General features: G+C 46.1%; 1 protein-coding gene across 1 annotated transcript; it reads right to left on the reverse strand.

Moving 5' to 3' along the window:
- Positions 1 to 1,897: 1,897 nt before the first annotated feature.
- Positions 1,898 to 59,192, reverse strand: GNG10 (G protein subunit gamma 10). The gene is made up of 3 exons (XM_073663954.1): positions 59,004 to 59,192; positions 15,278 to 15,436; positions 1,898 to 3,648 (listed from the first exon to the last, which is right to left on the reverse strand). The coding sequence occupies exons 1-2, from the start codon at positions 59,082 to 59,084 to the stop codon at positions 15,311 to 15,313; spliced, it is 207 nt and encodes a 68-aa protein (XP_073520055.1). The 5' UTR covers positions 59,085 to 59,192; the 3' UTR covers positions 1,898 to 3,648; positions 15,278 to 15,310.
- Positions 59,193 to 72,089: the final 12,897 nt, after the last annotated feature.

The raw sequence follows: 72,089 nt of genomic DNA on the forward strand, positions 1-72,089 counted from the left end.
ACTAGCCTATTAGTGATGTGAGATCAATTGGACACTTGTAGCTGAACATCTGGCTCGAAACCCAGTGTCGTGCAAATGCTTCTGACGGTTCATGTAGATACTGTTTGACCCTGTAGGCTTAGTATGGGATGTCTAATTCACCTTCAGTACAGAATAGATCAACCATGGAACCAGTGATACTGCCATTTCTCCAATGTGTCCCAGGAGCCATTTTTGAACATAATGCTAGGCTGCATATTGATCATTCTAATGTTAACAGCCTGCACACACATGGACAAAATTGTTGGTTGCCTTCTATTAAATTAAGAAAAACCTACAATGGTCACTGAAATAACTTGAAGCTGATTGAAAGTTACTTCTATGTAAATTTACTGAATATTAACTAATGAAACCCAGTCATTGCTTTTCAATATTAACTTCAGTCAATATTTCCACACTGCTGTGCAGTATAATATATCTTCAGTGCTGACTTAGGCTGCACACTCCAGCTGGGAAGACTTGTGTACTCAGGTCATGTGACCCTGATTACATCACCAGAGGTCCTTCTGCACTCCTGTATTGCTGCCTGCTTATGATTGGTCAGCATCATACAGGAGGCAGAAGTATATGCTCCTAGTGAAAACTATCTCCTAATACCCAGTTGGACTGGGTTAACTCTTTACGTGCCAAACATTTGATTGCTAAAAGGAGAAAAAAAAAATGTATTCCATTCAGGAGCACCTAATCACATCATGTGTCCAGTTCAACATGAAAAATGTGTACTTCTTTTGTATTACTTGTTTTCAGACTTCCATTACAATGAAGTATGTTAGAAACTACTCTATAACTTTGTGTGCCACTGAATTTGGTGCACTTAGATTCAAACATAATCTATGTATCTAGGTAAATTACGATTGCAGTGTAAAAACATTCATTTGCACTGCAAGCTTTATGATTACACTTTACAACAAAGGTGCAAAAACAAAGAATGTTTCCCAATGGTCACCAGCATACTTTATTGAAAATAAAAGCAGGATATTTAAAGGGAATCTATTAGAATAAAATACTCTTTAAGGGTTCTCCTCTACACAAGCAGGAATGCATTGTGTCCCAACCTCCCGATTTCACAATTGCTGGGTGGGTGCCCTTTTATAAGGGACAGTTCAGGCAACATTGTCGTACTGCTGACATGAACTGAGTGCACTCCCGATTCTCCTGCTATACAAGGCTGCCTTGTCTCTGCAACATCGGGATGGATGGTGGTGGGTGAGATTAGGAGCTAAACACGCTCAGCTGTTCTGTCCTGACTCAATGAAGTGCGTACAAATTCAATGGGAAAGATCTTCTAAGCACTGCACATTATCAGCCACTGCTTCTACAACCCAGTAGTAACTGGTCTCTTTGGTTACAAGCTGTAAACAATAAATTAGAGATACAGGGAGATTGGCGGCAACTTTTAAAGGATTTGTCCACAACTGGACAACACCTTTTCAATGTTTCTAGAAAATAAAAAACATTTAACTCCTGGACCAGTTCATACGTTATATAGTAATGTCATCAGAAATAATCTGCTACCTGATTAAACGTTTCCTATGGCACCTACTATATATACTAACATGGATTTCTGACACTTAGCCAGGGTACAGTGGTAAAAATAAATAGGTCACCACGTTCATTTCTAGGAACCAAAACATTAAAATCAAAACAAAGTGTATACTGCAAGCAACATAGTTTCTCTAGCAGGTTTCTGTCAACCAGCAATAGTGGTGCCACACTCTCCAAATGGATGAGAGTTGGTCTTTCCTGGTCCATTGAATGGTCCAATTGTCAAGCCTTTTAGGATGAGAATGGAAAAAATTGCAGTATGTATCCTTCTTCAGAGAATGATGAGGATCTTTCAGTATGTTCACCACAACCATTATTTTCACAAATTATTTTATTGAAGTCATTCAATGAAAATATTACAACCAATGCTGGGGTCAAGTATAGGCACAAAGAGGCTTTGTGAGGGGGTTTTGTGAGGAACAACATGAGTGGTCATTAAAAGCTGAAGGTATATGTTTTTAGATGTCCTAAGGATGACTTTTGGTTTAGAGATAGGGAGGATAATTGGTTTATTTGTTTTGAGCGGTATATGTAGTTTTGGGCTGTTGCAAACTCAAGGGTGAGACAGCACAGATTACCCTAATATTTGTTATTAATTCTGTTTCATAAGGCAATGGTTAAACTATAAATTGATGTTGTCTGCAACTTGTCCTAAAATCTCAATGGATATTCAACTGTTACTTGTAACAGAAACATTGCAAGTGACCATGCAGCTATCATTTAATTTCCAACATGGTCGATTACAATTTTTCCTTTCTTAGGAGCAGAGATGACGTTCCATACAATTGCATTTTAATTATGAATTGCAAACATCTTCAGGTAATGTGCATGAGTAATTCAATTCACATCATCCCTGAAAGGTTAAGATGTCAGAGAGACAGGTTCTTAAAGGGGTTGCCACTACTAGGACAACCTCTTCTCATACCACACGCTTGGCCCCGATAAAATGAAAAAGCCAATACTCAACTCCTATGCCGGCGCCGTTCCTGCGGTGTCGACACTCACTCTTCCCTGGGGCTCTCAATGCCCAATCAGTGCTGGTGTCCCTGTCCCCGGAGAAAGCAAGTGCCGACACCGCTGGAACAGTGCCAGAACAGGAGGGGAGTATAAACTTTATTTTATCAGGGCCAAGTGTGGGAGATGAGAAGGGGTTGTCCTAGTAGCCTACAACCCCTTTAAGTTGCATATTGCCTGGTGTCATTTTATTCATATGGATATGAAAGATCGAGCATAGTTAGACAAGTCCAAGTCCAGTCTTTGTTGTAGTTGACATATTCTTAAAAAAATCACTGGGATCTTAAAAGGAATCAAAACAACAGTGGGGTAGGTGGCATGTGAATAAATGACAGATTAGCTAGGGAACACCAAATAGGGGCGAAACAGGTATCCTTGGAAATTTTTGACACTGCTTCATCGCGCAGCACCTCTCTTATCCTAAGGCAAATGTTACTGAAAGATCTAAATATGAAAATCACTGTGCTTTTGAGGAAAAAAGAAGACAAATATATTGTGAGTGTGATTACATTAGCAATGCGTTTTTATACAAACATTTATACATACAGGCTCTTCAAAACAAATACAGGGAAATATGTTCAATGTGAAAACTGTAAATTTTGGAGAAAATTACATTTTGAAAATAAAACTGCAATATTTATAAAAAAAAAGTATATTTCAGAGGTCAGAGTATTATGAGATTTCATGGATCAGTATCAATGTCTTATCTATAAAACAATTATATCTGCCGGAAAAAAACAATTATTTAAAAGTTAAATAAATGTTAGCAATATTTATTTTAACTTTCAATCACTGAGAATGAACTTCCCAATAAAATAGGCAAAGGTGTTTTAAAATCTGGAGATTCGGTGACATTGCTAAATTGCTGCATTTACACATCAATATTTTTATTGTTATTCAGAAGAGAAAATATCCAAAAAGCTGTAAGATAATCTTTGGAAGAGGACTAATAAATATTGGAAAGGTGAAGGTTTTGGCCGCATTTGGAATGGCACCAGAAAGGAAGGCTGTATCTATACTCCATATCTTCAAGCTTTAAGTGACACATACCTAGAATTAAAAACAGTGAAAACTATTAAAGAAAAAATGCAAACAGAAATGATTCAAGTATATACAGAAGCATTAGCTCAAATATTTCCAGCTATAGCATGGATGTCAAACTCAAACACACAGAGGGTCAAATTGAAAAACTTGGACAAAGTCGCGGGCCAACCAGTATACAATATAATGGGCCCAACATAGTGCTCCATACAGAATAATGGGCCCCACATAGGGGTGGTGGTTCTGGTGTCGCGGGCCAAATATAAGCACCCTGCGGGCCAGATTTGGCCCACGGGCCAGAGTTTGACATGTACAATCTATAGTCTTGTGGATATGCACAGTTTAAATTAATTATATGGTTTTATATTAAATGGATATTATACTTTGTACATTCAGACTGAAGGCAGTAAAACACAGAGGGAACACATATGGAAACAAGGAGTAAAGAAACATGTGAAACAACCCAGAATATGTGTTAAATATTAGATTCCCCAAAAGTATCCCTCTTTTACTTTAATGACCGTTTTATATACCCTTGTCATTCTTTCAAGCAGTTTTAATAGGTAGTCCCTTGAAATAGCTTACAATGCACAGGTATGCCTTGCCAAGAGTTCATTTGTGAAATCACTGGCCTTCAGAAAGTAAAGTTAATGTTGGTAACACAGTTCCAGAGTGCCGAACCCTATTCCACAACTTTTCTATGCCAGCATATGGCAAAAAAAAACTCAACTAACTAAAGAGAAACAACAGTCTTTCATTACTATAAGACACAAAGGTCAGTCCATAAAATTGCTATCACCTTAAAGGTATCCTGAAGTGCAGTCAATAAAACAATCAAACACTATGATAAACTGGATTTTGGGAGGACTGTCCCAAGATAGGATGACCAAGAATTACCTCAGCTGCACAGGATACGTTAATCAGTTATCAACCTCAGAAAATGCAAGCAGACTGCAAAAAAGATAGATCTAGATGGAACACAATTCTATCTTCTAGGATTTTCAGATATGGTTCTGTGATTGATAGAGCCTGTAGTTCACTAACGCTTCTTGCCGTTGTTATGGCAAGAAGGAAAGCTGCCTTCCAGGAAAGTTTATTTAAATCCACTGAGGCTATTGACTCAAAAGAAGGTAGAGCTAGGTCAATATTTAGGAGGTCCCAAGGTGGGAATATTTTGGCCCTTCTTGGGTGTACCCGGGAAGCTGCAGTCAAGAATCTTTTTATCCATCAATGATTTGCTAAATCCTGGTCGAAAAATAACAAGGCTGACACCTGGACTTTGAGGGTACTAGGTTTTTAGCCTCTTCCCAGACCATTCTGTAGGAAATCAAAGATTCGGGCTATGTCTGGATGAAACAGATCCAGAGAAACAGCCCCAGACCATGAGATAAAGGTCATCCATATTTTTCCACAGATGGTTCTAGTTATCCATTTTCTGCTCTTCTGAAGGGTGCCCAAGACCCTGACAGACCCTTTGCCCTTAAGATTTCGGCTTTAGAAACCAAAAGGCCAGACACAGATTTTGGGGGGCTGGATGGAAAAGCCTTAGTTACTTACCGGTAACGGGATTTTTCGGAGCCCATGACAGCACCACGTGAGAGAGAGAGGATCTGCCCATCAAGGACAGGAAACCTACAGGTTAAAAAGGGCGGCCCTCTCTTCCCGCCTCAGTTTAGTTAACAGAGCATGAGAGTACCGCCAAGGTTAGTTATAACAAAACATAATCACATTAAGTACATTACTTTTCATCAATTTCCTGAAAGGGTGCACAAAAAGAAATCAACTCTACGGGAGTGCACAACACCAGTGAAGGGAGGGAATATAAAGGTGCTGTCATGGGCTCCGAAAAATCCCGTTACCGGTAAGTAACTAAGGCTTTATTCGGTCTCCCATGACAGCACCACGTGAGAGAATTACAGAGACTAAGGAAATTAGGGAGGGACCACAGCTTGAAGCACCCTTCTCCCGAAAGTGAGATCTGCAGAGCCACCCAGATCCAATCTATAGTGCCTATAGAAAGTAGAGGGAGAAGACCAAGTAGCAGCCTTACAAATTTCCTCAATGGAAAGCCCTGTCTTCTCCGCCCAGGAGGTTGATACCGCTCTGGTAGAATGCGCCCTCAATCCCTCCGGTATCTCTTTATCCCCTGAGGAGTATGCGAGGGAAATGGCCTCCCTGATCCATCTAGCGATTGTAGCCTTTGAGGCCTTACAACCCTTTCTAGCCCCCTGATAGCATATAAATAGGAACTTATCCTTTCTAAAGCCACGTGATACCTCTAAGTACTTTAGTACGCATCTCCTAACGTCTAAAGTGTGAAGCCTCTCCTCCTTTTGATTTTTGGGCGAGAAGCAAAAAGTTGGGAGAACTATCTCCTGGGTTCTATGGAATCGAGTGGCCACTTTAGGAAGAAAGGATTATATTAAAACCTGATCCAGCCTATCATCCAGAATTTGCGTAAATGGAGGGCATATTGAAAGGGCCTGTAGGTCACTGACTCTCCTGGCTGAAGTTAGGGCTACTAACAGGACCGTCTTTAGGAAAATAATTTTGGGGGAGACTAAATCTAGTGGCTCAAAAGGAGGACTGGTCAAGGCATCTAAGACAAAATTCAAATCCCAGGGAGACATCTTTACTTTGGTAATGGGTCTACACATAAAGGAAGCTTTTATAAAACGGGCTATCCAATAGTTATCTGCAATATTGGAAGAAAATAAAGCTCCCAACGCCGACACCTGTACTTTCAAGGTACTGGTAGTGAGACCCAATTCTAAGCCCCGCTGCAGAAATTCCAAAATTTTCCCAATAGGGGGCCCCTCCTCCACCTTAACTTCTGCAAAGGACAGAAACTTCCTCCAGGTCCTGGCATAAATACGGGTGGTAACAGGTTTTCTGCTAGCCAGGAGAGTATTCACTACATTTGCGGGGAATCCTTTGTTGGTCAATAACACCCTCTCAAATTCCACGCCGTCAAATGTAGACTCGGGGCTGGAGGATGGGAAAGTGGCCCCTGAGTGAGGAGGTCCGGAATCTCCGGAAGAACCCAGGGATCTGATATGGACATCTTCCGGAGACAAGGGAACCACGGTCTTTTGGGCCAAAAGGGGCATATGAGTATCACTCTGGCCCGGTCTGCCCTGATCTTTCTTATCACTGCTGGGAGCAGGATTATGGGAGGGAAGGCATATGCCTGAGGAAATCTCCAGGGAACCATGAAGGCGTCCACTGCCAGGGGTTCTTCTCTGGGGTCTAAGGAACAAAAATTTTCCACTTTCCGATTGGCCCTTGTTGCGAATAAGTCCACAGTCGGAAGGCCCCACGTTTCTACGATTCTCGAGAATATTTACTTATTTAGGGACCACTCTCCCTCTTTTACAGAAGTACGGCTGAGGAAATCCGCTGTGATGTTTTCCTTCCCTTTTAGATGAGTAGCCGAAAGAGAGGGACAATGATCTTTGGCTTTCAGCAAAAGTGTGTTCGCTACCCTCATCAAGTTTCTTGAGCGGGTTCCCCCTTGGTGGTTTATGTAAGCTACCGTGACTTGATTGTCCGAGAGTATACGGACATGCTGGCCCTGTAAATATATAAGGAACTCGTTGAATGCATGCTGCACCGCCAGAAGCTCCTTAACATTTGATGACAACTGTCGCTCACTGTTTGACCAGGTTCCCTGCACTAATTTCCCTTCAAAGTGAGCTCCCCAACCTGTAGCACTTGCATCAGTGGACAAGACTGCAGTTGGACTACATTCCCAGGGAACCCCTTTAGCAAGATTGTCTTGTCGTAACCACCAACGAAGGGACCGTATGGCACGAGGACCTAGCGTAAACTCACGGTCTAGATGCCCCTCTAAAGCTGCGTTATTGTACAACACATCCCACTGAAAAGCTCTTGCGGGAAAAGTGGAGGTGAAGGTTCCCAATAGTGACATGGCCTTACGGAGTGACATAGAAGGTTTACGTATACACTGTGCTACCAACCCCCGGATTCTATCAATTTTTTCTTCTGGAAGATAACATAGCTGTTTCCTAGAATCTAATATGACCCCCAGATATTGTTGTACCTTGAGTGGAGATAGTCTAGACTTTTCTAAATTTAGAAACCACCCCAAGCTCTTTAAGACAGACATGGCCTCCCGCAGGTGGGTCTCGCACTGAACAAACGAGTTCCCCACTATCAGGAGATCATCCAGGTAAGGGATAATTAGAATGCCCCTTTCTCTTACATGGGCCATAACTTCTGCCATTACTTTAGTAAAAACTCGCGGGACTATAGCTAAACCAAAGGGGAGTGCAGTGTATTGAAAGTGTTTAACCACCCCGTCAATTTCAATGGCCAGCCTCAAGTATTTCTGATAGTCACTATGAATTGGGATATGGTAATACGCATCTTTGAGATCGAGCACTACCATATAGCAGTGGGGAAAAAGTAACTTTATTACGGATTTTAAAGACTCCATTTTAAAGGTGTGTATTTTAAGGAAATTATTCAGGGATTTCAGATTTATGATTGTCCTGAAACTTCCATCCGGTTTCGGAACCAAGAAGAGCGGGGAGTAGAAACCGAGACCCTTTTCCGCCTCCGGAACCTCAATCAGGACGTGCTTTCTTATTAGGGCTTGTATTTCCGAAACGAGGGCAGCCTGGCGTTCTGGGGAAGAACTGGAGGGAACAACCATGAATCTTTTGTGAGGCAATGCTTTAAATTGAAATTTAAGACCATACTTAAATCAGGCTTAAAATCCAATTACTATGAGAAATCTGTTCCCAAGCTGGGACAAAAAAATGACAATCTCCCTCCCATCTGGGCTGATTGTGTATCCCCTGGCTTCTGCTCAATTTTTGGAGACGGACCAAAGAGTAGACCTCTACCTTTTCGACCCCTTTCGTCAGACTTGTCTTGCTCCCTGAAATATCTTTTCCGGAAAAATTTCCTCTTCCGGAACGATCTCTTAAAGGAGGGTAGAGGTACTGATGGAAACCCCTTCTTAGGGTCCCCAGCTTTCTCCAATAAGTCATCCATGGTCTGACAAAAGAGGTATTCTCCTTCGCACGGGAGTGTGCACAGTCTGGATTTAGTCTGTAAATCCCCTGGCCAGCATTTAATCCACAAGGCTCGCATTTGACAGTGCTGCTGATTTTGCTGCCAACCTTACCGAGTCCACAGATGCATCAGCAAGAAAAGCTGCCGCCCCCTGAACCAGTGGAAGGGAAGAAATAATGTATTTTCTAGAAGTCCCATTCTTCAACTGACTGTCTAGCTGTTCAAGCCAAACCATCAGGGCTCTGGACGTACAGGTGGCTGCTACTGTTGGCCTCAGTGCGCCCGCAGCTGTCTCCCATGCCCCTTTCAAGAAAGTATCAGCCAGTCTGTCTAGGGGGTCTCTCAATGCACCCATATCTTTCACCTTTGAATTTACCGGAAAACACCTTCTTTTCTTTAGTCCCAGACCACCAAACATAACATCCTCAGCTGACTTCTCTGCCCTCGTGTCCACTATCCCCATTGTAGATCGGACAGCTTTTACTAGGGCATCGACCTCCTTCAGGGGAAAGCACTGTCTATCTGGCTCACTGTCAGAGGAAGAGAAGGCGGAGGAGGAAGCGACCGATAGTTCAGAGTCTGAACCAGGCTGGGTTTCTTGAGGAATATGCCCAGACTCTGAACCCTGCAAGGCTTTGCCTATTTCTTCCCTTATTAAAGTTCTTAGGCCTAGGGAAAAATCTGGGGTTTCCTCTGACATCATCTTGCTAATACAAAGCTGGCATAACTTCTTGGTATATGAATCAGGGAGTGGACCGCTACATAAGGCACATTCTCTGTGTTTGGATTTTGAGGAACATTTCTTGCTCTAAAAGAAAGTTATAGATAGAAAGAAGGAGGAAATATTAGTGGAACTTTCACGAAGATTCCACTCACCCCACAGAGCCTTCGGTACCGTAGAAGCAGAAGAATCCAACATGCATGGCGAGGAATCACGCCGCACCGGACCGTCCTTCCTGCTCTTAGTGGCAGCTCTTCTAGCTGAACGACCAGACCCTAGCCGGGAATGACGCTGCGCCACTAGTTGTGAGTGCTCCCCAGAGGGCTGCTCCTGCAGCAGATGTTGTTGCCTAGGTGACAGCTCTTGTGAATCTTCCATAACTTACAGTGTAAGAATGGGCTGGGAAGCACCTCTGTATGTTACCAGACCCTTTATATACTGGCCATACCGGTACCATGTGTGGGTGGGTGTCCTTTTTTTTTTTTCCAGGAGGGCGTTACCTGCTCCTTGGTCTTCCTCCCCAGGTGGCCAGGTGGGTTCATCGCTCCAGGTGGGCTCCTCGCCGCCAAGTCCTTTAATCACCCGGTGTTCAGCTGCTCGCGCGCAAAATTCAAATCCCAGGGCTCCGGCCCCTTCCGGTGACGTCACGTGGACTTCCTGCCCGGCGCACCGGAAGTCACGTCACTAGGTCGCGCCTGTCACGTGCCCCGCCGATGCGACCTGGATCTCCTGCGATTTGTAGCAGGGGGAGGAAGCCTGCTAGCGGCCCCACACCTGGCGAACATCTACCTCCCCGTGAGGCGATGTCGCGCCCGCCGCAACGCTCACGGAGGCGCCCCACTGAGCCCTACCGTGGCGTCTCCAGAGGACCGGGACGAACCGGCTCCAACCACATGCTGTGGCCCTCTCTGGGACAGGAGTCCAACTTCTGCAGGTAAACCTGCGAGGTCTCCCATCATGGACAGGAAACCTAAACTGAGGCGGGAAGAGAGGGCCGCCCTTTTTAACCTATAGGTCTCCTGTCCTTCATGGGCGGATCCTCTCTCTCTCACGTGGTGCTGTCATGGGAGACCGAATAAATTGGACCTTGTTATAGAAACTCGTGGACCGGAGGGAGGATGAGAGAGTCCTCCGACATCAGGTTGTTTAATGTCCTGAACTGGACATAAGGATTATATATAATACCTCCGTCCTGGTTTTTGGTAGTATGAGAATAGGGGGAAAGCGTAGGCCAACTTGAATTCCCAGAGATGAGCGAATGCGTCCACTGCCATTCGTGTCGTTTGGATCCAGGGAGAAGTATGGACCTACGTTTGTGTTTTGACAGTTCACAAATAAGTCCACCTCTGGATGGCCCTATTTCCTGGTTAGCATCTGAATAATCTCGGTCTTCAGACTCCACTTGCCCAGGTGTATGTCTTTCCTGCTCATGAAGTCTGCTTGTATGTTGGCGGAACCTCTTAGATAGAGTGCAGATAGGGACAGAAGATGTTGCTCTGCCCAAGAGAAGATTCTTGCTGAGATTGCCCACAGATTTCCATATTTCATACTTCCCTGATGACAAAGGTGAGCCACTGTTGTCGTGTTGTCAGAATATATCCTGACATGCATCCTCTGGAGTAATGATACTGCAGTTTTGAAATAAGCCATACGTTCCATGGTGGAACGCAACCGGAAGTGACGTCAATAGAAGAGGACCGGCATCCTGCGTCACTTTCAGCGCACACTCACTGCACACAGGCATGGAAGGGAAGGAGAGAGGCTGGGGAGCTACGAGAGGACCCCAGCCCACCTCTGATCAGCATTTTCCGGAGGCACAGGAGAACTGAGGGGTTATGATCTTCAGGGACACAAAAGTAGATGGAGAGGAGAAAAGCAGCGCAATCGACCTCACTGCTAGGCAAAATCCAGGTATTTTCTCCATCCCAGCGTCTGTTACCTGCAGATCACCAGGATGATCTCTTCAGGCCCCTAGGGACAGGAAAAACAGTGAGGATAGGGAGGCAGGGGAGGTGCTATTTAACCTCTTTGTGTTTCCTGTCACTACTAGGGTGGGGAGGCAACCTCCTGTTGTGCTGTTGTGGAGGGTGATGCAAGAAATTAAGATTTTTGTTACAAATGGAGAGGTGATGGGAATGATGGCTTAGGAGTTTGGCGATCTGGTGAAGTCTGGTGAAGCTGTGAAGTGTGTCTATGTAGTGAGTTATAAATCCAGATTTTAGATTGAGTCCTTTTGTCAATGACCCTCATCAGCTGGAATCCCAAGATTTTTCTCTCTCTGTCATTCTCAAAGGGACCTTTCAATATTAAAGGGAATGTGTCACCCCCTGGGAGATATCAGACCTCTACTATGGGCATACAGGGTATAGAAAAGTAAATCTATACATACCTGTATGGCCCATAGTAGAAGTTTGATTGCAGAGAAAAGTGTTTTTATAAACTCCGTTTTGCACATGTCTGGCGTCCCCTGGACGCCAAGAAATCCCCGCCTAACTGATTATTCCCCTAAATCCCCGCCTATATGCTTAGTTAGCATATCCCCCCCCCCCTCCCCTGCACGTCACATGGCCCTGTGACGTGCACTGTGCTCCCTGACTTCCTGGGCATGTGCAAAGAGCCGCTAACATAGAGAGCACTTTGCTTCCTCCCGGCCCGTCTCTCTGTGCACTGCGCCGCAGGAATATATTGCGCAGGCGCTGGGAAGTGACAGTGACTTTTGCCTGTGCAAAACAGAGTTTATAAAAACACTTTTCTCTGCAATCAAATCTCTACTATGGACCATACAGGTATGTATAGATTTACTTTTCTATAACCTGTATGCCCATAGTAGAGGTCTGATATCTCCCAGGGGGTGACACATTCCCTTTAAGACATTTAAATCTGTAATACGGTGTCCCAATCCAGAGAAGTGTTTTTCCACAGGCATGTCCAGCTAATTATGTAGCGCTGCGGCCGATGCCTCTGCATGGTGTCCTCGGCATGCTTCCTCCTCTCTGCTGTGCACGCCACACTGTGTGCCGGTGGCGCGCCTAGCTAGAGCTCCTCTGCTCTCAAAGGGGCAGGGCGTGCATTTGGTAAATGCCCCCAGCTAACATCTTGTATAAAACGCACCCTCCCAAATTGGGAGGTGCCTGAGCAACCCCTATAGTTCCTGTTAGTTGGTTTGGTGTGTGCAACTGTATGTTGCCAGGTCCCCCGTCCCTACTCTGTTAAAGTTATTCCCATATCCTGTGTCCCATTAGTCCAGTATAGTTTGCCCATGTTCCTGTGACCGCTTCGGCGGTGTCCTTATACTGAAACCGCATTCTGCTACCCAGGGGCTGAATACCCAGGCCTGAACCCTGACCTGTAACGGCATCCGCGGTATCTGTACCCTGTGGCCGCATTGGCAGTACAAGAACTGTTACCCGAGACCTGTGTGTACCCGTCCCAGTGGCCGTCCTGTCCGCACAGTCTCAACCCGTCCCAGTGGCCGTCCTGTCCGCACAGTCTCAACCCGTCCCAGTGGCCGTCCTGTCTCCATGTTCCTTCATGGTTTTATGTCCTTCAGACTGAATCTCCAAACTTAATAATCCTAAACTGCATACAGTAATAACAGACAAAAAAAGAGGGAAATATTGTGTAGATACCAAAAATGGATCTACATATGTCACACAAGCATATAATATAAGTGCGCTAGGAATCAATGTAAGAGGATTAGTGATGAGCGAGCACTAAAATGCTCAAGTGCTCGGCACTCGAATCGAGCTGGTCGGACGCTCTGACCCGCTTGACTCGAGTACCGAGTATAATGGAAGTCAATGGGAAACCCGAGCCTTTTACAGGCAGACCCTAGAAGGAGGACGGGTGTGGTGGTGGAGGGGGGGGGGGGGCAGAAATCAACCGCGTGGCCCAGTTGAACAGATGTAAATTGAAAATAAATATTCACTACTCCCCACGCCCACCTCTCGGCGTCTGTGAAGACTTTTACTATCATTGGCCCAGCGATGAGAGGTGGACAAGGGGAGCAGTGAATATCGATTTTCAATTTACATCTGATTAACTGGGCAGTGAGCGGCGCTCACTCCTCCGGTGCGAACAGTAAAAAAAAAAAAAAAAACACACACAACGACATGGGGCCCCCCCATTTTTAATAATCAGCTAAGGGAAAGCAGACAATTCTGGTGCTTAGCCTCGGCTCTTCCCGATTGCAATGGTGCGTTGGCAATCGAGGTAATATTTTTGGGATTGATGTCAGCAGCTGGCGCTGACATCAAGCCCAGTGGTTAGTAATGGAGAGGCGTCTGTCAGACACCCCCATTACTTTTTATTTTTAGGCTGGTAAGGGCCCAATAACCAATATTAATATCAGCTCCCAGCTGTCTGCTTTGCCTTTGCTGGTTATAAAAAATGGGGGACCCTAAAAAAAAATGACATGGAGTCCTCCCCATTTTTGATAACCAGCAAAGGCAAAGCAGACAGCTGTGAGCTGATATTAATAGGCTGGGAAGGTCCATGGATATCGGGCCCTTCTCAGCCTATTAATATCAGTCCTCAGCTGTCTGCTTTCTCTTAGCTGGTTATTAAATAAAAGGGGGGACCCCACATCGTTTTATTTATTTATTTCATCTGTCAGCACAGTAGAAGTGAGAGCCGCACGCTGCCCAATTAATCAGATGTAAATTGAAAATGAGTATTCACTGCTCCCCACGCCCACCGCTCCTTGCCGGGCCAGTGATAGTAAAAATTTTCACAGGCGCCGAGAGGCGGGAGGAAAATGTGGCGAGCATCGCACCACCGGGTCTTCTATAAGAAGAATCTATTGCAGCCGGCCAATCACAGTAATGCCAGTAGCCAACATGGCTACGGCATTACTGTGTATGGCATGCAAAATGGCATTACTGAGTATGGCATGCAAAAACTCACGTTTATTGGCTGTCTAACAGCCGCAAAACATGCAGGACGAGGACTCTAGCATGGAGCTCGAGCACCCTGATGCTCGATCGAGTATCGAGCAGTGCCGAGCACGCTCGCTCATCACTAAAGAGGATATAAAATATATCTTTATTACAAAATGTACATTACATATAAAAAGCGAGGATCGCCCAATGTGTTGGCGACACACGCAGAACATGGGGCTGACACCATGAAAAAAGCTAGTGCCAGAATATGTATTGTGGCTGGTGTATGAGATACATTGTGAATAAAGGGAATCTGTCAGCAGTTTTTTGCTATGTAATCTGGAGCGGCATGATGTAGGGGGAAGAGACATTGATTAGAGCAACATGTCACTTACTGGACTGCTTGGTGTAGTTTTGATAGAATCCCTGTTTTCTCTCTTCTAGATGTAGCAGTGCTCAGAATACTGAACTGTATAGAACCCCCGCCCACACCCCTGACTGGAAGCTTCCTGTATACACTTTGCATAGTCAGTAACCTGCCAATCAGTGGTGGGGGTGGGTTTACAAAGATTAGTTTGACTGGCCAGCATGTGAGACATAGTCCTCTAGTGATAATCTCTTGCTGCTAAAATTTATTTATATAAATATATAAAAAAGGATGGGTGGGCCTGGTCCAAATCTTGCAAAGTTTCTACAAGTTCTACTAAGTTAAAGATTTTCAGTGGCACCATAATTGTATAAATCAAGGAATCCATGTAAATCCTTTCTGCTATGACTGGGCAGGACATTTTCAGTAGTATCATGGAACAAAACAATGCATGCAGAAGCACAGCTTGAACATCCTTTACCATAATGCAAGGTATGTAATGGGACCTTGTGTCTCGCTTTGTGGCAGAGGGACAGTCTGCATGGCTTGGCTGTGACTATTACTTCGACAACCTAACAGCATTGTCCCTTATAGTGGTCACTGCCAGCAGTTTTATGTTATACTTACATCAATCAGTGATCAAGTATGTCAACTGCTGTCTTACAGGAGTGAACATGACCTAGGCTCACGGAATGGATTACTCCCGGCAGGCATCCCAACTAACAGAGCATCCTTACAGGCATTCTGCATACAATACTGTTGAAGTTCCGCTGCTGCTTGAGAAACCTGCAAGAAAAGGCAAAAAATATAATATATGGATAGGAACTTCTCCTACAGACAACCAATTCTGATGCTCACTAACACTGGAAGGACTGTAAAGGACTTGATCTACATAGCCACCGTATAAGAGAGGTTGATCAAGTATGACAAGTGAAAATGCCCATTTAGATCCAGGCCATTAAAAGACCATTGATTGGCCATAAACAAGAAGATTGATGGTCATTTACTGGCTTGTTTAGGCAGAAGGAAGAAACATTCTATGGGCACAGAATGATCACTAAAACGATCGTTCTGTATATAAAAAAAAAATGATATAATTGAAAGAATATCTACTGTTCACACCGGGCGGATTGCTAGAAATAACGAGGATTTTTAAGCCAGATTAAAAAAAAACAAAAAAACGTTGCACCTGTTTAACGATTGTTATACTTGTTCATCGGGTGCTTGCCGGTTGGGTGAGATGGTCCGCTCATTCCCTCATTATTGGCTCGTCTAAATGGGCCAATAAACATATTTTAAGAATTAAAAAAAAAATTCACTAAATATGGTAAGAACAAATTCCATTTAAACAGGATACACAACAGAAAATGGCCCTCGCGGAACTTTCATTCCATGATACCAAGTAAAGAAATTTCTGAAGTATTATTATACTTTTATACTGGTGGTGGTAGTTGTACTTTTTCAGTAAAAGACTTCAGGTTTCCCACAAGCTAATATTATACTTTCCAGGAATAAAGGCTTCATCGTGGTTAAAATAGATTATGGGAACTCACTTAGTGAAAGGCTGAGCTTCACAATTTCAAAACTAACTATTAAATTCTAATCACATGCTATTCTGCTGTTTAAAGGGAACGTGTCGCCTCATAATTAGCTAAGTGAAGTGGGGGCCGTCTAAGGCCGGTTATAATCTTTCAATAATGTCCAGGGTGTAGTTTGCAGGAAGCTTTGAGATAATAATCACATACGATTACAATATCGTAGACTCCAGCTCACCCTTGGCGTTGACCCCATCCACTCGGACCTCGGACAACGGCTCTGCCACAGCCCAGATAAACGATAAATTGAGAACCAGTTTCATAAACAGATTCTTCTTTATTTAGATGAGATCTATACACAGGACATGCGTGTATGGATTTCATCTAAATAAAGAAAACTCTGTTGGTGAAACCTATTCACCCTTTCTTTTCCAGTCATATGGGTGGGGTGCAGCACTGAGGAGTCACATTATTCCCATAATATCCACTGCCCAGGTGATTGAGGTCCTGCTTAGCCTGTGATTATGTGGAGCGGGCTATAAATTATGTTTTCCCTTCACTGCTGCCTGCAAATTACACCCTGGACATAGATGAAAAGGTAACAACAAGCCCTAGAACTGCTCCTCCATCAAAGGTCACTTTAAGAACAGGAGAGGAGTCGATGAGAAAGGCAGCAGTGAGAAGTACAGGAGGAGAACCTGTAATACTTCTATATTACTAAGTGTCACAAAATCATATTCCTACACATTTGCTAATTAAACATAAAGTAGACAACTCCTTTAAAAGGGGTATTCTCCCAGTGATTCCAAGAATAGGGCCTTGGGATCCTGAAAACAGGCCAGTCTTGAATGAGAGGCGAGCATGTTCAACCTCCACTCCAAATACAGCGCTTTGGCTATTTCTGCCAGTCCTGTAGACAATATATGGAGAGGAGGACAAGCACCTCTGCTCCATTAGAGTCGGGGCTTTGGCCTGTTCTTGGAATTCAAAGCCCCATTCTCAGGATCGCTGGGGGTCACAGCAGTAGGACCCTTAGCGATCTGTAAGTTATGCCCTATTCAAGTAGCTGATTAAAGGGGAATATGTCAGCAGGTTTTTCCTATGTAATCTGAGTACAGCATGAGGTAGGGGTTAAAACATAGAATTCACAGATATGTCACATGTCAAGCTGTGTGCTGCTTATTTACAGTGAAGGTTTTATCACCTGGCGATTATCATTGCGGAGACTAGCTGGTGAATTCTTGCAAGTCCGACTCTGTCCCCTCCTGTGATAGGCATCTCATGGTCTATGGATTATGTACATATAGAGCCTGGTGTGGGCGGGGTTAGCTTTCTCGGCTCTGCTGCATTGCTAAATCTAAAAACTCTGATTGCGTCAGAATGGCTGCACCCAGTAATCTAATTAATACATCGTTGGAATCAGGGTCTCTTTGCCTACATCATGTTGCTCTCAGATGAGGTATCAAAAATCTGCTGACAGAATATCTTTGATTGTGGTGGTGTCGGGACCACCCATCTGATATTGATGACCTATCTTAAGCATATGTCATCAGGTTAAAGTCCTGAAAAACTTCTTTAACCCCTTTATGACATTGATACATAATAGTATGCACCTGTCATCACCCCCTGTTCAGTGCAGGCTCCAGTGCTGAGCCTGCACTAAATCGGACACATGTCTGCTGATCTATACAGCTCACATGTGCCCGCAACAGCCGCAGGTGGAATCGCGATCCACCCACGGCTGTTAACTAGATAAACGGCGCTGTCAGTCTCTGACAGCAGCATTTAACATCGCTCTCGCCGGAAGAGCGTCACTTACCCTGTCCATCGGTGACCCCATCACATGATTGCGGGTCAGCGATGGGTTGGCATGACAACCTGGGGTCTGCCGGAGACCCCTGTGGTTGTCATGGCCAGATTAATATGAGTGCCGCTCAGTGGTCGGCGCTCATAGCAAGTGAGCAAATCTGGTACATACAGGCCATCTGCTCATCGCTTGTATGTAGCAGAGTCGATCAGGCAAGTGCTGCTTCTAGTCTCCTATGGAAATTATTGAAGTAAGCAAAAAGTTAAAAAAAAAAATGTTTTTAAAAATATAAAAAATATATAAAAAGTTTAAATCACCCCCCTTTTGCCCCATTCAAAATAAAACAATAAAAAAACACACACACACACACACACACACACACATATTTGGTATCGCCGCGTTCAGAATCACGCGATCTATCAATATAAAAAAAGAATTAATCAAAACAGCGTAAAGAGAAAAAAGCCTTTTTTTTTTTTAGCAAACTTTGGATTTTTTTCACCACTTAAATAAAAAAACACCTACACATGTTTGGTGTCTATGAACTCGTAATGACCTGGAGAATAATAATGGCAGGTCAGTTTCAGCAATCAGTGAATGTGGTAAAAAAAAAACACAACTGTGGAATTGCACTTTTTTTGCAATTTCACTGCACTTGGAATTTTTTTCCCGTTTTCTAGTACATGATATGGTAAAACCAGTGATGTCGTTCAAAAGTACAACTCATCCCGCAAAAAATAAGCCCTCACATGGCCATATTGACAGAAAAAAAAAAAGTTATGGCTCTGGGAACAAGGGGAGCAATAAACAAAAAAGGAAAATGCTCCGGTCACGAAGGGGCTAATATATTTCATTCCGTTTGTATCCACTTCTAGATCTGGTTCCAAAAACTGCATCAAAACCTGCAGTGGAACTTTTCTAAAAAAAATCCTGCAAGAGTTTTTCTTTAACAAAGTGAAACGTTCAGCAGTTGTCTATATATAACAATACAGCTCTACCACTCTCTTGGTCTTACACCTGCCAAGCTGAGGTTAACTCGCAGTGCCAGCAGTGGGAAAGCCAGCATGGCGCAGTGCCAACACGATTTCTGAGCTCTCCCACTCTCTGCAGTTCCAGACGGGAAGTCAGTGTTTACTTAGCAACGCTGGACGTGTGGAAGGAAATCCACGGGGCAGAAACATTCACGAGCAATGGTTGTGTATGGCGACCTGCTCGTTTCGGTTTATATATCCAATGATTCTAATTATAGTTTCACGCAGGAAACATTTTATCCAAAGGGAACAGTTGTTCATTCCTGTAATAATATCAATTTTGCAGTGTTCTCTACCTTGCTATTTAATTGATTTAAAACACCCCAAGCCAAATATATTAAAGTGAGGTATGTGGGAACGGTACAATATTGGAGAGCCAAATTCATATAAAGAAGGATAGACACATCATTAAGGTAGCCCTATTGGGTATATGAGGGTTGGCTCCATTCTATCTTCCCACAGACATTGTAAGCTGGTGCAAGACGTACCCTCTTACAGACACCACAAATGTATTAGAAGTGTTGATACAGAGGTTGTTAGAAATAAGAGAAAGACATTAAAAAAAACAGAACAACAAAAAATGGTTCTCGGATTCGTTTTTCACTGTTTAGATAAGCACCATATCCTCCACTTTGATGCTACAGCACTTTGACAACAATTCTTTTATTTTACCATAATATTTTAAAAATTTTTGTGATGAAAGAGGTTTCGTGTATCCAGCTTCTATGCACTCCTATGTGCCCCAATGTTATTCCTACTGATCCAATGAAAAGACCCGCTTAGCCTGATCCAGAAGATTGGCTTAAACTGGCCATAAATATTTTTATTCTATCAGCAGACCAATAGCAGATCCAGATAAATTTTGTAAAACCTGCGGACAATCTCGTGATCAGACACACAAGATTAGCAGCAGACACTACTGAAGTTTGGTGGATCCGCCAATGATCTGCAAATAAATGTCTCATCTCTGGCCATATTTACTGCCTCACTCATCCATCCCCTCCACATTTTACTCACCTACAGACAGTAGAAGAGTCCAGTACTTTATTGTAATAACCTAACTTTAAGATAGGACATCAATATAGGACCAGTGGTAGCAGCAGCTGGGTGTAGACAGTGTACAGACTCCATCACATTGTTAGTGGCCCCAGTTGGGTACAGCTCATATTAAAAAAAAGGGGCACTGATCTGCCGTACCCATCAGCTGACACTAAACTGAGTACGGAGCTGCAGTATTCCAATTCACAAACCATTTACACCAAGCTGCCGCCAGAGGCTTTACCAGCTCATAGGCAGGGTGCTGGGTGTTTTCCCTCAACCACTTTAATACTGATGACCCATCTTCTGGATAGGTCATCAAATAAAAGTACTGGACGACCCGTTTAAAGTGAATCTATCAACAGAAATCGCCTACCAATTAAATTAGGTTTTTGTATTAATTTTTTTTTTACAATTTTGGCAATTTTTTATTATCATATCACAATTTTTATTGACAAACTAAATCAACAGAAATCTTGCACTTTTCACACTGACCACTGGGGATTTTTTGGACTCCTAACTTCCTGTTATTTCAGGCAACAACATACTGTATGTACATAATCACAATGGTTAGACCCAGAACTTCTCTTTTGTACTTAAGTGTTTATTCAGCCTAGGCAAAGGTCATTGTAAAGGAAGGAGAAGCAGAGTCAGCTGTGACATCGCCTATTGTGAATGGTGGATCCGGTGTTATCAGCTGTGTATAAAGGTGGTACCTGTCATAGTAATCCTGCCTCTGATGATAAGAAAACTCCTGGAAACTCTTCTCGAAAGGACAGGAAGTATGAGTCTAAAAAAGCCCTAGTGGCCAGTGTGAGAATTGTAAGATTACCATTTTTTTTTATAAAGATTATAATATTGAAAAAATATATTATTTCATACCAGCAGTTTGAAATAGTAGAGTACATTTAATAATATATGGCTGTCTGTCATAGATCCCTTTGAAAAATATGACGTTTAGGCTAAACACCATATTTATAAAGCTCCTATAACTCATTTACCACCACATAAGCCAAGCAGAATTCATTTATAGAGAATTTCCATCAATTTTCTAAAAAGAAATGTGGAGAGAAATCTCCATAAATGAGTTTTGCTTTATGTTTGTGCAGGCCTGACCTGGTGGAGTCTTCCGCCTAGATCGGATTCATTCACAGGAAGCAGGGAGAGAATGGCATACCACTTTTATTAATAAACTTATCTCAAGCTTCTAGAGTGGGCATGAGAAGTCACAAAAACGTTGGTGCACATATACGCACCCTTGAAGAGGCCTTAAAGGGAATGTTGTTATTGTCAACATGTTATAGAGCAGGAAACGATGAGCAGATTAATATATAGTTTTGACGCAAAAGACTTAGTATAACTTGTAACTCTGTTTATCTTGTGTTTTTAGTCAAGTGGGTGGTCCTAGTCAGTGATTAACAGCTATCTTTGTATGCACACTAATAAAGGGAAGGCTGTAATTCAAAAATTAAGACCTCCGAAAAACCCAGAACAAACAGAAATCCTCACTGCCTCTCCGGCGTCACACTCCTGCGCAGGCATACTTCTCTGCCCTGCACTATAGATGGTACTACCTACACAACTGTCATACCGTCTGTTCAGCGTAGATGGCCTGAGGACAGGGAGGATGAGGAGGAGAGCATGGTCAGTCGTCCTCTTTGTGAGGACACGGAAGTCTTGCCTGTTAGCAGTCTGGCTAGGGACGTGTCATCCACACAAAGCAAGAAGGAGGATGGCATTACAAGAAATGCGGAGGCGCCGGACCAAGACGGGCAATACCCTTCGGACAGGACCGCCCCGCAGGTGAATATGAAAAAAGGTCTTTTTCTTGTCTTGCAAGTCGGATTGGGGGTTATATACAGCAGTATAGAATGCTGTACATGAAGACTGAAAGGTGGTGGCAATGTCTCATATCGGTCAAAGCTGGTGACAGGTTCCCTTTAAGCTAGGTTACACAGTGACATGTGTTGCACAACACCAGTTCTCAAACAAGTAACAAGACCAAAAGCATAAGTACAAATTGTATGCAACTTGCTGTCACGAGGCTGTTTTAGAGATTTGATTTTGCTGTAAAAATGATGGCCAAATGGTAGATAATTAGCACAAAAGTCTCAGTCGCATATGACTTGCATTGAAATTCATGGCAAGTGAGTGTCGTGCGACTTGCAACAGAAAATTCAGTATATTTGGAAGCATTTGCGGCCAAGTCCAAATAGTCTGCATGTTGCAGTGCGACACCATAGGAAATCAATAGATGCGATATTGCAAACACTGTGTTTTCAGTGTCATATGACACATATCACCGCAGCCGTAAATTAATAAATCACAGGTTTTTCCTAAATCTTTTCCCACAAAACAAATATCTCACTTTTTTTTCATTTTGGCCTCTTTGGATTTCAGCAGCCATAAGTTTTTATTTCTTCACTTTTATTTATTTAAACATTACAAAAAGTATCAGCTCACCATTCAGACATTGAAGACAATCTTGCAGATAATCCAGTCCTCAACAACTGTAAACGTGGCTTGCGAAAGTATTCACCCACCTTGGCATTTTTCGGGTTTTGCTACATCACAACCTGAAATTTCACTGTTTTTTTTGAGGGTTTGCATCAGTTCATGTAAATAACATACCTACAACTGTGAACAAAATAACTGAAAACTTTAGTGTGCATAACTATTCACCCCCCTAAAGTCGGTAATTTGTAGAGCCTCCTTTTGCTGCAATTACAGCTGCAAGTAGCTTTGGATAAGTCTCTATGAGCTTTCCACATATTGCCACTGGGATTTTTGCCCATTTTTCAAGGCAAAACTGACTGATCCAGCGCCTTCAAGTTAGATGGTTTCCTCTTATGAACAGCAATCTGTAACGGGTCTGGGAGGCGGAACCTCTGAGCTACTATACAAGGGGGCGGTCCTTGTAAGGGAGCGGGTGGCGACCAGGCAGGCAGTCACAGCAGGTGACCGGGACAGTCTCTAGAAGAACGGGCAGGAGGTCACGGCAAGTGACCGGGGGCAGTCTCTGGATGAACGGGCAGATGGTCACGGCAAGTGACCGGGGCAGTCTCTGGGTGAACGGGCAGATGGTCACGGCAAGTGACCGGGGCAGTCTCTGGGTGAACGGGCAGATGGTCACGGCTGATGGTAGACGTGAGCTCCCAGGTGAGAAGGCGAGAGTCTCTGGATAAACGGGTGGTCACAGCATGTGACGGCGGAGCCTCCAGGAAGACCAACAGACAGGCGGCAGATGAGCGCTCCCAGGTGAGCGGGCAGAAGTCTCTGGACAGGCGGGTGGTCACAGCACGTGACGGCAGAGCCTCCAGGTAGGCTAGCAGACAGGCAGCAGATGAGCGCTCCCAGGTGAGCGGGCAGGAGTCACTGGACAGGCAGGTGGTCACAGCACGTGACGGCAGAGCCTCCAGGTAGGCTAGCAGGCAGGTAGCAGATGTGCGCTCCCAGGTGAGCGGGCAAGCTGGTCCATAGACAGACTGACAAGAGTTGGAAGGCAGACCGTCGGACCTCAGGCAAGCAGGCAGGTAGTTGATGTGCGCTCCCAGGTGAGCGGGCAAGCTGGTCCTTAGACAGACTGACAGGAGTTGTAAGGCAGACCGTTGGACCTCAGACTAGCAGGCAGGTAGCAGAATATCAGGCAGGAATAAGACAGCAAGCTGGCAGGAATCTGGCAGGTAACTGGCAACGGGACCTGAGGGCTGAAGCAGAGTAGTGAACAGTGCAACAACATTGCTCGGGCACCTCCATTTTGGAGGAGGTGCCTTATATATGGTGAAGTCCTCCGGCCATTGGCCGGGGACTCCTTAGGACGGCGCGCGCGGCCCCTTTAACCCCTTAAGCCCCGCGGGTGGTTTGCACGTTAATGACCGGGCCAATTTTTACAATTCTGACCACTGTCACTTTATGAGGTAATTACTCTGGAACGCTTCAACGGATCCCCCTGATTCTGAGATTGTTTTTTCGTGACATATTGTACTTCATGATTGTGGAAAAATTTCTTCGATATCACTTGCGTTTATTTGTGAAAAAAACGGAAATTTGGCGAAAATTTTGAAAATTTTGCGATTTTCAAAATTTGAATTTTTAAGCCCTGAAATCAGAGCGATATGTCACACAAAAGAGTTAATAAATAACATTTCCCACATGTCTACTTTACATCAGCACAATTTTGGAACCAAAATTTTTTTTTGTTAGGGAGCTATAAGGGTTAAAAGTTGACCAGCGATTTCTCATTTTTCCAACAAAATTTATAAAACCATTTTTTTAGGGACCACATCACATTTGAAGTCACTTTGAGAGGTCTTTATGACAGAAAATACCCACAAGTGACACCATTCTAAAAACTGCACCCCTCAAGGTGCTCAAAACCACATTCAAGAACTTTATTAACCCTTCAGGTGCTTCACAGGAATTTTTTGAATGTGGAAGAAAAAAATGAACATTTAACTTTTTTCACAAAAATGTTACTTTAGACCCAATTTTTTTTTATTTTCACATGGGTAACAAGAAAAAATGGACCCCAAAATTTGTTGTGCAATTTCCCCTGGGCACGCAGATACCCAATATTTGGGGAAGAAACACTGTTTGGGCGCACGGCAGGGCTCGGAAGGGAAGGAGCGCCATTTGACTTTTTGATTGTAAAATTTGCTTGAATAATTAGCGGACACCATGTTCTGTTTGGAGAGCCCCTGTGTGCCCAAACTTTGGAGCTCCCCCACAAGTGACCCCATTTTGGAAACTAGACCCCCCAAGGCACCTTTCTAGATGCATAGTGAGCACTTGGAACCCCCAGGTGCTTCACAAATTGATTCGTAATAATGAAAAAGTGAAAAAAAAAACACTTTTTCATATTTATGAATCAATTTGTGAAGCACCTGGGGTTCCAAGTGCTCACTATGCATCTAGATAGGTGCCTTGGGGGGTCTAGTTTCCAAAATGGGGTCACTTGTGGGGGAGCTCCAATGTTTGGGCACACAGGGACTCTCCAAATGCAACATGATATCCGCTAACAATTTGAGCCGACAATTTGTTAGCGGATATCATGTTGCATTTGGAGAGTCCCTGTGTGCCCAAACATTGGAGCTCCCCCACAAGTGACCCCATTTTGGAAACTAGACCCCCCAAGGCACCTTTCTAGATGCATAGTGAGCACTTGGAACCCCAGGTGCTTCACAAATTGATTCATAAAAATGAAAAAGTGTTTTTTTTTTCACTTTTTCATTTTTACGAATCAATTTGTGAAGCACCTGGGGGTTCCAAGTGCTTACTATGCATCTAGATAGGTGCCTTGGGGGGTCTAGTTTCCAAAATGGGGTCACTTGTGGGGGAGCTCCAAAGTTTGGGCACAGAGGGGCTCTCCAAACGCAATGTGGTGTCCGCTAACAATTTGAGCCGATTTTCCATTCAATTTGTTAGCGGACACCATGTCGCGTTTGGAGAGCCCGTGATGTGCCTAAACAGTGGAGCTCCCCCACAAGTGTCCCCATTTTGGAAACTATACCCCTCAAGGATTTTATTAAGGTGTATAGTGAACATTTTGAACCCAGAGGTACGGCACAGAATTTGTTTACATTAGGTCACCATATTGAATAAGTTGTCATTATTCTTGAGCGCAAGTGCTCGCTACTTGAGTTTGCATCGGGTACTCAGGTATGCACCATGTACAGCGTGTGCTTGAGTGACATGCTCGAGTCCCTGCTCCGCATGTTTCACGGTTATTAGGCACCCAAAAAAAAACATGCGGGGATCGCTCGTGCATGGCAGGCAATCCCCGTAAAGTTTTTTGGCCGCGAAGCATATGGGGCAGAGACTCGAGCATGTCACTCAAATACCCACGATACTCAATGCATACCAGAGCACCCGATGCAAACTCAAGTAGCGAGCACTTGCTCTCAACACTAGTCACCATATCGTCATCTTTTTTTCTTACTTTTGAAAAAAATCCCAACCCCAGCCCTAGCCCTAGCACAACCCTAGCCCTAGCACAACCCTAGCCCTAGCACAATCCTAGCCCCAGCACAACCCTAGCCCCAGCACAACCCTAGCCCCAGCACAACCCTAGCCCCAGCACAACCCTAGCCCCAGCACAACCCTAGCCCCAGCACAACCCTAGCCCCAGCACAACCCTAGCCCCAGCACAACCCTAGCCCCAGCACAACCCTAGCCCCAAACCCAGCCCTAGCCCCAAACCCAGCCCTAACCCTAGCCCAATCCTAACCCAAGAGTTTATTTTTGACGCCGTTCCTTGTGCGGTATAAGTGATTAGACGACTTTATTCTTCGGGTCGGTGTGATTACAGCAATGCCAGAATCATATGGGGTTTTTATGACTGACAGCTGTCACACACTAAAAGACGCATTTTTTGTAAAATCTAGTTTTTGCATCGCCATATTTTGAGAGCTATAATTTTTCCAGATTTTGGCAGACAGTCATGTGATGGCTCGTTTTTTGCGGGATGACTTGACGTTGTTATTGGTGCCATTTTCAGGCACGTGACATTTTTTGATCGCTTTCTATTCCGATTTTTGGGAGGCAGAATAAACAAAAACCAACAATTCAGGAATTGTTTTTTTTATTTTTTTTTTTTATTCTGTTCCGCGTGTGGTAAAATTGATGAGGTAGCTTTATTCTTCGGGTCAGTACGTTTACAGCGGTACCACATTTGTATAATTTTTCTATGTTTTGGCGCTTATACACAATAAAAGCTATTTTATAGAAAAAAATATTTTTTAGCATCGCTTTATTCTGAGAGCGGAAACTTTTTTATTTTTCGGCTGATGGAGCTGTATGGCGGCTTGTTTTTTGTGGGACGAGATGACGTTTTCAGCGGTATCATTTTTATTTATATGCGTCTTTTTGATCGCGTGTTATTCCACTTTTTGTTTGGCGGTATGGTGATAAAGCATTGTTTTTTGCTGCGTTTTTTTTTTTTTTTTTTACCGTGTTCACTGAAGGGGTTAACTAGTGGGACAGTTTTATAGGTCAGGCTGTTCCGGACGCGGCGATACCAAATATGTGTACTTTTATTGTTTTTTTTTTATTTTTTTTATAATAATATTTATTGATGGGTACATTATATTTTTATTTTTGGTGTATTATTTTTTTATTTTTTTATAATATTTTTGCACTTTTTTTTTTTTTTTTTTTCCCACTTTCAGACAGTTTGTACACCTTATTACTTTGTCCCACTCTGGGACTTTCACTTTTTTTTTCTGATCGCCTGCATGGCATAGGAATGGAGCACCATCCCTATGCCATGCAGGCTGTCAGAAGTGCACAGTGTTAAGATTGCTTGGAGATGCACTGCGCATGTCCAAGCAATCTTCCTGCTCTCTGGTGACCCGGATGTTGTCATGACGACATCGGGTCGTCATGGCAACACCCGGGAAGCCGCTGCAGTCTGCGCTGGAAGCCGGAAGAGGAGGTGAGTATCGCCGGTCACCTCCCCTTGCCCCCGCAATGCCGCGATCGATTTCGATCGACTTCGATCGCAGCATAGCGGGGGTTAATGTGCTGGGAGCGGGGCAGGACCGCTCCCTGCACATAGTACCGGGTGTCAGCTGTGACAATCAGCTGACACCCGGCGGCGATCGCGCCCGCACAGCCTGTGTGCGCGCGCGATCGCCATGACGTACTAATACGGGTCTGGCTCTTAAGTCCCAGGGCACAGACGCGTATTAGTACGTCAAATGTTATTAAGGGGTTAAGAGGGAGGGAGAGCGCGCGCGCGCCCTAAGCACAGTGGCCGGGAAGGAGCGCGCGCTGCCAGCAGAGCGGGAGGAGGACGCCGGGCACGGAGCAGAGAGGTGAGGGGAACAGCGTCCCTGCCTAGCAGAGGGCAGGGACGCCGGCGCTACAGTACCCCCCCCTTTAGGCCCCCCCTTTTTTAGGCCAGACAGAAATTTAGCAAGGATAAGAGGGGCATGGATGTTCTCCCGGGGCTCCCACGTTCTCTCCTCAGGACCAAACCCCTTCCAATCTACTAGAAAAAAGGTCTTTCCTCTTACCCTTTTGGTGGCAAGAATGTTCTCTACCTCAAACTCGTCCTCAGCAGAAACCGGAGCAGGAGGCGTACCTGTAGACTTGGAAAAAGAGTTAAGTACCACAGGTTTGAGGAGAGATACATGGAAGGAGTTAGGGATCCGTAAGTTGGCCGGGAGTTTCAATTTATAGGCCACCGGGTTGATCTGACTGATGACCTCCAGAGGACCGATGAACCGAGGCCCTAACTTGTAAGAAGGTATCTTGAGTCAGACATATTTAGATGAGAGCCAGACTTTATCTCCACGACGAAATTGTGGAGGATCCAGGCGGTTTTTGTCAGAGTGTCTTTTCATCCGTTCGGACGACTGAAGGAGTGCGGATCGGGTACTCTCCCAAATGGAGGAAAATTTGCTAACGAGAGATTCCGCAGCCGGGTTGTCCACAGAGGTGGAGACAGGAAAAGGAATCCGAGGATGCTGACCGAAGACTACAAAAAACGGGGATTTGGAGGAGGATTCGCTCTCGTGATTGTTATAAGAGAACTCGGCCCATGGTAGGAGATCCACCCAGTCTGAATGATGGGCATTAACGAAGTGCCGGAGGTAACTGGTCAGGTTCTGATTGATCCGCTCCACTTGACCATTGGACTGTGGGTGGTAAGCGGAAGAGAAGTCCAGGGTGACGTCTAGCAGTTTACAAGTGGCTCTCCAGAAGCGTGAGGTGAACTGTACCCCACGATCCGACACGATGTGGAGGGGCAGGCCATGAAGACGAAAGATGTGACGAATAAAGTCTTTAGCTAGCTCGGGTGCAGACGGGAGGCCTGGCAGGGGAACGAAATGAGCCATCTTGGAGAAGCGGTCAGCGACCACCCAAATGACCGTACAACCGGCAGAGACTGGGAGGTCAGTTATAAAGTCCATTGCTATATGCTGCCAGGGGGCAGCAGGTACAGAAAGCGGAAGGAGGCGACCGGCTGGCAGATGTCTCGGAACCTTGTTGCGGGCGCCGGACACACAGGCAGAAACAAAGTCTATTACGTACTTGTGCAGGGTAGGCCACCAGTAGTGCCGGGTAATAAGCTGGAGGGTCTTTTTCTGACCGGCGTGGCCAGCCAGTTTAGACGAGTGACCCCAGTGAAGGATCTTCTCCCGATCAGGTACTGATACGAACGTCTTTCCGGGAGGGAGACGATTTAGACTCACGGGAGCCACCTGCATTACTCTGGCGGGATCGATGATGTGTTTCGGATCTTCCTCGAGATCAGACACCAGAAAGGATCGAGACAAGGCGTCCGCCTTGACGTTTTTGTCAGCCGGGCGAAAATGAAGAACAAAATCAAAGCGAGCAAAAAACAAGGACCACCGGGCTTGGCGCGGGTTAAGTCTCTGGGCATGCTGGAGGTAAGCCAAGTTCTTGTGGTCAGTGTAAATTATTACCGGGTGAAGAGCCCCCTCGAGCAGGTAACGCCACTCCTCCAATGCCAGTTTGATGGCCAATAACTCTCGGTCTCCTATGGAATAATTGCGCTCTGAGGAGGAGAAGAGTTTAGAGAAGAAGCCGCAAGTTACCATCCTCCCGGAAGATGATTTTTGAGTAAGTACCGCTCCGGCTCCAGAGGAGGAGGCGTCAACTTCCAGGAAGAACTGCTTGTTGCCGTCCGGGCGATGCAGCACCGGGGCGGAAGAGAAGGCCTGTTTTAGGGAAAGAAAGGCCTCCTCTGCTTCGGGCGGCCACTCTTTGGGATTAGTACCCTTACGGGTGAGCGCGGAAATTGGGGCAGTCCGGGAAGAGAAGTGTGGTATGAAGAGGCGGTAGTAGTTGGCGAAGCCCAGGAATCGCTGAATGGCCTTCAACCCCTCCAGTCGAGGCCATTTCTCGATGGCAGACAGTTTCTCTGGATCCATTCGTAGGCCGGTCTGAGAAATAATGTAGCCCAAAAACAGAAGCGAGGTCTGCTCAAAGAGGCACTTCTCGTATTTAGCGAAGAGGTGATTCTGCCTGAGCCTGAGCAGGACCTGACGAACGTCCCTCCGGTGAGTCTGGAGATCCGGAGAGAAGACCAAGATGTCGTCCAGGTACACCACTACGCAGGAGTAGAGAAGGTCCCGGAAGATGTCATTGACCAACTCTTGAAAGACGGCAGGAGCGTTACAGAGACCAAAGGGCATTACCAGATATTCATAGTGGCCGTCCCGGGTGTTGAATGCCGTCTTCCATTCATCCCCCTGACGGATACGAACCAGGTTGTACGCCCCACGGAGGTCCAGTTTGGTGAAGATTCTAGCCCCCCTCAGACGATCAAATAACTCCGGAATGAGCGGAAGGGGGTACTTATTCTTCACCGTGATCTGGTTAAGGCCTCTATAGTCTATACAGGGACGGAGAGAGCCGTCCTTCTTTTTGACGAAAAAAAAGCCTGCTCCCGCCGGGGAGGTAGATTTCCGGATGAATCCCCTGGCCAGATTCTCCTCAATATATTCGGACATCGACCGGGTCTCAGCAGCGGATAATGGATAAATACGCCCACGGGGAGGAGTAGTACCAGGTAACAGGTCGATAGGGCAGTCGTATGGTCTATGAGGGGGTAGTGTCTCTGCCTCCTTTTTATTAAAGACATCAGCATAAGACCAATAAGGAATCGGAAGTCCAGGTAGATTAGCTGGGGTAGGAGAAGGACGGACGGGATGGACGGGAACCAGACAGGTCTTATGGCAGTCCTGTCCCCAGCGAAGGACTTCTCCGGTCTGCCAGTCAAGCACGGGTGCATGTCTCTGGAGCCAAGGTAGACCTAGCAAGAGGGCGTGAGAGAGTCCAGGCAGAACATGAAAGGAGATACTCTCAGAATGCAGCATTCCCACCTGCAGAGTAATGGATTCGGTGATGAGTTGGATGGGGCGTGGTAAGAGACCCCCATCCACGGCAGCAACAGACAAGGGTACAGCCAGAGGTTTGGTGGGGATGCGGTATTTCTCTACCAGGGACTGTGAAATAAGATTCCCGGCTGCTCCAGAGTCAAGTTGGGCTAGTTCGAAATAACGGTTCTCCCCGCAGATGATTGAGACTGACAGCAGCAGAGATGGAGAGGATTTATTCTTGTCTAGGTCGACCTCTCTGAGCGAACCTAGACACAGGCGTTTCCCGACCTCTCCGGGCAGGCACGGATCCGGTGCTCCTTACTGCCACAGTAGAAGCAGCTCCCCTCGGCACGGCGTAAGTCCTGACGGGTTTTGACCATCTTGGTCTGGTCGACCTGCATAGGCTCAGGAGAGTGTACCTGGGGAGAGACGGATTTCTGAAAAGTAGGAGCTAGACGTGGAAACCTCCTCTCACGGGTGACCTCTTTGGCACGCTCCTGGAACCGTAGGTCAATCCGGGTGGCAAGAGTTATTAGGTCATCGAGAGTGGTAGGAATGTCCCGACCGGCAAGTTCATCTTTAATACGGCCGGACAGACCCTCCCAGAAGACGGATACCAGAGCGTCGTTATCCCAGGCCAGCTCCGAGGCAAGGGTATGGAACCGTATGGCATATTGGCCCACGGTGAGACTTCCCTGACGGAGGCGTAGCAGTGATGATGCGGATGAGGTCTTCCGTCCGAGTTCGTCGAAGACTTTCCGGAAAGCCATGAGAAAGGCAGGCAAGTCGGACACCAGGGGGTCTCCTCTCTCCCATAGAGAATTTAGCCAGGCCAGGGCCTCCCCGGTGAGATGGGACATGATTAAGGCAATTTTGGCCCGGTCGGAGTTAAACTGGTGGGACAGGAGTTCAAAGTGCAGGGTGCACTGATTTATGAAGCCCCGAGCCTGGGCGGAGTCGCCTCCGAAGCGAGGAGGTGCAGAAAGCCGGGGTCCGGGGTAGGATACCATGGTATTAGTGGACAGCGGAGCTGCCGGATTGCGAGTCATGGCACTGGCGGAGGTTGCTGGCGGAGCAGTCAGAGTGTCCAGGCGAGAATTGACATTCCGCAGGTGACCCAGGATGGACTCCTGTTGGGACCTCTGACGGGACAGTTCATGACACAGGTCCGAGAGCGAGGGAGCTTGGGTGCCACCGGGTTCCATGGCCCGAGCAAACTGTAACGGGTCTGGGAGGCGGAACCTCTGAGCTACTATACAAGGGGGCGGTCCTTGTAAGGGAGCGGGTGGCGACCAGGCAGGCAGTCACAGCAGGTGACCGGGACAGTCTCTAGAAGAACGGGCAGGAGGTCACGGCAAGTGACCGGGGCAGTCTCTGGATGAACGGGCAGATGGTCACGGCAAGTGACCGGGGCAGTCTCTGGGTGAACGGGCAGATGGTCACGGCAAGTGACCGGGGCAGTCTCTGGGTGAACGGGCAGATGGTCACGGCAAGTGACCGGGGCAGTCTCTGGGTGAACGGGCAGATGGTCACGGCAAGTGACCGGGGCAGTCTCTGGGTAAAGGGTTGGTACGACCTGTGGCGGCTGATGGTAGACGTGAGCTCCCAGGTGAGCAGGCGAGAGTCTCTGGATAAACGGGTGGTCACAGCATGTGACGGCGGAGCCTCCAGGAAGACCAACAGACAGGCGGCAGATGAGCGCTCCCAGGTGAGCGGGCAGAAGTCTCTGGACAGGCGGGTGGTCACAGCACGTGACGGCAGAGCCTCCAGGTAGGCTAGCAGACAGGCAGCAGATGAGCGCTCCCAGGTGAGCGGGCAGGAGTCACTGGACAGGCAGGTGGTCACAGCACGTGACGGCAGAGCCTCCAGGTAGGCTAGCAGGCAGGTAGTTGATGTGCGCTCCCAGGTGAGCGGGCAAGCTGGTCCTTAGACAGACTGACAGGAGTAGTAAGGCAGACCGTCGGACCTCAGGCTAGCAGGCAGGTAGCAGAATATCAGGCAGGAATAAGACAGCAAGCTGGCAGGAATCTGGCAGGTATCTGGCAGGTAACTGGCAACGGGACCTGAGGGCTGAAGCAGAGTAGTGAACAGTGCAACAACATTGCTCGGGCACCTCCATTTTGGAGGAGGTGCCTTATATATGGTGAAGTCCTCCGGCCATTGGCCGGGGACTCCTTAGGACGGCGCGCGCGGCCCCTTTAAGAGGGAGGGGGAGAGCGCGCGCGCGCCCTAAGCACAGTGGCCGGGAAGGAGCGCGTGCTGCCAGCAGAGCGGGAGGAGGACGCCGGGCACGGAGCAGAGAGGTGAGGGGAACAGCGTCCCTGCCTAGCAGAGGGCAGGGACGCCGGCGCTACACAATCTTCAAGTCTGTCCACAGATTCTCCATTGAATTAAGGTCTGGGCTTTGACTAGGCCACTCCAAAACATTTACACGTTTCCATTTAATTCACACAAGTGTTGCTTTAGCAGTATGCTTTGGGACATTATCTTGTTGGAAGGTGAACCACCTTTCCATTCAAATCACTGACAGACTGAAACAGCTTTTGCTCAAGAATGGCCATGTATTTGACTTCCCCTTGACTTGAACCATTTTCCCCTGTCCCAGCTGCTGGAAAACATCCTCAGAGCATGATGCTGCCACTACCATGTTTCACTGTGGGGATGGTGTTCTTGGGGTGATAAGCTGTGTTGGTTTGGCGCCAGACATAGCGATTACCTTGGTGGCTAAAAAGTTAAATTTTGGTCTCATCTGATCACGGCACTTTCCTCCATACAATTGGGGAGTCTCCCACGTCTTTTGGCAAACTCAAAACATGCCTTACAATTTTTGTGTGTAAGTAAAGTTTTTTTCTGCAGACTCTTCCATAAAGGCTTATTATGGTCGTATGGACAGATACTTCAGTCTCTGTTTGGGAACTCTGCAGCTCCTCCAGGGTTACCATTGGTCTCTGTGCTGCCTCTCTGATTAATGCCATCCTTATGTGGGCTGAGAGTTTTGGTGGGTGGCAGGTTTGTTCTGGTATCATGTTCTTTCCATTTGAGGATTATGGATTAGATGGTGCTCTGGGGGATAATCAAAGATTGGGATTTTTTTTTCTTTTCTTAAATAACCCAACCCTGACTTGTACTTCTCAACAACTCTGACCCTGACTTGTTTGGAGATCTCCTTGGCCTTCACGATGTTGTTGGTCAGTGGTGCCTCTTGCTTAATGGGTTTGCAGCCTCTGGCTTTTTAGAAAAGGTCTGAATATATTGACAGACCAGGTGACACTTAGATTGCACACAGGTGGACTTCCTTTCACTAAGCATGTGACTTATGAAGGTAATTGCTTGCACCAGAAATGTTTAGGGGCTTCAGAGCAAAAGGGGTGAATACATATGCACATGCCAATTTTTAGTTATTTGATCCTGTAAATTTAATTCATGTCTATATTTTTCTTACTTCACTTTACCGACTTAGACTATTTAGTGCTAATGCATCACACACAAATAGGATTACAAAAAATAAGCCTACTGGAGCCTACTGAAACAGACTAAGGGACCTTTTTAAACACTTAGGAAGCCTTTGCAGGTGTTTTTTGTTAATTATTTTAATTTACTGAGATAATGACTTTTGTGTTTTCATTGGCTGTAAGCCATAATCATCAACATTAACAGAAATAACCACATGAAATAGATCACTCTGTTTGTAATGACTCTATATAATTTATGAGTTTCACTTTTTGTATTGAAGAACTGAAATAAATTAACTTTTTGATGATATTCTAATTTATCAGATGCACTTGTATATTGTTTTGTTTTGTTTTTTTACTATGAAGGAATAAAAAGATCATTATTTTTACCTGCGGGATCGCTGGATATATTGCATTTTACAACAGTTTTTCACTTTTCTAGGGGCATCCACATGCCAACAGCAGCCTGTCATGAGTTACTGGCACATCTGATCTGGGTCTGCCAAGCTCAACAGCTCTGCTATGCAGGAAAGACACACGATTGCCACGTTTAATAGAAGCAGAGACATTGGCACTTACTCTATTCACTACATGGCACACATCGAGCGCTATGTAGGATGAAACTTCTATCTTTTCCCAACCAGCTCTTGCAAGATTGTGGGAGCTTTAAAGGGGTTTTCCATTTTCCAAAAACCTCTCTGCACCTGGCAGAGATTGTATTAAAAAAAACAAATTGTGCTTTATGCACCCCTTCCTGGGTCCGATGCCAAGTCTCCGCCACTGAAGACAGTAACAAACACCGGAAGCAGTGGTGGAAACTCAGCACTGGACCCAGGGAGGGCGAGTAGAGTACAATTTATTTATTGTTTTCCTTGAAAAAAAAATCTGCACCTGGGAACAGGGGTTTTCTGATAAAGGAAAATCCCTTTAAGGCTATGTGCCCACGATGCAGAAATGCTTCAGGATTTTTTCCTGAGCATTTCTGCATCTCCCTGGCAGAAAAACGCATGCGGATTGTACATGCGGATTGTACATGTGGATTGTACATGCGTTTTTCCTGCCAGGGACTTGCGGATGTGAAGCGTTCTTCACATGCATATCCGCATGCGGGTTGACAAGCGCTTTCCAAGCAATTTTAGCATCACTTGGAAAGTGCTTGACAACTTGGTCACACTATATAAATCCATGCAACCGGCATGGATTTATACAGTGTGACTGTACAGAATGGTAAAAAATAAAAAAATAAATCTATACTTACCTTCCGATGGCCCCCGGAGTCTTTATCCGATGCGTCTCGGCTTGCCGGCAGCTCGCGGTACACTGAAGGACCTGCCGACGTCAGCGGTCGCGTGACCCGTCACATGACTAAATGACGTTACGGCAGGTCCTTCAGTCCACCGCGATCTGCCGGCAAGCCGAGACAAGCACACCGGGGGCCATCAGAAGGTAAGTATAATTTTTATTTTATTCTTTTTTTAACAGGTACTATGGTACCCGGGTTCTCCTGTCCTCCAGACCCGGGTATCATCACATTGAAACGCTTGGATTCCGCATGTACAGATGCAGTGATGTGGATTACATGCGTTCCAATGCAAGTCAATGGTGGCGAAAACACTGCGCTTCTGCAAAATAACTGGTAGTGCTGCGTTTTTTTCCGCAATGATAATCCGCAGCGGAAATTTCCACAGCATGTACACAGCATATGCGGATTATCATTGGGGAACATGGCAGGCCTTCTACCAAGCGTTTTTAAGCGTTTCTGTAGTGGAATTGCCGCTGCAGAAATGCTTAAAAAACGCATCGTGGGCACACAGCCTAAGGGTATATACACACACATGATATGTTTTTCAGGAGTATTCCACCTGGAACTTACCGAAAAATGCACCACAAATCCGCATATAAGGCACAGCACTGTAAAAACGCCAATGCTGTGCCCATGTTCAGACTTTTATACTTCTTTTAACCACTTCAGGGTTCGGAAACCATGAACTGGTTAAAAAATATAGCATGTTCATTCTATGGGAAAGCCGTTCACTAGTTATAGTTTAACTTACGAAAAAAAAAAAAAAAAAAAAAGATGTCGGCAAAACCGCCAGCAAAGCCACTTTAGGAAAATGTCGGCTGGCTTTTGCCTGAAGTGGTTTTGACAAAGAAAACCTCGGCTGCTCCACCGTCAGAATAAAGAGGTCATGTGCACATACCCTAATGTGGTGACATCTTTTGAGACTCAGTACTTGCACTGCCCACCATCAAAATACATTAGGCAGTCACTTGGCGTGTGAGACACCTCTTCCCTAACACTATCTGCAACATTTTTCTTGTCTTGATGTTTTAATTTTTTTGCAAAGTATATTAGAAAGTTGCAGAACATCCTATTATAGAGTGATAAAACTTTTTTTTTTTAAATTAAACCACGATGTGCAAGTACGGCTGCGCTAGTGCTAGATACTAGATAGTGACATCTGTATTTATAGCCAATGATACTTTTACTTCCCCCTGCATATGACAGCATTGAAGCATGGCCACACAGACCCATTATGTTGCAGAGTATCATGTGAGCGGATATTATCTTACTGGCAGTTTCTCATAAGGATAAGCTCGCATTATCATTACCAATCATTTCATTATCTGGGTTAACAGCTGATCTAGTTGGCAGACGGTTTAGTTTCTTCTACAGGGCATGCAAAATCAATAGCTGGAAAACACAGGAGAGAAACATTCAGTAAATAGAGGCATGCATTATTCAGCACACCCACTGCCTGCAGGCTGGACACTGCACACAATTACACAATTGTCTCGCCGCAGACAGGGAGAGGACAACTCGGATGCTCGTGTCACAGCGTGATACAGTAAAGTTACCCCTTACTTTAAAAGGCAATGAAAGGAAGTGGAGATGTAAACTATACAAACACAGTACAGAGCTGTAGATGATATTTGTAACCACAATCTGTTGTCCAGTACTTTATATTACCCCCCCCAATGTATCCCCCCGGGGCCCCTAAGACTTTTTGTAAATACCTTCCGTTGCTGATAATGCCTGAGAGCGGCGCTATCGGTGGTCGCTCACAGACATCAAGTGACCCCCGCTGACATCATGTCAAGTGAGGCGTGACTCAGCACTGGGGTCCCTGCGGTGGCTGCTGGGTTGTGGGCGGGGTTACCCCCCACATCACATCCAGCATCCACCGCACGCTTTCCCAATGAATGGGGAGAGGCAGAGCGTGCGGTGGATGCCGGGTGTGACGCGGGGGGGGGGAACCCCGCCCACAACCCAACAGCCACCGTGGAACCAGGAAGATCGTGATCCCCGGCTGCTGCCAGCACTTGTCGTGAGATCAGCGGATCTCAGAGCCGGCTGCACTTTTTCTCACAGTCACTGCAAAATGTCCTGTATATTTATGGACTGTACAAAAATTTACAGACTGTCTAAAGCAGACCTGGGCAAAGTGCGGCCAGCGGATTGAATCTGCCCTCTGGCTGTGAGAGTTTGGCTTGTCAACAGACAGCTGAAGGGCTGAAAAAGTGGCCCACGAGCAGCACCATGCGGCCCTCCTCCCACAATCATTGTCCTGATGTCGCTGAATATAATGATGGAGGAGGGAGCCGCCAGTTCTCCCTTCCACCATTCAGCCCATGTGACTGAGACAACAGACAGATGTGACGATGTCCCTACATTCAGCAAAGATCAAAGGAGAGCGCCAGGGAAATGGAAGAGAGGTGAGTATGTGTTTGTTTTTTTTATGTGTGAATGTGGGTATGTATATGGGGGGGCGCTGTGGTGCCTCATACAGTATATCAGTGGCTTATGTGTAGGCTCACACTGTATATAGGGGTCAACACTGTATAAAGGGGGCTATGTGTGGCTCATTTTGTATATAGGAGCCATGTGTGGGTTCATACCGTATATAGGGGGATATGTGTGGGCTCAAATCGTATATAGGGTGGTTATGTGTGTGCTCATACTGCATATAGGTGGATATGTGGGGGCTCATACTGCATATAGGGAACTATGTATGTGCTGTCATGCTCGGGTCGGGAGAGCCACCGACCAGTTGATACACTGTGGTCAGATCTTGGTCTGATTTATACAGCTGTCAAACAGTGCCCTTAATATGACTTGCAGGACATTATAGATACATATTGTTGATGACCGTAGTGATAACACAGCGGTCTGTTAAGAAAAAGTGCGACAGATGAAAGACACAACATGCTTACTTTCCTTTGAAATCTAAAAGATGTCCAGCAGTGCCATCAGTTCAGAACTGGCATCAACGAGTGGGACCCAGCTACACCAATCTTCTGTTCAGAGAAGTCTGGCCAGAAGTGGTCTTTATGGAAAAATTGTGGCCAAAAGGCATTCCGTCAACATGAAAACAAGGCCAAGTGACTTTTAAGTATGCACACAAACTACGGAACTAAGGTGCAGAAAAATGGAAGTAGGCGGTATGGACTGATATGTATGTGCGTGTAATATTATTATATATATATATATATATATATATATATATATATATATATATATATATATATATACACACATACACAAAAGGCAATTTGTTCACCGAAGGGTGAGGAGAGCAAAGCAATAATGAGGGCCTGCAGGTAACAGTAAAGCATGGAGGAGATTCCTTGCAAGTTTGGTCAGCATTAGTGGTGTCCTCAAGGCTGAGAAACACAGGCAGATACTCATTCATCATGTAATATCATTATCATATCCTGCAGCTGGACAACAACTCCAAACACACAACCAGTTTCATTAATAACTATTAGTGATGAGCGAGCACTAAAATGCTCGGGTACTCGTTATTCGAGTCGAGCAAATTGGAATGCTCGAGTGCTCGGTCCGAGTAACGAGCCGAATGTACAGTGCCTACAAGTAGTATTCAACCCCCTGCAGATTTAGCTGGTTTGATAAGATGCAAATAAGTTAGAGCCTTCAAACTGCAAACGAGAGTAGGTTTTATGAACAGAAGCATAAATCTTACAAACCAAAAAGTTATGTTGCTCAATTGAATTTTATTACATTTTAAACATAAAAGTGTGGGTCAATTATTATACAACCCCTATGTTTAATATTTTGTGGAATAACCCTTGTTTGCAATTACAGCTAATAATCGTCTTTTATAAGACCTGATCAGGCTGGCACAGGTCTGTGGAGTTATCTTGGCCCACTCCTCCATGCAGATCTTCTCCAAGTTATCTAGGTTCTTTGGGTGTCTCATGTGGACTTTATTCTTGAGCTCCTTCCACAAGTTTTCAATTGGGTTAAGGTCAGGAGACTGACTAAGCCACTCCAACACCTTGACTTTTTCCCTCTTGAACCAGGCCTTGGTTTTCTTGGCTGTGTGCTTTGGGTCGTTGTCTTGTTGGAAGATGAAATTACGACCCATCTTAAGATCCTTGATGGAGGAGCGGAGGTTCTTGGCCAAAATCTCCAGGTAGGCCGTGCTATCCATCTTCCCATGGATGCGGACCAGATGGCCAGGCCCCTTGGCTGAGAAACAGCCCCACAGCATGATGCTGCCACCACCATGCTTGACTGTAGGGATGGTATTCTTGGGGTCGTATGCAGTGCCATCCAGTCTCCAAACGTCACATGTGTGGTTGGCACCAAAGATCTCGATCTTGGTCTCATCAGACCATAGAACCTTTAACCAGTCTGTCTCAGAGTCCTCCAAGTGATCATGAGCAAACTGTAGACGAGACTTGACATGACGCTTTGAAAGTAAAGGTACCTTACGGGCTCGTCTGGAACGGAGACCATTGCGGTGGAGTACGTTACTTATGGTATTGACTGAAACCAATGTCCCCACTGCCATGAGATCTTCCCGGAGCTCCTTCCTTGTTGTCCTTGGGTTAGCCTTGACTCTTCGGACAAGCCTGGCCTCGGCACGGGAGGACACTTTCAAAGGCTGTCCTGGCCGTGGAAGGCTAACAGTAGTTCCATAAGCCTTCCACTTACGGATGATGCTCCCAACAGTGGAGACAGGTAGGCCCAACTCCTTGGAAAGGGTTTTGTACCCCTTGCCAGCCTTGTGACCCTCCATGATCTTGTCTCTGATGGCCTTGGAATGCTCCTTTGTCTTTCCCATGTTGACCATGTCTGAGTGCTGTTCACAAGTTTGGGGAGGGTCTTAAATAGTCAGAAAAGGCTGGCAAAAGAGATCTTTAATCCACACATGTGAAGCTCATTATTCTTGGTGCCTGAACTACTTCTTAATACTTTTGGGGGACCAAACAGAATTCTTGTGGTTTGAGGGGTTGAATAATAAATGACACTCTGAATTAACTTTTAACGTTTAAAAAAAAAAAAAAAATTGCTGCAGTGCATTTCCCACTTCCAGGCTGATCTACAGTACAAATGTCACAATGCCAAGTTAATTCCGCATGTGTCAACCAGCTAAATCTGCAGGGGGTTGAATACTACTTGTAGGCACTGTAAGTCTATTGGAAACTCAAGCATTTTTCCGGCGGCCCCCCCCAGGCGGTCTGCAGAGGGCCTAAAAATTGCCCAAATCGATGGGAACAGTGCTCAAATGACATGGGAACAGCATGGGGAAGACCCCTGGAAGCATCCCTGACTCCCAGATCACTGCTGTCAACAATGTTGTCAGAGGTATTACGCCACTTTTACCGACTCACAATAAAACATACAAAAACGAAACCAAAATGGATTTTTCTGGGAAAAACGTTAGGGAACATCCTTTCCAGGGTAATGACTTGTATATAAGGCAAAATAAATATACAAAAACAAAAATGCTCCTCCACACCTTGGGCTGTGTTCACAAGTAGCGTTTTTGATGCGTTTTTGCATTGCTTTCAACGGTGAAAAATACATTCACCGGTAAATGTCATTTTAACATTTTACTACCTTATCTTGCCATGTGGTGTGTGAGACATGATCAGACGCATCCTGTTTCATTTATGAAGGAGGGACTCTGAAAGTCATAAACACTATTTTTATAGGGCCATCAGGTGACCCTTACTATTCTTAAAGGGGCAGCAGTCGGCTATGCTTTGTTGTTCCCATTATTAAAGAGTGTGTCTCCTATACTGTTATTGGACAAGAGCAAACAGACAAAATCAGGAAGCGTATACCCATGTCTGGGTGTGAAGACAGAGGTAGGTGCATGGGAATAGAGTTAGACCTCCCCCCAAAAAAAGATACTGTATTTGAGTTTATGTTACGCTGCTATCATTTGGTGGTGGTCGCCTCTTGAGAAAGCTGGTCTTCTGGCGGCGAAACGCGCATCGAGGCGCAACTCTGCACTTTAAACATTCACTTTCTCCTCCCTAAACCTGGCCGTATTTGATTCTTCAGTGGTGGTAAGGAAGCCTTACTTATACAATATATATGCATTACTGCTACGTCTTACATTGTACTAAATGACTATGTATTTAGGGCTTGCCTGCCAAACCACCTGTATTCACACATGTGTGGGTACTTTGCTATGTGCACCTTCTTAGGGAGGTCAGGAATATGTTATTGCCACTCATTATCTGTTTGTCCAACCATGCTTGATTTATGACAAATACCCCTTTCCCCCCCTCCCTCTTTTTCACTTTTGTCTTTGTATAAAAATTAACCCTTTTATACCTTTAAAAGACTCCGCATTCCTCCTTGTTTTTTGTTGCTTTGCTAGGAGTTGATGTTCATTAGCAGCCTGCACCTCCATTTCCCCTCTAGGGCAGAGCGGCTAATTTAATTATGCTATCGGCCTTTTGTTTGTTATCATTTGGTGGTGTTGAGAAGTCTTGCCCAATCCAGCCCTTGTTCATTTTTATAAGAGTCAGTCAGCCGGTCAGTATTTTCAGTTGACAGGCGGATGCACCTATCAGTTATAATTCCACCAGCGGCACTAAAAACCCCGACAAAACGCTAGCAGCAGGGCAGGCCAGGACCTCCAAGGCGTAGAGAGCCAGTTCATGCCACATGTCCAGCTTGGATACCCAATATTTATAAGTCACAGAGGAATCATGGAGGACGTTGGTACGGTCAGCAAGATACTCCCTCAGCATCTTCCGAAACTTTTCCCTCCTTGTGAGAGTACCCTGCGCCTCAGGGCCTGTGCGATGGGAGGGTCTGAGAAAACTGTCCCAGAACTTTGACAGAGTTCCCCTGCCTCTGCTGGATTGGATTTGTGTCTCTCTCGCCTGTACTCCTTGGTTGTCCAACGAACTGTGACCCCTGCCGCCAGCATTTTCAGATAGGATTTTTTTTTAATAATTCCGCAACAAGGGCATTCTGGTACTGCCCCATTTTATTAGGCCTGTCCGGTGTGGGAATAAGAAACAGAAAGTTCTCCTTGTAGCGTGGGTCTAGAAGTGTCACCAACCAGTAATGACTGTCACCCAAAATTTGGACAACGCGAGAGTCAAGGGAAAAGCAGCGTAATATAAACTCAGCCATGTGTGCCAGACTGCTAATAGGCAAGACTTCCGTGTCCTCACAAAGAGGACGACTGACCATGCTCTCCTCCTCATCTTCCCTGTCCTCAGGCCATCTACGATGAACAGACTGTATGACAGTTGTGCAGGTAGTACCATCTATAGTGCAGAAAACTAGCTCCTGTTCTTCCTCCTCATGGTCACCCAATCCACGTTGGGATGAGATGAGGCTGGGCTGTGTGGAATCACCCTGTATGGTTCCTTGCTCAATGTCATCGTGCTAAGCCTGCAATGCATCCTCTTTAATTGTGTAGCAGGAAGCGTTTCAGAAGACAGAGAAGAAGAAATGGTGACGCTAATTATGGCGTCATCGCAGCTCACCATCTTGGTGGAGTCCTCAAAGCTTTGGAGGATGGTACATGTCTCACATCCATGTCCTCTCCTGAGGTCTTATGTGTGGAGTTTGACCTGAATACCGACGGCCTTGTTGATGCTGGTAGTCAACAACTGCCCTCTTCTGCTCACAAATCCTTCCCAACATCTGCAATGTAGAGTTCCAAAGCGTGGGGACATCGCAGATCAGTCGGTGAGCTGGAAGCTGCAAATGCTGCTGAAGCACGGCAAGGGCGGTGGAAGCTGTAGCTGACTTTCTAAAATAGGCACAGTACACACGCAGCGTACTTTGACAAGCAGATCCGGTTAGGTTTTGAGAAACCGCTGAACCATGAGGTTAAGCACATGGGCCAGGCATGGTACGTGTGTGAGCTCGCCTCGCTTCACAGCCGCCACCAGGTTCCGGCCATTGTCACACATGACCATGCCTGGCTGTAGGGTCAGCGGTGTCAGTCACATATCTGCCTGCTCTTTCAAAGCTGTACACAACTCTTCAGCGCTGTGCGGTTTGTCACCTAAGCATAATAGTTTCAGCACAGCCAGTTGCCGCTTGGCTGAGGCAGTGCTGCAGTGCTTCCAGCTTCTGACTGATGTGGTCATTTCGGAGATGGAGGCTGAAGAGGAGGAGGTGCAGGATCTGTAGAATGTGGGGGCAACCCTGATTGACCTAGGGCCCACAATCCTCGGCGTCAGGAGGACGTGTCCCAAGGTCCAACTGGGTCCCGGCTTTCACTATGTTAACCCAGTGTGCCGTCAGCAAAATGTACCATCCCTGCCCACAAGCACTTGTCCACATGTTCATGGTTAGGTGGACTTTCCCAGTAACTGCGTTGTTGAGGGTACGGCTAATGTTGTGGGACACGTGCTCATGTAATGCAGGGACGGCGCACACACACACACACACACACACACACACCAGGAGAAATAGTGGCGGCTGGGGACCGACTACCGAAGGACGGCCGCCGCCATCCGGTTGCGGAAAGCTTCCGTCTCCACGAGCCTAAAAGGCAACATTTCAAGCGCAAGTATTCGCAAAATGTGTGAATTTAGTAGTGTGGCCTGTGAGGCGTTGACCGAGTAATTGTGCTTGCGTTCAAAGGACTGGGGTAGGGACAACTGGATGCAGAGCTGGGAAAAGGACATGGACATGCTTGCTGATGGTGCTAGTTGAGTGTGTAGAACGACACGTGCAGGACGGGAGGCATCTTCGAATGCGCCATAGACAGGGGATTGGCGTGCACGCACAACAGCGGAAGAGGCAGTGGCGTAACCCGCAGACACTGTTTCTGGACCCTGGGGTTCGGCCCACTTAGTCGGGTGCTTTGCTGCCAAGTGCCTGATTATGCTGGTAGTGGTCAGGCTGCTAGTTTTGCTACCCTAGCTGATGCCGGCCTGGCAGGTGGTGCAAATGGCCTCTTTGGGATTATCTGCAGAGTCTTTAACGCCTTTACCCCCGAGGGTGGTTTGCACGTTAATGATCAGGCCAATTTTTACAATTCTGACCACTGTCACTTTAGGAGGTAATAATTCTGGAACGCTTCAACGGATCCCACTGATTCTGAGACAGGTCTTTCATTACGTATTGTACTTCATGATAGTGGTAAAATTTCTTCCATATGACTTGCGTTTATTAGTAAAAAAACCGAAATTTGGGGAAAATTTGGAAAATTTTGCAATTTTCCAATTTTGAATTTTCATGCCCTTAAATCAGAGAGATATGTCACACAAAATAGTTAATAAATAACAGGCCTACTTTACATCAGAACAATTTTAGAACCAAAATTTTTCGGGGATAGGAAGTAAAGGGTTAAAAGTTGACCAGTGATTTCTCATTTTTCCAACAAAATTTACAAAACCTTTTTTTTTCTTTTGGGGGAACCACATCACATTTGAAGTGACTTTGAGGGGCCTTTATGACAGAAAATACCCAAAAGGGACACCATTCTAAAAACTGCACCCCTCAAGGTGCTCAAAACCACATTCAAGAAGTTTTATTAACCCTTCAGGTGCTTACTAGGAATTTTTGGAAAATGAAAGAAAAAAATTAACATTTAACTTTTTTCACAAAAATGTTACTTTAGACCCCAATTTTTTTATTTTTGCAAGGGTAACAGGAAAAAATGGACCCCAAAATGTATTGTGCAATTTCTCCTGAGCACGTCGATACCCCCATATGTGGGGGGGAAGACCACTGTTTGGGAGCACGGCAGGGTTTGGAAGCAAAAGAACGCCAATTGACTTTTTGTATGTAAAATTTGCTTGAATAATTAGCGGACGCCATGTTGCGTTTGAAGAGCCCCTGATGTGCCTAAACAGTGGAAAACCCCCACAAGTGACACCATTTTGGAAACTAGACCCCTCAGGGAACATATCTAAATGTGTGGTGAGCACCTTGAACTCCCAGGTGCTTCACAGAAGTTTATAACATTAAAGCCGTAAAAATAAAATTTTCACATTTTTCCCACAAAAATGTTTTTCAGCCCCCAATTTTGCATTTTCATAAGGTTAACAGGAGAAATTGAGCCATACCATTTGTTGTGCAATTTCTCCTGAGTAAGCCGAAACCCCATACAGTGGGGGAAATAAGTATTTGATCCCTTGCTGTTTTTGTAAGTTTGCCCACTGATAAAGACATTAACAGTCTATAATTTTAAGTGTAGGTTAATTTTAACATTGAGAGATAGAATATCCAAAAAAGAAAATCAAGAAAATCACATTGTCTAAATTAGATAAATTTATTTGCATTTTGCAGTGAGAAATAAGTATTTGATCCCCTATAAACCATTATGAGTTCTGGCTCCTACAGACCAGTTAGATGCTCCTAATCAACTCGTTACCTGCATTAAAGACAGCTGTCTTACTTTGTCACCTGTCTAAAAGACTCCTGTCCGCATACTCGATTAATCAGTCAGACTCTAACCTCCACGACATGGGCAAGACTAAAGAGCTTTCTAAGGATTCAGGGACAAGATCATAGACCTGCACAAAGCTGGAATGGGCTACAAAACCATAAGTAAGACGGAGACAACTGTTGGTGCAATAGTAAGAAAATGGAAGAAATACAAAATGACTGTCAATAGACATCGATCTGGGGCACCATGCAAAATCTCACCTCGTGGGGTATCCTTGATCATGAGGAAGGTGAGAGATCAGCCTAAAACTACATGGGGGAACTTGTTAATGATCTCAAGGCAGCTGCGACCACAGTCACCAAGAAAACCATTGGTAACACATTACTGTTATGATCTGCTACAAGCACTAAGGAAAGAAAGGAGATCTGTCCCTACAATAGAACTAAGCTAGATCCCTACGATGTAACGGGGAACCTGATCCTGCGATCAGACCCGCTAAAGTCCTCGGCTAGTCTGTACGAAGACCTATAGATGCAAGGGAGGGATCCCTACAAGAACTAGGGACTGGGATAAAGTTGGACACCTCCTAGCAGAAATTGTAGCAGTAAAAGACAAACACACAACATAGAACATAAAGGTCCGAAGACCTAGCTAAACTGACTGAGAAAGGTAACTAAGCACCAGGCTAGCTTAAGAGTAGAAATTACAATGAAGTCCAGCAAGGCCAGGAGGGCGGAGCAGGACTAAATAGGCAAAAAAGGTCATGTGACCAGCAAGATAGAACTCTCCTGTTAGGTTTTTTCTAACAATTACACCTTAAAGATTTAAAATCCTGCAGTGCCCGCAAGGTCCCCCTGCTCAAGAAGGTACAAGCGCAGGCCCGTCTGAAGTTTGCCAATGAACACCTGGACGATTCTGTGAGTTATTGGGAGAAGGTGCTGTGGTCAGGTGAGACAAAAATTTAGCTCTTTGGCATTAACTCAACTCGCTGTGTTTGGAGGAAGAGAAATGCTGCCCATGACCCAAAGAACACCATCCCTACGATCAAGCATGGATGTGGAAACATTATGTTTTGGGGGTCTTTCTCTGCTAAGGGCACAGAACTACTTCACCGCATCAATGGGAGAATGGATGGAGCCATGTACTGTAAAATCCTGAGTGACAACCTCCTTCCCTCCGCCAGGACATTAAAAAAATGGGTCGTGGCTGGGTCTTCCAGCAAGACAATGACCCAAAACATACAGCCAAGGCAACGAAGGAGTGGCTCAAAGAGAAGCACAGTAAGGTCATGGAGTGGCCTAGCCAGCCTCCAGACCTTTTGTCCCATAGAAAACTTATGGAGGGAGTTGAAGCTCTGAGTTGCCAAGTGACAGCCTCAAAATCTTAATGATTTAGAGATGATCTGCAAAGATGAGTGGACCAAAATTCCTCCTGACATGTGCGCAACCCTCATCATCAACTACAAAAACGTCTGACTGCTGTTCTTGCCAACAAGGGTTTTGCCACCAAGTATTAAGCGTTGTTGGCCAGAGGGATCAAATACTTATTTCTCACTGCAAATAAATTTATCTAATTTACACAATGTGATTTTCTTGATTTTTTGGGGGATATTCTATCTCACAATGTTAAAATTAACCTACTCTTAAAATTAGACTGTTAATGTCTTTGTCAGTGGGCAAACTTACAAAAATAGCAAGGGATCTAATACTTTTTTCCCCCACTGTATGTGGGAGAAAAACACTATTTGGACGCACTGCAGGGTTCGGAAGGGAAGAAGCTCCATTTGACTTTTTGAATGTAAAATTTGCTTGAATATTTAGCGGATGCCATGCTGCGTTTGGAGAGCCCCTGATGTGCCTAAACAGTGGAAATCCCCCACAAGTGACCCCATTTTGGAAACTAGACCCCTCAGGGAACGTATCTAGATGTGTGGTGAGCACCCTGAACCCCCAGGTGCTTCACAGAAGTTTATAACTTGGAACTGTGAAAATAAAATAAAAAAATATCAAACTTTTTCCATAAAAATGTTTTAGCCCCAATTTTTTTATTTTCACAACGGTAAGAAGAGAAAATGGACCCCAAAAACTTGTGTGCGCCGATACCCCATACGTAGAGAAGATACACTGTTTGGGGGCACAGCAGGGATCAGAAGGGAAGGAGCACTGTGTGACTTTTTGAACACAAAATTGCCTGGAAACGAGAGCGGACGCCATGTCGCATTTGGAGAGCCCCCTGATGTGCCTAAATAGTGGAAACCCCCCATAAGTGACCCCATTTTGGAAATTAGACACTTCAAGGATTTTATCAAGGGGTATAGTGAACATTTTGAACCCAGAGGTACGACAAAGAAATTGATAACATTAGGTCATCATAGTGAATAAGTTGTCATTAGTCTTCAGCACAAGTGCTCACTACTTGAGTTTGCATCGGGTACTCAGGTATGCATCATGTATCGCCGGTGCTCTAGTATCATGCTCGAGTCCCTGCCCTGCATGTTTCACGGTTGTTAGACACCCAAAACAAAACATGAGGGGGATCGCTCGTGCATAGCAGGCAATCCCCACAAGTTTTTTTCTGGCCGCAAAGCATATAGGGCGGAGACTCGAGAACCCGCGATACTCGGTGCATACCTAAGCACCCAATGCAAACTCAAGTAGCGAGCACTTGCGCTCAACACTAGTCCCCATATCGTCATTATTTTTTCTTTACTTTTGAAAAAATCCTAACCCCAACACAACCCTAGCACAGCCCTAAACCTAGCACAACCGTAAGCCTAGAGTTTATTTTTACGCCTTTACTCGTGCAATATAAATGATTAGACGACTTTATTCTTCGGGTTGGTGCGATTACAGCGATGCCAGATTTATATTGGGTTTTTAAGATTGACAGCTGTCACAGACTAGGTTTTGTATCACCATACTTTGAGAGCTATAATTTTTCCATATTTTGACCGACAGTCATGTGACGGCTTGTTTTTTTGCAGGACGACTTGACATTTTTATTGGTACCATTTTCAGGCACGTGACTTTTTTGATCGCTTTCTATTCCGATTTTTGTGAGGCAGAATAAACGAAAAACAATTGTGGAATTATTTTTTGGTTTTTTTATGCCGTTTCGCGTGTGGTAAAATTGATAAGGTAGCTTTATTCTTCGGGTCAGTATGTTTACAGCGGTACCACATTTATATTTTTTTTATGCTTTGGCGCTTTTACACAATAAAAACTATTTTATAGAAAAAAATATTTTTTTTTGCATCGCTTTATTCTGTGAGCTATAACTTTTTTATTTTTCGGCTGATGGAGCTCTACGGCAGCTTGTTTTTTGCGGGACAAGATGACGTTTTCAGCAGTATAATTTATACTTACATTCGTCTTTTTGATCTCGCTTTATTTCATTTTTTGTTTGGCGGTATGATGATAAAGCATCGTTTTTTGCTTAGTTTTTTTTTTTTTTTTACCATGTTCACTAAAGGGGTTAACTAGTGGGACAGTTTTATAGGTCAGATAGTTCCGGATGCTGCGATACCAAATGTGTACTTTTTTAAAAAAAAAATTCAGAATATTTATTGATGGGTACATTATATTTTTATTTTTTGGTGATTATTTTTTTCATTTTTTTTACATTTCCCCCCCCCCCACTTTGACACTTTTCTTACTTTTACACTTTGTCCCACTATGGGACTTTCACTTTTTACATTCTGATCTCCTATATAGAACAGGAGTGCAGCAGCATCCCTGTGCTATCCAGGCTGTCAGAGCTGCACAGGGAGAAGATACTTTGATCATGCGCAGTGCGCGATCAAAGTATCTTCCTGCTGTCTGGTGACCCGGATGTCATCATGACGACATCCGGGTCACATAACAACCACGGGACGCCGGAGAGGAGGTGAATACTGGCGCTTACCTCCTCTTGCCACTGGAATGCTGCGATCGAATTTGATTGCAACATTTCATGGGTTAATGTGCTGGGTGCGGTGTGGGACCGCTCCCAGTGCAGGGGGGACAGGGCACAGATATATATTAGTACGACTTGGGCCAGAAAGGGGTTAAAAAACAACCAGACTCGGGAAGACCTAAAAGTTGTACTGGCAACTTCGTCGTGTTGGCGTTACGGGAAACACTTTCCTGCCTTGTGTCTGCGGCCACTACACTGCTGCTTCCTGCCTGTTGTGGTGCTACGCCTCTCTTCCCCTGTGTGCTGCTGTAATTGCACGTTGCCTTCATGTGACCGTGGCTGCTCAAATATTTGGGCATCACTACACGCATTCTCCTCTTGACTCGCTTGAAGCTGGCCAGGCGAGAGGCCCGAATCTACAAATGGAAAAGTGAAAAGATCTTCTAAGTGTCCAAGTGTGGGATCAGTTGTCTCCAGGCACTTGGCATGGTGGGAGGAAGGAGGATCAGGGTGAGGAATAAGCGGTCCAGACTCACGGCTATTGAGACTTGACCGTGTGGAAGACAGGGTGGTGGTAAAGTGACTGGAAGCATTATCTGCTATCCAACCAACAACCTTTTGACACTGCTCTGTGTTCAATAGTGGTATTGTGCGGTCCCCTAGTAATTGGGACAGGAAGGTCGAGCGACAAGATGTGGGTGTTTGTTGTGGCACAATTTCAGCTTGCATGCAGAGGCTGAGGCCAAAGACGTGGGCACCATCACATCCACTTCCCTGTCCCTTGCCCATTTTAAATGGAGAGCAATATTTTTTACATTCACTAGACATGGCTGATTTTGGAACGCAGTTATATGTGATACGTCTGACAGAGAACCACGGTTTTAAATAGCAGGCCTGTAGTTTACTAATACTATTCTTCAGAGACCTTGTGTGAATAGCTTCACCGACACACTGCAACAAAATGGAAATGGAGGCCAATATTTTCCACGTTCAGCTCAGATTTCTGGGATTTTTATCGCTCTAATATGGAAAAGATCTGGTTGTATTCTGCAGTGCTAACAAGCAAATGGAGCAGAAAAATGGTGTACTCTGGCTTGCTTTTTAAGCAAATAATCAGGATTAAGATAAAAAAATAAAAAACAAATTGCCCTGGCCCCTGATACCTGGGGCTATGTCTACAAATATTTGTCACAGCAAAATCAGTCAGAAGTTGAACGTGCAATGAACCATCTTGTACTGTATCATGCACTGCAGTCTGTCACATACACTGCCTGCCTGCCTAACTCCTGCTATCACCTACACCACTGAAAATATGCAGCTGGATTAGTCTTCAGAAGGACTGTTAGTTCAGATGGATAGATTATATGTATATATATACACATATACACACACACTACCGTTCAAAAGTTTGGGATCACCCAGACAATTTTGTGTTTTCCATGAAAACTCATACTTTTATTTATCAAATGAGTTGCACAATGATTAGAAAACATAGTCCAGACATTGACAAGGTTAGAAATAATGTTTTTTTTGAAAGAATAATTTTCTCCTTCAAACTTTGCTTTCGTCAAAGAATGTTCCCTTTGCAGCAATTACAGCATTGCAGTCCTTTGGCATTCTAGCTGTTAATTTGCTGAGGTAATCTTGAGAAATTTCACCCCATGCTTCCTGAAGCCCCTCCCACAAGTTGGATTGGCTTGATGGGCACTTTTTGCGTACCATATGGTCAAGCTGCTCCCACAACAGTTCAATGGGGTTGAGATCTGGAGACTGCGCTGGCCACTCCATTACAGGTAGAATACCAGCTGCCTGCTTCTTCCCTAAATAGTTCATGCATAATTTGGAGGTGTGCTTTGGGTCATTGTCCTGTTGTAGGATGAAATTGGTTCCAATCAAGCGCTGTCCACAAGGTATGGCATGGCGTTGCAAAATGGAGTGATAGCCTTCCTTATTCAAAATCCCATTTACCTTGTACAAATCTCCCACTTTACCAGCACCAAAGCAACCCCAGACCATCACATTACCTCCACCATGCTTGACAGATGGCGTCAGGCACTCTTCCAGCATCTTTTCAGTTGTTCTGCGTCTCACAAATGTTCTTCTGTGTGATCCAAACACCTCAAACTTTGATTCGTCTGTCCATAAAACTTTTTTCCAATCTTCCTCTGTCCAATGTCTGTGTTCTTTTGCCCATATTAATCTTTTCCTTTTATTAGCCAGTCTCAGATATGGCTTTTACTTTGCCACTTTGCCCTGAAGGCTAGCATCCCGGAGTTGCCTCTTCACTGTAGACTTTGACACTGGCGTTTTGCGTGTACTATTTAATGAAGCTGAAAGTTGAGGAGCGGTGAGGCGTCGATTTCTCAAACTAGAGACTCTAATGTACTTGTCTTGTTGCTCAGTTGTGCAGCGGGGCCTCCCACTTCTCTTTCTACTCTGGTTAGAGCCTGTTTGTGCTCTCCTCTGAAGGGAGTAGTACACACCGTTCTAGGAAATCTTCAGTTTCTTGGCAATTTCTCGCATGGAATAGCCTTCATTTCTAAGAACAAGTATAGACTGTCGAGTTTCACATGAAAGTTCTCTTTTTCTGGCCATTTTGAGAGTTTCATAGAACAAACAAATGTAATGCTCCAGATTGTCAACTAGCTCAAAGGAAGGTCAATTTTATAGCTTCTCAAATCAGCCAAATTGTTTTCAGCTGGACTAACATACTTGTGCAAGGTTTTTCTAAACATCCATTAGCCTTCTTGCACAGTTAGCAAACACAATGTACCATTAAAACACGGGAGTGGTGGTTGTTGGAAATGGGCCTCTATACACCTATGTAGATATTGCAATAAAAACAAGACGTTTGCAGCTAGAATAGTCATTTACTACTTTAACAATGTATAGAGCAGGGGCCCTCAAACTACATGCGGCCCGCGGATGATTTTTATCCGGCCCGCAGGGCTGTGGGCGAAGGAGAGCGGTGTCAGCGCCCGCTCCCTCCCGCTTGCTCAGGGCACCGGCAGCCGGATACTTACCTCTCCCCGTGCCTCTGCAGATCCGCTGTCTTCCTGCTGTGCGCTCCCTGTGACGTCTCAGGTCTGAGGGTGCGGTGACGTCTTTCCACCGCGCCCTCCCCTGAGCCGTCACAGGCAGCGCAGAGCGGGAAGACGCCGGCGACGCTGGAGTACGGACCCGAGCAGTGGCAGCAGGTGAGAAGTGAGGTGAGTATTTTTTTTTTTTTTTAATGTATGGAGGCATGGGGCATAATATTAGGGGTGACATCCTGCATGGGGCATAATATGGGGGGGTGAGATCCTGCATGGGGCATTATATGGGGGAGTGACATGCTGCATGGAGCATTATAAAGAGAGGGGGGGTGATATCCTGCATGGGGCATTATAACGACAGGGGAGTGATATCCTGCATGGGGCATTATAAAGAGAGGGGGGGTGATATCCTGCATGGGGCATTATAACGACAGGGGAGTGATATCCTGCATGGGGCATTATATGGGGGGGTGACATCCTGAATGGGGCATTATATGGGGGGGGGGGGGTGACATCCTGAATGGGGCATTATAAAGACAGGGGAGTGATATCCTGCATGGGGCATTATATGGGGTGTGGGGGGGGTGACATCCTGCATGGGGCATTATATGGGAGATGACATCCTGCATGGGGCATTATATGGGGGGGGGTGACATCCTGCATGGGGCATTATAAAGACAGGGGAGTGATATCTTGCATGGGGCATTATATGGTGGGAGAAAGGGACATCCTGCATGGGGCATTATAAGGGGGGAACAGCCTGCCTATTGAGGACCTATGCTGCCTATTGAAATACCGGTTGGTTTAACGTTACTTGTTCTTCATTTTAAATATTGTACTTGGTCCTGTATTGTTTTTTTTACTTCAAAATAAGATATGTGCAGTGTGCATAGGAATTTGTTCATAGTTTTTTTTTAAAAATTATATTCTGGCCCTCCAATGGTCTGAGGGACAGTGAACTGGCCCCCTGTTTAAAAAGTTTGAGGACCCCTGGTATAGAGTATATTTCTGATTCATTTAATGTTTGCTTCATTGAAAAAAAAATTTGCTTTTCTTTCAAAAATAATGAAATTTCTAAATGACCCCAAACTTTTGTACGGTAGTGTATATATATATATATATATATATATATATATATATATAAAGATTTTTCTGTATTTTCATGTCTATAGAAATTGTACATTCACACTGAAGGCATCAAAACTATGAATTAACATATGTGGAATTATATACTTAACAAAAAAAGTGTGAAACAACTGAAAATATGTCTTATATTCTAGGTTCTTCAAAGTAGCCACCTTTTGCTTTGATGACTGCTTTGCACACTCTTGGCATTCCCTTGATGAGCTTCAAGAGTTAGTCACCGGAAATGGTCTTCCAACAATCTTGAAGGAGTTCCCAGAGATGCTTAGCACTTGTTGGCCCTTTTGCCTTCACTCTGCGGTCCAGCTCACCCCAAACCATCTCGATTGGGTTCAGGTCATCTGGCGTAGCACCCCATCACTCTCCCTCTTGGTCAAATAGCCCTTACACAGCCTGGAGGTGTCTTTGGGGTCATTGTCCTGTTGAAAAATAAATGATGGTCCAACTAAACGCAAACCGGATGGAATAGCATGCCGCTGCAAGATGCTGTGCTAGCCATGCTGGTTCAGTATGCCTTCAATTTTGAATAAATCCCCAACAGTGTCACCAGCAAAGCACCCCCACACCATCACACCTCCTCCTCCATGCTTTACGGTGGGAACCAGGCATGTAGAGTCCATCCGTTCAACTTTTCTGCGTCGCACAAAGACACGGTGGTTGGAACCAAAGATCTCAAATTTGGACTCATCAGACCAAAGCACAGATTTCCACTGGCCTAATGTCCATTCCTTGTGTTCTTTAGCCCAAACAAGTCTCTTCTGCTTGTTGCCTGTCCTTAGCAGTGGTTTCCTAGCAGTTATTTTACCATGAAGGCCTGCTGCACAAAGTGTCCTCTTAACAGTTGTTGAAGAGATGTGTCTGCTGCTAGAACTCTGTGTGGCATTGACCTGGTCTCTAATCTGAGCTGCTGTTAACCTGCGATTTCGGAGGCTGGTGACTCGGATAAACTTATCCTCAGAAGCAGAGGTGACTCTTGGTCTTCCTTTCCTGGGTCGGTCCTCATGTGAGCCAGTTTCTTTGTAGCGCTTGATGGTTTTTGCAACTGCACTTGGGGACACTTTCAAAGTTTTCCCAATATTTCAGACTGAATGACCTTCATTTCTTAAAGTAATGATGGCCACTCGTTTTTCTTTACTTAGCTGCTTTTTTCTTGCCATAATACAAATTCTAACAGTCTATTCAGTAGGACTATCAGCTGTGTATCCACCAGACTTCTGCACAACACAACTGATGGTCCCAACCCCATTTATAAGGCAAGAAATCCCACTTATTAAACCTGACAGGGCACACCTGTGAAGTGAAAACCATTTCCGGTGACTACCTCTTGAAGCTCATCAAGAGAATGCCAAGAGTGTGCACAGCAGTCATCAAAGCAAAAGGTGGCTACTTTGAAGAACCTAGAATAGAAGACATATTTTCAGTTGTTTCACACTTTTTTGTTAAGTATATAATTCCACATGTGTTAATTCATAGTTTTGATGCCTTCAGTGTGAATGTACAATTTTCATAGTCATGAAAATACAGAAAAATCTTTAAATGAGAAGGTGTGTCCAAACTTTTGGTCTGTACTGTATATATACACACTGTATATGTTGTGGAATACCTATACTCACTATAAACAAGCAAATCTCTCCCTGACTCTGCAGCAGCTCTCCCTACTCTGCCTGTTTCCAGGGTAGACTGTGACGAGCATAGCGGCGCCAGGTCTTATATAGACCTGATGACGCTGTGCGGCCAGCCAATCACTGTAATGCCCACAACCAACATGGCTACGGCATTATAGTGCACAGCAAGGAATCCCTAAAGAGCGCCAAACATGCAGGACAGGATCTCGAGTTCTCGCCCAAGCAACCTGGAAATACTCGCCGAGCACCGTGAAGCTCGGGCAAGTACCGGGTAGTGGCAAGCACGTTCACTCATCACTAATAACTATCTTCAGCGTAAGCAAAAACAAGGAGTCCTGGAAGTGATGATATAGCCCATAGAGAGCCCTGATCGCAACATTGCGTCTGATTGGGATTACATGAAGAGACAGGAGGATTTGCACAAGCCCACATCCACAGAAGATCTGTGGTTAGTTCTCCAAGATGTTTGGAACAACTTCTCTGCTGCTGCTGAGTTCCTTCAAAAACTGAGTGAAAGTATAACTAGAAGAATAGATGGTGTTTTGATGGCAAGGGTGGTCATACCAATTTTTCTTGTTCATTCACTTTGCATTTCGTTAATTTGCAAAAAATAATTACATACAACAGAACATAGACCTCAGACATTAAAGGGAATCTGTCAGTGGGATAAACCCTCCTAAGCCGTCTATATGGGCATGTAGGTCATAGGAACTGAATAAAATGATACCTTAATATTTGTGATCCGATGTCCAGAGAAATGTACATTTTTCTCACATGTAAACGAGATGTTCAGGACTATAGGTCGGACACTGGTCTGCATGAGAATCTGCCTCCAGAGCTGATTTTAAATAAAAGTGGGTATCACCAGTGTGATGTGTAATGGCTGCCCTCTGCTCCCTTGATCTCACTGCATAGCTGTGTATGATTATACTGTGACTTGCACTATACTGTTCCTCTATGTTCTTCAGCTTTGATCTCACAGGCAGACAGAGTTGCAGTACAGCAGAGCTGTAGCAAATGTGTTTGTAAAGAGACAAAGAGAAGTTCTACTGTCCTGTGATAGTTACACACTGATAACTCCTTCTTTCATTTAACAATCTCTGGAGGCAGATTCTCATGCAGATCAGTGTCCGGCCCATAGTCTTTAACAGCTAATTTATATATAAGAAAAACGTGGATTCCTCTGGAATAAGACATCGAATCACTGATATCAAGGTATCATTTTATTCAGCTTCCCATGACCTGCGTGCCCATATAGACTGCTTATATTGACAGATTCCCTTTAATCCCTTCACGACATGTGATGTACATTTACGTCATATGTCGTGTCCCTGACTTCGACCGCGACTGTTGACCTCCTGCAACTATTAACCTATTAAATGCCACTGTGAATCTCCGACCGCGGCATTTAACACTTGTATTCTTGTTTTCTTTACATTTCTCACAGTGTCCCAACTTTTTGGGAATTGGAGTTCTAAGTACATCTATACATATTACAGGTATGATGATCTGAAAACATCATGGGAAAATTGGCTGAACCCTTTAATGGTGACTGTCTACAGGCATGTGTACGGGTGCTTTTAGCGCCCATACTACCAATGCAGTACCCAAACATCCCATTGTTCATTACAATTAGAGTTAGCGCATTATAGGCTTCTATGATGATCTAACTCTGGGTCTGATTAAGCGCAGAAGGGTTCTGAATGTTATGACCACAATAAGAATTCACAAAACATGGTCATTATGGCTGTATGAAGCGGACATTAGTCTAGTAAATCTGTGAGAATCTGACATTACAGTAGTAAAATAGACCCCTAGTTTGTGGCAACCTGGCCATAATAGCATTCAATGTAATTCCCTAATATACTGCAGGTAAAACACACTTAGGCCATGTTCACACGTTCAGTATTTCTCAGCAGTATTTGTAAGCCAAAACAAGGAGTGGGTAAAAAAATGCAGCAGTGGTGACATGTTTCTACCATACTTTTCTTCGGATTGTGCCACTCTTGGTTTTGGCTTACAAATACTGAGGTAAAATACTGACCAAATACTGAACATGTGAATGTGGCCTTATAGGGGAAATTAAAGGGCAGCCTTACCTACCAATATATGAATGTATTTTTTTTTTATTTATTTTGTTTTTACAAGAGAATACGTATAAACAAGAGATAAAAGAAGCGGGTACATTGAAATAACATTAAAAGGTACCTATATGTGTACCGATTCCTGATAATACCCAATTGTGGACATGTATAGAAATGGACCATCGAATGCAATAGTAAACCCAATATTGATATATTTTTGCATCTCATCTACGTAGGCACGCCAGATAAGTGGGATATTATACTTGACTGTCTATTATTTTCCTACATTTCCGCTGTGGCGCCCTTTTTTGTGTGTTTGTTTTTATTCCCCCCGCTTACTCACCACATTGTCGTTCACAATAATGGTCTTGAACAAATAAAATTTGTCTCATTCACATTGGACCGTTTTTTTGAAGTTTTTTCTTTTGTCTTTGGGTTTTCTGTTTTTACAAGGAAACTACATGGCGAACATAAGCTATTTACATATATACATTCTACTTTTTTAAAAAAAAATAAATAAATTGTAATCCATCTCCTAACTGAGCTTTCTGTAATCCCAAAATGCAGATTGATTTTCCCTGGCCTTTAAAATTCCTTTCACAAACCCTATTAAAATTATATACTGTTGGGTAGAAAACGGAAGAAATCAGAGAATCCATTAAAATGTTTCACTTTTACTTTTCAGGAAGTGGGACTGTGGGTGATTTATAAATAATGAAGAAATGGACACACATAATGGAGAGACTCATAAGCAGAAGACATTGATGTAAAGTAGTTTTCTATCATAATCACAAATTTGAGAGAACTAGTTTTTTACTTCCTCACTAGGTTTGGATTTTTCCTAAGACACTAGAACTGTCAGGAAAATTGCTTCTAATACAATGCCATAATGTTTGGACATTAAACCCCGCTCTACAGTGGTAGAGAAGTGAAGGATCGCCCCCCTCTCTCTTAATTCCTTTAGTTGATGGCATTTTCAGACTGGGCACAGTTTTGCTCTACTGTGGGGTGGTCATCACTGCACTTCTTAGCATCTTGCAGGGCAAAGGGGGAATTCAGCAGGAGCCATTCCTGACATTGTATATGGCAGACTGATAAGTCATGTCACTACCCAACCCTGCTGAGAGTAAATCCTTCTTGGTGTGAGATGCTGCCAATAATCCCAAATACCCCAGGTCAGAGCAGGAAAGTGACGTAAAAGATCCAACAAGTAGCACAGCCATTACCTTGATCCTCTCCACGCTGGCTTCCAGCTTCAGCTGCTCCACCACTCTCTGCATGGAGCTCAGGTTGGAGTTAGAAGACATGTCTACCCAGGAGAGAGGAGTTCTATCTGCTACTTCTCCACAGATACTTGTCTGATCCCAGCAGGGCAGGAAATGATCTCACAAGTAGCTAAACTCACAGTCACTAGCAGCCCAGAGCTGAACAGCAGCTTCCAAACTAGAGAAGAACTAGTGATTATGGCACCCCCTAGTGGCAGTAATAGAATATAGCATTTGTAGACGTCAAGCTAAACAAAAAAAGTCCGATTTAAAGAATCCACTTTATAAAAAAAAAATCTCTATTACTACTATTAGCTCATATATGTTTAGCCTCCTTCACATGTCTTTCAGTGTTTTTGGTACTTTAGATGAATCCTTAGAGTTCTGTCAAAGAACTTGGATAGAGCATAGTCCAGCACAGTACAGAGGTATTGAGTACAGCCATGCTAGAGTAAATGTATAAAAAAACACAGAAATGTCACAGGACAAGGAAAATGTACACAGTAATGTCACATGATAGGGATGGAAGAGAAACAAATTGATATAAAAGGGTTAATAAATACACTCAAGTCATTGCAGATCAGGGATAATAAAAACAATGATGTCACAATGCATGACTAATAAATAAAATGATTTCACAGTAGAGATAATAAATACAGTGATGACAAAGTGCAGGAACACTGTGTAAGAGTGCAGGGATAACGCCATGTCATAGTATGTAGCTAATGAATACCGTGTTGTCACAGTACACAAATTATAAATGCAATGGTTAAAAACAAGAATACACACGTCACAAAAGAGTTAAAATAAACAAAATTATTGCATAGTATATGGATAGTGCCACGACTAACAACCTGGGGGGGGGGGGTCGCACAGAACCCACGACTTTTACCGCTTTGTCACAGATTACACAGGAGAGATCACACAGATTCCACTGCTGCCACCAGTTGTCAGGGGAATGCAACTCTGCTGCCTCCAATCATCAGGACAATTATGCAATTGGCTGACGAGTGATGGACGAGACCGCAGCTGCTTCCACTACTCGGCTGGTTATTGGGGAACTAACGGTGAGCGCATGGAATATACACCTCCGATTCCAACACATGTAATATATATACCCCCCACCATAGGTCACTGCCAGCTCCGCAATAGCAAATGAACTACTAGCTGCTACCACCTATCGTTTATACAGGCCAATTGGACACCCGTTACAGGTAGAGTATGGCTTCAGAGGTGCGGTTTACAGAGCAAGAGGAACAGAGCTATTCAATTTATATATTTAATCCAGAAAGATAGGCAGTGTTTATAAAAAAATATACAAGATGATACAAAATGGGAACAAACAATATGATATACAATTACATAAAATAAAAAGGAAAAAAACGAAAGAAAATACTAAACCTGGTCATGGAAATGGCTCAGAGCTTAGCAGAGGGAAGCACTTTGATTGGTAAAATGGACAGAACCACAGCGAACTATGTCTTCCAAGGACTGACAAATGACCCAGACCCAAACACTGCTTTTAATTAGCTCAAACTTACGCCCCCACTCATGTCCTCTTGATGAGCTCATGTGGGGGTGGATTGTGGGATGTGCTGGGTCTGTTAGAATTTTATGAGATCACCAACTTACAGGATATCTTCACCTCTGAGGTTACTTCCCCACGATCAGGAACCAGCAGCGCTTTGGACGCAGCGCATTTTCGCTGCATCCAAAGCGCTGCGTTCTAATGCTGCACTTGTTTTGTCAGTACATGTGGATCCACTGTGTGACGCTCGCAGCCCTGCCCTGGGAAGATGGGGGTACTCGGAGACGGGTCAGATGTTGAGGGAGCAGTCGTGGCCTGGACCTGCTCCGTGCCCAGGGCCGTCACATTGAAAAAGATGTCAGGGTTTTCAGGGTTAAGTGGTATTTCGACTACGCCACCTGTGGTGTCTGGTGATGGCCATCAGCGCTGCTGCAGTCCTCTGAGGCGGGATGTTGTGGCAGCCTTCGTTAGTACTACTCCCCCCAGGAGGAGCAGGGCCTCAGGGCAGAGAGAGACAGGATGGAGGGGGTAGTAGTCTAGGAGGTCTGTTGCTGCGTAGTGCGGTGTAGTGCAGAATAAGAGTCCGGAGGCCATAGGGGTTAACTTCCAGGGTTTTTACTCACGGTGGAGATTACAGCTGCAAGGCTTCTCCCTGCTCCTGTGGTCACCAGGGACGGGGGTCCGATAACCTCCAAGTAAGTCCAGTGTTCAATCAGGACCCCGCAACAGAGTGTTCCTAGACTTCAGACCGGGTCCTTTCCTGTCTGTGTGTGTGTGTGTGTGTGTGTGTAGCTAGGCCGGGTCTCCCTCTGAACTTCACTCAGAAAAAGGGTACGGGTGGCAGCTCCGCTCCTTCCGTTACCTGGTGGGATCCTCAGGGCCTACCCGGGCTTCCCTGACCAGGACGTAGAGTAGCAAGATCAGGTGTCGGGGGCTGGTACCCCTTTTGCAGCCGGAATCCCTCTGACTAGATCAGCCTGGCGAGGACATAGAATCATAGAATGGTAGAGTTGGAAGGGACCTCCTGGGTCATCTGGTCCAACCCCCTGCTCAAAGCAGGATTCACTAGATCATCTCAGACAGATGTCTGTCCAGCCTCTGTTTGAAGACGTCCATTGAAGGGGAACTCACCACCTCTCGTGGCAGCCTGTTCCACTCATTAATCACCCTAACTGTCAAAAAGTTTTTTCTAATATCTAATCTGTGTCTCCTCCCATTTAGTTTCATCCCATTGCTTCTAGTCTTTCCTTGTGCAAGGTGGCGTATACCGCTCCGTCTGCATCCTCCCTGGGATCCATTTGCGGTGGAGCTACACTCTTAATCTCCAGGCCTTCTTGGTCATGGTCCTCGACCGGGCTGAGACATTCATTATCTGCAACCTGCCCCTCGACCCAAGGCCAGGGTACGAGGGCTGTGACTCCATCCGCTGCAGGTCCACACAGGATCCACGCTCAGGGAGGGAGATCACGATCCAAGAACCATCAAAAGACTCTCAAAGACCAAAAGACCATGAGCCAAGATGGCTGTGTAATAAATATCAATTTTTAACGTGTCACTAAAATGTGACTCCTCCACCCTCACCCACTAATTGGTTCCCCTATCTCTTGGTTCCCCAGTCTCCCAACTTCCAGTAGGGGCAGCACCTAGTGCCTATTAGCCCCCTCTGGTGGGAGAAGTGTGGTGTTGGATGTGAAGGAAGGGTCCTGACCATCGCACTGTTCTTACCTCAGAGGAGGAACACTACAACCCATTAAAGAGGTGCAGCATCCCTGTGGCGGTCGAACCCTCAGGGGCGCCACAACTGCATGTAATGACATTCAATCAGTCAAAATCTGCAGCGGACACTAGAATCTACGCTACAGAAATTGACATGCTGCAGCTTGTAAACCCGCACCACTGGTGAGTTTACGCAGCATCAAAAACAAGCACAGTGGGCATGGGATTTCTATAAATCCCATCCACTGCACTTTTACTGTAGAATGCAGTATTTTGAACGCAGTGCAGGTGAGCTGCGTCCAAAACGCTGCTATTCCTGGTCGTGGGTACATACCCTTACGGTTCCAGGTGGTAGATATTGACATCATAATTCTTATCACGCGGCAGGAGGTCTCTGCTTCAAAGGTTGTTTTAATTAGTTTCTCTCTCCCTAGCTATAATTAATCTCACTTAAAAAGATGGTTGGAGTGCCAGCTCTTCTCCAGTTATGGGTCGTTTTCCCTCTTCTCCATATGTTCAATGTGAGGGGGGCACGTCCCTTCCCTGAAGGGAATTTTCCTCTATGACAGATAGAAATGTTATGAGATGGAAACAGTGGTGCTTGCACGTTTGTAAGGCCTTCAGAATTTTCCATATTTCTGTATACATTTGACCTAAAACTACATCAGTTTTCAAACAAATCCCAAAAGTGAATAAAAAGAACCAAATCAAACAAATAAGTCACACTTTATAATTTTTTAAATGAAGAAAATGATCTAATTTCACATGTCCGTGAGTGGCAAAAGATGTGAGCCTTTAGAATTAGTAGATGGTTTGAAGCTGAAATTAGAGTGTGGTGTTTTCAATCAATGGGATGACAAAAGTGAGTGTGGGCGATCTGTTTTAATTAAAGTAATAATAATTTTTATTTATATAGCGCCAACATATTCCGCAGCACTTTACAATTAAGCGGGGGCATACAGACAATAAATTCAATACAATTTAAGACAGTTTAAACAGTTACATTAGGAGTGAAGTCCCTGCTCGCAAGCTTACATTCTACAAAGGAAATGGGGGGGACACAATAGGTGAAAAGTGCTTGTTATTTCAGGTCTGGCAATTATAATAAATAGGGATTTTCATATAAAGCTGTATGATCCAGTCATCAGGCAGTATGTTTAAGTGCAATACTCAAGTACCGAGTGCAGTTATCTTGTGCATGGAGGGTGTGGAGACAAATGAAGAGTAAGGAACAGATTCTGAATAATATTTAGAAGGAGGGAACAGGGGAAAGTTAATTTACTGAGTGGTTAAGGTGGTAGGCTTGTTTAAAGAGATGGGTTTTTAAAGCGCGCTTGAAGACATGGGGGCTAGGCATCAGTCGGATCGCCTGGAGTAGTGCATTCCAGAGAACTGGTGCAGCACAAGAGAAGTCTTGAAGACAGAGGTGTGAGGTTCAGATTATGAGGGATGTTAGTCTTAGGTCATTTGTAGAACGGAGGGCACGTGTAGGGTGATAGGCAGAGATGAGAGAGGAGATATAAGGCGGTGCAGAACTGTGGAGAGCTTTGTGGATAAGAGCGATGAGTTTATATTGGACCCTGTAGAGGATGGGCAACCAGTGTAAAGGCTGGCACAAGATGGAGGCATCGGTGAAGCGGCTGGACCTTCAGGATGGATTGGAGAGGAGAAAGTTTGGTAAGAGGGTGACCAATCAGAAGAAAGTTGCAGTAGTCCAGACCAGAGTGAATAAGAGCGACAGTCAGAGTTTTTAGGTGAGAAAAGGTCGGATTCTGGAGATGTTTTTAAGATGCAGGTGACAAGAGCGAGTGAGTGATCGGATATGGGGAGTAAAGGAAAGGTTAGTGTCAAATATGACCCCAAGGCAGCGGGCGTGCTGCTTGGGAGTTATGGTTGAACCCTCCAAGGTAATTTCGATGTTAGGTAGAGTTGGGTTAGTAGAGGGTAGAAACACAAGAAGTTCAGTTTTGGAGAGATTCAGTTTAAGATAAAGGGAGGACATGATGTTAGAGACAGCGGACAGACAATCCTTGGTATTTTGTATTAGGGAAGGGGTGATGTCAGGTGAAGAGGTGTATAGTTGGGTGTCGTCAGCATAGAGATGATACTGGAACCCAAATCTGCTGATTGTTTGTCCAATAGGGGCAGGGTATAGAGAGAAGAGGAGGGGGCCTAGGACTGAGCCCTGCGGAACTCCAATAGTAAGGGGACGAGGAGAGGAAGAGGAGCCGACAAAAGATACAGTGAAGGAGTGGTCAGAGAGGTAGGAGGAAATCCAGGAGAGAACGGTTTCCTCGAGGCCTATAGAGCGGAGCATAGTGAGGAGGAGCTGGTGATCCACAGTGTCAAATGCGGCAGAGAGATCCAGGAGAATCAGCAGGGAGCAGTGACCTTTGGATTTAGCTGTTAGTAGATCATTAGAGACTTTAGTGAGGGCAGTTTCAGTGGAGTGTAAGGAGCGGAAACCAGATTGTAGAGGGTCGAGGAGTTATCTGAGAGCGCATTAGACGGGAGTGGACCAAGCGTTCCAGGAGTTTAGAGATGAAAGGAAGGTTAGAGACAAGTATGTAGTTAGCAGTGCAGTTCTGGTCCAGGGATGGCTTTTTAAGTAAAGGGTGTTACGGGTCAGGGTGGTGGAACCTCTGTGCCAGACCAGAGGGGCGTGACTAAGTGCCCACTCGGACCGTCCCAGGTCACACGGCGGCTTAGTCGACTCCGTGAACCAGGGAGGGACCGGGCAGGTGAACCAGGTGCCACTCTGGGACCGACCTTGTGTGAGAGCAGGTGACTCCCACGGGTCAGATGACAGGAGCTGACCGGTACAGCGGATGAGCACGGCAGGAAGGCTGGCGGGTGGTCCGGGTAGATAAGCAGGCAGGTACGGCTGATAGCCAGACAGGTGCTCCGGGTAGGCAAGCAGGCGGGTACGGCGGATAGCCAGACAGAGGCTCCGGGTAGGCAAGCTGGCGGGCACGGCAGGTTACTTGGCAGGTGCTCCAGGTTGGCAAGCTGGTGAACACGGCAGGTAACTGGCAGGTGCTCCAGGTAGGCAGGCTGGTGGACACGGCTGGTTATTAGGCAGGTGCTCTGGGTAGGCAGGCTGGCGGGCACGACAGGTAACTGGCTGGTGTTCCAGGTAGGCAGGCTGACTGGCACGGCTGTAGAAAGACTGGCGGGCAGAGCTGTTAGACAGACTGGCGGGCAGGACTGACAGGCAGACTGGCGGGCAGGACTGACAGGCAGCGGGACCTGAGGGCTGAGGAAAGTGTTAGCACACAAACAACAACCTTGCACAGGCACCTCCATTTGGAGGAGGTGCCTTATACAGGAGAAGTCCTCCGGCCATTGGCCGGGGACTCTTTAGGACGGCGCGCGCGGCCCCTTTAAGAGGGAGGGAGCGCGTGTGCCCTAAGCACAGTGCCTGGGAAGCTGCGCGCGATGCGCGCCAGAGCAGCAGCAGGGGGTCAGGAAGACACCGGACCGGGACCGCGGCGGTGAGGGGAACGGCATCTCTGCCCGGCAGGAGGCAGAGACGCCGATGCTACAGTACCCCCTCTTTACACCCCCTCTTCTTTAGGCCCGCGAGAAATTATTTAAGAAGTTGAGGGGCATGAATGTTCTCCCTGGGTTCCCAAGACCTCTCCTCTGGGCCAAACCCCTTCCAATCCACAAGAAAGAAAGTCTTTCCTCTTACCCTCTTGGTGGCCAAAATGTTTTCTACCTCAAAGATGTCCTCAGCAGAGACTGGAGCTGGGGTGGTACCTGGATCGTCAGAGAAGGAATTAAGAACAACTGGTTTGAGGAGGGATACATGAAAGGAGTTGGGAATCCGTAAGTTGACCGGGAGTTTCAGCTTGTAAGCCACGGGATTGATTTGGTTCAGAACCTCGAAAGGACCGATGAACCGCGGACCCAACTTATAAGAAGGTATCTTGAGATGGACATATTTGGAGGAAAGCCTTGTCTCCCAGACGGAACTGAGGCGGATGCAGGCGTCTCTTATCAGCATATTTCTTCATCCGTTCGGAGGACAGAAGAAGCGCAGATCTAGTGTCTTCCTAAATAGCCGAAAATTCACTGACGAGAGACTTCGCGGCAGGATTGTCCACTGAAGAGGAGACAGGAAACGGAACCCGGGGGTGTCGACCGTAGACCACAAAAACCGGGCATTTAGTAGAAGACTCGCTCTCATGGTTGTTATAGGAGAACAGGGCAGGAGCTCAACCCAATCGCTATGGTGAGCGTTGACAAAGTGCAGAAGAAAGCTGGTAAGGATCTGGTTGATACGTTCCACTTGACCATTGGACTGAGGATGATAAGCAGTAGAGAAATCCAAAGAGACATCCAGCAGCTTGCAAGTAGCTCTCCAGAAGCGTGAAGTGAACTGAAGTCCGCGATCTGATACAATGTGGAGGAGTAGGCCGTGAAGACGGAAGATGTGATGGATGAAGTGACGCGCCCCTTGGGCCTGTGCTGTGCAGGGGGATACCCGGAGCCGGATCGCTGGGGGTTGTAGTTCTCCGTGGCGGTGACCCGGTCCGTGCCCAGGGCGGTCAAACCAGTGGCAGTCTATTGGTATTGTAATTGTCCGACTACGCCACCCGTGGATTGCGGTCAGTGGGGACCGCCGCTGCGCTGCCGACCGCTGAGGCTGATGTTGTTTGCGCAGCCGAGTATGGGATAACTCCCCACGGGAGAAGTATTGCCTCAGGGCAGCTAGAGTAGATGATGGGAGTGATGGTGTGAGCGTCCCAGTACTGATGGTGCTGGTGCGGCGATGAAACACAGAGACTTGTAATTGCAGTTTCCAAAGCTTTACTCACGGTTGTGATTCTGGTCCCTTGTGCACATGAGGGACCGCCTGAGCCGTGCTGCGTCCACCAGGTGAGGGACTCGGTCAACTCCCAGGCAATTCCGGAGTGTGGTTCAGAGCTCCCTTCTCTTTCCTTTCTCTGGCCGTCCCCACCAGTGACCCACCTTTGTCCAGCTTCCTCGGGCCTTCTGTTGGCGAAACCTCTCTCCGGTTTCCCTGACCCTATACGGTATGCCTTTCTGGTGGATGTAGTGAGGGGTCGCACCAAGATGTGGTAACAACCTCCGGTCTTTGGCTGAGGAATCTGTTGCCTCCACCAATTTGGGTTCCGGTACCCTGTTCTGCCAACCCTTCACCCTGTACCTCCTCTGGGCATATGGGGTTCCTTCTGTCCTCGTGTCTCTGGGCCTTTCTCTGTGTTCCTTGCTTCCTTTCTCCTCTGTTCCAGTTCCTTTCCTACTTTCCTTTCTGTTCCTTCTTCTCTCTCTCTCTCTCAGGCTCCAGCCTCCTGACAAGGCCTGCCTGCAGAGCAGAGCCCATGCAGGGGCTCTGCTTCCTGTCTTCTCCTCAGACTGTCTCCACTGAACTGAACCCTGATCTAAGATGGTGCCCACCTTTTATACCTCCTTCTGACACCCGAGCCCAGGTGACTAGCAACCAATGGGCTCCTATCTATGCCCAGAGACCCACCCCTATCTGCTCCTACACCACTGGGTATTCCTTTCCCCACCCCACTCCAGCCAGGGACAGAAGCTGTCGTGCCTGCACTTCTGTGGGAGCACCGTTGAGCTGTCCCTCGGAAATGGGGTGTGTGTGGTGCATGCAGCTAAACGAGTCCTGGTCCACACTCCATCCTTACCCGGGAGTGGAATATCACACCTCTGGTCTGAGGTGCAATACCCCTGTAGCAGCCGAGCCCTCGGGGTGCTACAGAAGTCCTTAGCCAGCACAGATGCAGACGGAAGACCAGGCAGAGGGATGAAGTGGGCCATCTTAGAAAAGCGGTCAGCGACCACTCAAATGACAGTACAATCGGCAGAAACAGGGAGATACGTGATGAAGTCCATTGCAATGTGTTGCCACGGAGCGGAAGGCACGGGAAGAGGAAAGAGACGGCCGGATGGAAGGTGCCTGGGAACCTTGTTACGGGCACAAGAGGAACAAGCCGCGACAAAGTCCGCAACATCCTTGTGTGGCACCCCAGGGTTCCGGTTGCCACAGTGGCATTGCCTCCCTCACAAGAGGTGATGCCATGCCTGTAAGCAAGCAGGGGTCCCCTAGTCAGGTATACTAGCATGCAACACTTTCCTGGCTCCACACCAGCAAGGGGAACTCCTCCCCTTAGCAACTGGTATCTGGAGGCGGGGTTAGTTAGAGTTAGTGTGAGGAGTTGAAGACAGGACAGCAAAGAGGAAAGACCTGGGGAGTGGAGCTGCACGGCAGCTCAACCCAGAGAGGAGCATAGAAGAACCGGACACCGGAGTCCGAGGTTGTGGGGCACTGAAGGCCCAGCAGCAGTTACCGGAGGGCAGAAGACTGCAGGTCTCCTGGCCCCATCAGATGCCCGGAGGCTCAGCAGCACATAGGGCCCAGCACCGTCACGTGGGAGCGACACTCCAGGAAGGCCCGAGCTGCCTGCCATACGGGTGAGCACAGAGACGTTTTACTCAGGGACGAGGGCCACAGCACAGCTATAAGCAGCAGGGCCAAAGAGATTAGTGCAAAGGGAAGGCCTCCAACTTCACCTGGTGAGGTGGATTCCCAACTTGCTTCCAGGCCGCCTGGACCTCTACTACAAGCTAGTACCCGTGCCCTGGTCTGCCTAACCACCGCAAGTAAAGATAAGAGGAAACCACCATTAAGTTGTGGACTGGTTATTATCTGCGCCATCCCCTGCACTACACTGCACAACAACATCTATAACATCACCATTTCCTGCCCTGGAGCTAAGCTCTGCCTGTGGAGAGCTGTCCCAACTCTGCTGCGTCACCATCAGCTCCAGAGGATCTGCACCGCAGCGGCGGCTCCATATAGCCGCATACCACAGGTGGCGTCACAAACACTAAACTATAAAAACTATAATCCCCTTTTATTGACCGCCCTGGGTCACGGACCAGGGTTACTGCCACTGTGACATCCCCTGCACCGACATGCCCGACACAGAGTACCCCACGGCCCAGGGGGCGCGTCACTTGCGCAGGGAAGGCCACCAGTAATGTCGGGTGACGAGCAGAAAGGTCTTCCTCTGGCCAGCATGACTGGGCTAGTTTGGAAGAATGGCCCCAGAGTAGAACCTTCTTACGATCCGGAACCGCTACCAAGGTCTTACCGGGTGGAAGATGAGACTGGTCAAACAGAGCAACAATCATTACTTTGGAGGGTCAATGATATGTATAGGCTCCTCCTCTTGGTCAGAAGATAGGAATGAGCGGGATAGGGCGTCAGCTTTAATGTTCTTGTCCGCCGGGCGGTAATGCAGAGTGAAGCAGAATCGGGCGAAGAATAGAGACCACCTGGCCTAACACAGATTTAGTCTTTGGGCGTTCTGCAAATAAGCGAGGTTCTTATGGTCAGTGTAGATGACCACCGGGTGCAGAGCCCCCTCAAGCAAATAGCGCCACTCCTTCAGCGCTAACTTGATGGCTAGCAGTTCTCGGTCTCCTATAGAGTAGTTGCGTTCAGACAAGGAGAAGAGCTTGGAGAAGAATACGCAGGTCACCATTCGCCCGGACGAGGATTTCTGGGTGAGCATTGTTCCGGCCCCGGAGGAGAATGCATCAACCTCCAGGAAGAACTGATTGTTGCAATCCGGATGGTGTAGCACAGGAGCGGAGGGGAAGGCTTGTTTAAGGGAGACGAAGGCCTTCTCCGCTTCAGAAGTCCATTCCCTGGGATTTGCTCCTTTACGGGTGAGCGCAGGAGCAGTCCGGGAGGAGAAATGAGGAATGAAGAGGCGGTAATAGTTTGCGAAGCCCAGGAATCGCTGAATCGCCTTCAACCCCTCCGGTCGGGGCCACTTTAAGACAGCAGACACCTTCTCGGGATCCATCCGCAGACCAGTCTCGGAGATAATATAGCCCAGGAACGGCAGAGAGGTCTGCTCAAAGAGGCATTTCTCGTATTTAGCATATAGGCGATTCTTCCGGAGCCTCAGCAGAACCTGACGAACATCCCTCCGGTGTGAGGGCAGATCCGGAGAGAAAACCAAGATATCGTCCAGGTACACCACCACGCTCCATACAGGAGATCTCGGAAGATGTCATTGACCAGCTCCTGGAAGACGGCTGGAGCATTACAGAGACCAAAGGGCATCACGCGGTATTCGTAGTGACCGTCCCGGGTGTTGAATGCCGTCTTCCACTCGTCTCCCTGGCAAATTCGGACCAAATTGTACGCCCCACGAAGATCGTGCTTGGTTAAGATCTTCGCGCCTTTAAGGCGGTCAAACAGCTCCAAGATGAGAGGCAGGGGGTACTTATTTTTGATGGTGATCTGGTTAAGGCCCCTGTAATTGATACAGGGACGTAGAGAGCCGTCTTTCTTCTTGACGAAGAAGAATCCTGCTCCAGCCGGAGAGGAGGATTTCTGGATAAATCCCCTAGCAAGATTCTCCTCTATATACTCAGACATGGCACGGGTCTCGGCCAGCGACAAAGGGTAGATTCACCCATGGGGAGGAGAAGCACCAGGTACCAGGTCGATGGGGCAATCATACGGCCTATGAGGTGGTAGTGTCTCAGCCTCCTTGTTGTCAAAGAAATCCGCATAGGACCAGTAGGGAACCGGCAGACCAGGTAGATTAGCCGGAGTAGACGGGGGTCGAGCAGGACGAACTGGAACCAGACCGGACTCATGGCATTCCTGACCCCAACGGAGCACTTCCCCAGATCTCCAATTCTGGACGGGCTCATGTTTTTGTAACCAGGGTAGACCAAGCAAGACGGAGTGAGAGAGAAAGGACAGCACATGAAAGGAGATCTTCTCCGAGTGCAGCATTCCCACCTGAAGGGTTACAGGCTCAGTGACAAGCAAGATGGTCTCTGGGAGAAGCTTCCCATCCACAGAGGCTACCGCCAACGGTTCTGCTAGACGTACGGTAGGAATCTGATAATGTTCCACAACGGCCTGTTGAATGAGATTCCCAGCGGCTCCGGAATCCAGGTGGGCTGTCTCGAAGACGCGGTTTCACCACTGGAAATGGAAACAGACAGAGTCAAAGACGGAGAGGGTTTACTCTTGCCTAGGACGACCTCTCCAAGCGGTCCTAGACACTGGAGTTTCCCGGCCTCACGGGGCAGGAACGGATCAGATGCTCTATACTGCCACAGTAGAAGCAACTCCCCTCGGCTCGGCGTGTCTCCAGGCGAGACTAGACCATCCTGGTTTTGTCAATTTGCATAGGCTCCGGCAAACATGTCCGGGGAATTGCTGGTTGCGAGGCTGGCCTTTGGAATGTTGGAGCAAGACGCGGAAATCTTCTCTCCCGGGTAGTCTCCTTAGCACGTTCCAGAAAACGGATGTCAATCTGGGTAGCTAATGACACCAGGTTGTCCAGGGTGGAAGGGATGTCACGACCGGCTAGCTCATCCTTGATCCGTCCAGAAAGACCCTCCCAAAAGGTGGACACCAGGGCCTCATTGTTCCAGGCAAGTTCAGATGCGAGGGTTCGGAAACGTATGGCAAACTGACCCACAGTAAGACTCCCTTGGCGAAGACGGAGAAGTGAGGAGGCAGTAGAAGATTTTCGTCTGGGCTCATTGAAGACCTTCCGGAAGGCAGCAAGGAAAGCCAGAAGATCGGACACCAGGGGATCCCCTCTTTCCCACAGAGGGTTTAGCCATGCCAATGCCTCCCCGGTGAGGTGAGACATGATGAATGCCACCTTGGCCCGGTCGGAGGTGAACTGGTGTGCCAGGAGTTCAAAGTGCAGCGTGCACCGATTTATGAAGCCCCGACATAAGACGGGGTCACCACCAAAACGCGGAGGCGC

The sequence above is a fragment of the Phyllobates terribilis genome, unplaced genomic scaffold, assembly GCF_046119375.1.
Source record: "Phyllobates terribilis strain yellow unplaced genomic scaffold, ASM4611937v1 Scaffold_1__5_contigs__length_1240528914, whole genome shotgun sequence".
NCBI lineage: Eukaryota > Metazoa > Chordata > Amphibia > Anura > Dendrobatidae > Phyllobates > Phyllobates terribilis.

Excerpts from the sequence above, each read along its gene's own strand:
- GNG10 (XM_073663954.1), bottom strand. The coding sequence starts at position 59,084 with ATGTCTTCTAACTCCAACCTGAGCTCCATGCAGAGAGTGGTGGAGCAG. Across the intron at positions 15,437-59,003 it reads CCAGCGTGGAGAGGATCAAG|GTTTCTCAAGCAGCAGCGGA; the intron begins GTAATGGCTGTG and ends CTTTTCTTGCAG.